Below are 68,763 nucleotides of genomic sequence, written 5' to 3'. Positions count from 1 at the left end.
GTTTTTCTGGTCAATTCCTTCGACATCAAAAGTCATGAGCAGTCCAGGGAATCTTCTCCTCATCCTCCAGTTTCTAAAGGTGCATTAAACCAGTTTCCAGCTCCTTGAATCCGTTTGGACGTCAGAAGAAGAGGAACCCACAGAAATGCAGATTTTACCCAAACATTACAACAACCTGCAGAGGACAGACGGGCTTTGTCTCTCCGTCCTTTTCAATCCTTCACCGACCTTCTAGAAAAAGACACGAGTCCAAAGGCTTCAGTGAAATCACCAGAAAGTCCGATCGTCCTCAACATCAAAGGACTTCACGACAGGGTTGAAGATGAAAGACAGATTGTGTTTGATCTGTTGAGCTTCATGTTGGTGAAGTGGAGCCGGGACAATAAGCACAAGATGTCATGAAACTCTGTTTTGCTTCTGTACAATAGAAAAACAATAGAATCCCACTCGGCTCAAACTCTCTGGTTCCTTCTTGGATCTTTTTTAAAGACTCTTCTTTCAGAAATGGCCAAAGCGTCCGGGTTGGATGACGACTGTTTTTTTGTAAATTATTATTTTAATAATTGATCAACTCACACTCGTATACAGGGTTCAGAATAATTAAACAACTCTCTTTGTTTCTTGTCTCACGAATCTCAGTTGTACAGAAATTGTCGAGTCATATTTATGAGTTATATCTATTTCTAAGGTTGTTTTCACTAATTTTGACTAAATGTGAGTGTTTTTCTTGCTTTTTCTTTTATGGACCAAGAAGTCGCCTCCTTCTCGTCTTTCTTTCACCTCCAGATTTCTCGTCCTCACTGGGAGACTTCTCGTATTCTGGGGTCACGACCTCTGGAGACATTTCTCCAGAGGTCGTCTTGTTTCTTTGTCAAACTTTTCCATGTGTTATGATCATTAGTTCTGCTCATTAATCACACGTCAGCAACACCGGAGATCTTCCTCTGCAGCTCACTGGATGAAACCAGACACTAAGAAGGATTCTCTTTTGAGGTTGGTTTCCTTCAGGGGATGAAACAGATTTTAAGTTGTCAGCAAATCTTTGTTCAGAATGTGAGTTTCTCTAAAAGGCCTCATTTCATCTTCAACTGAAATACGGGATTAAAACTGAATTTCCAGACAGATTTCCTTCTTCCAAAGACTTTGGGGGAGTAACATAAATCCACGGCCAATTGAATTTGTCCATTTTAAGAGTCACAGAAGGTCGTAGATGAGGCTTCACCTTCACTGAGCATCTGTCCTTTGTTCTTCTGCAGCAACCTTTTCATTTTTGTTTTACGGTCCAACTCCAGAAGTCAACGTCAGGTTTACGAGGTCTTGACCAGGTCGTAGACGTAAATGAGAAAGTCGTCGTCAAACTTGATGAAGTACACGGAGGGCTTGGCCTCCACCTGGTGAATCACCATGCCGGTTCGCTTGCCGCCATCTTCTTTGGCGTACTCCACCTGTTTGCCCACCAGGCTGTCCACCACCTCCCCGGGCTCCCGCTCCGTCGGGACGCTGTCGTCTGCAGAGACGGAAAACAAGAAATGTCTCCGCTGATATTAATGAACCATAACAGAGGAAAACAAAGATAACTCAGAACTTCAGAGAGATTTAAAGGAACATTTGGGGAAAATTCGTTGAAAACACAACCCCTCCAGCCACTAGGGGTCGCTGAGACAAAGATGGTGGATTCATATGAATCTTCACTCACTGGACTCGGGCATGATGCGGAGATCTCCTGCTTTATAATCGTCCAGCAGCTGATACATGTAGAGCACGGGCTCCTTCTCGTAGGTGATGTAGAACCAGGTGGTCACGATGGGAGCTCGGGCCAGAACCATCCCCCGCCACTCCTCCTTCGGACCCTCCTCCGTCTCAAACATGTGCTCCACCGCTTTCCCTATCATGGTGTCTGCCAGGCTGGCGTCTGTCACACGGGATTTAGCTGCAGAGGTAAAGAACATTAAAGCAGCGGGTCCACATGTGGACGTGGGTGATGGACGCTGTGTGTTGTGGACTCTCACCCAGCCGGTCAGGAAGCACCTCCAGCCCCTGGATCCTCTCGTCCTTGTGCAGCTCCAGACCGTACACACAGTCGAAGCCATCGTACTTGATCAGGTAGAGCGACGGGTTCACTGGCACCTGGTGCAAACACATTCAGATGAGAACCACACGTGTGAAGCTCCCGAGGCTCCGTGGACTCTGATGATTACCTGGTCCAGCACCGTTCCCTTCCAGACCACGTGACCCCCCCCCTCCTTCCACACGTGCTGGATCCGGCTGCCCACCAGGCTGCGTGGAGGCTGCGACAGAGCGTTGGTGGTCGGACTCAGGCTGCTCTTGTGTTTCCTGTAGAGGGACATGTTTGATTCTCTCACGTGGAAACAGAAACATCCTCTTTCTGTCTGATCTCATGTTCCCAGTTAATAAAGTTATTTGAGCCACAAACTAAACTGAGACACGTCTCCACTCACTTGTGAGGATTCTTTTTCTTCATCATATTTGCAGAAACACCTTCATGCCCTGAGGAGAAAAACAAATCACACAACATTCATCCAACACTGCAAAAATAAAACACTGGTCAGTTTCCTACAGATCCTGGATCAGTTTCTCCTCCACCACTGTTTGTGTGTTTGTCATCAGGGTCCAACGAAAACTAAAAGCACGTTCAGCTGCAGACCTCTGATCAGACAGAGAGAAACTAAATGAACTGCATGTTGACCTCTGACCTGTATCAGCTGTGTCTCTGAGTCCCGGAGTGTTCTTCATTCATGTAGATGCAGGGAGGCAGCCAGGCTGCCCAGACGCACAACAGGTCACCTGCCGAGAGGACTCACAACCATCAAACAACAACCAATCACAGGTCACCAGCGGAACAAGGACAACAACTGTTTACTGTTTGACTCACGCTCAGGTTTTCAGGAAAGAGACGTCGTCTGTGTTCAGGACTCAGACTTCACGTCTCGCCTCCGAACCGGAATCGAACCTGTGGCAGTAAAACACAAACCAACAAAACTGTGAGATGATTGATCCGGAAACAAAAAGACACAATTATGTTTGTTTTCACTGTGACTGAAAACCACAGAGAAATGAGTTTAAATGCTGGATTTTTTAATAGAATTAATAAAGTTTTGTTTTATTTCCGTCTTGATTCATGGAGTGCCCTCTGCTGCCACCTGTTGGGTGCAGGTGTGTAATACAGTCGGGATGGCAAACAGGACATGCTCACTCTACGTTGGTTCCAAAGTCTCGGTCTTTGTCAAACTGACTGAATTCCTCTTGTTTAAAACTCAAAAAGCAGCGAAGGATCAAACTGAACATCTCAACATGAGAGTAGATGTGATGTAGATGTTTGTGGAGGAGCAGCTTCAGATCAAAAGGTTCCATGTCCCGAACATGAGACTTCAATTATTGATCAGTGGAGCCTGCAGTGTATTATCTGTCTGCTGGTGTTGTGTAACACATCCGACCCTCTGACTGGTGTGTGTCCCCGTCACTGCTCCGGACCTTCATCTGCTAAACCACAACTCAACAACACAACCACACAGATAATAAAACTAATTATGAAACTAAATAAAAATAAGCACGAGACGAGTTTCTGGGAAAAGCAAAGCTCCGACTGTTTGGATTATTCTGTGACATCACACGTCTGGAACCACATCAACCCGGCGCCTGATGTGAAGCCACATTTCAAACCAGTAAACTCAACTGGGTCATTTCATTCATTACTGACCAGCATGGACACGAGGACACAGTCGGAAAGACAAACAGAGAAATGTCTCAATGAATTACATTTCAGAACTAGAAGAACTTCAACTCTGCCAAGACACACGCATGATCTCACCGTGTGGGAGAACCGGAAAATAACCTCCTGGATCTGCCCGTTTATCTAGATTTATGCTGTCAAGGGTTTACTGGGTTTACTGGGTTTACTGGGTTTACCTGCTCGTTACCTGCGGAGGAAAATCAACGACAGAAACACCCGAGACGTTTTGCAGCAGCTGGTCGTGATTTCCTTCCCGTTCCCCAGAGAAACACGTGATTAGTCATCTGTTGTCATGAGGGGCCGAGCGGCGCCGGCCAGTACGACCAAACGTCTCCCAGTCCGGGGAGCAACTGTGATAACTGGGAGCAGAGAGGAGGAGTCTAGTACCACACACACACTCTCTGTACTGGTCCTGTAAGGTCTCCCACACTGAAGGTTTCCCTCAGTTTGCTCCAGAACATCTGGATCCCATCACGTGGAGTCAAGCAGCCGGACCTCCGCTCCGAGCACATGAAGCTCACGTGTTTTTAAACATGTTAAACAAGGAGCCAGTGTTTCTGTATTAGAATAAAGGGAAACTCTGGAGTATTGACATTAAAGTATTAAAGCAACACTATGGAACTTTCACTGAGCAGCAGCGCCCCCTGCAGCCACACAGTGATTCTTCTCTGTTGATTTTATGTAGAGAAAAAAAAAAACTTTCTCAACTTTCACCTCAGTTTCAGTTTATTGTTGAGAGGGAGACGGATATCTACAGCGCCCCCTATGGGTCACGGCCAGAATCTTTTATTTTGATAACTTTTGTTTTACCTTGCAACAGTTTCCTGTTGAAACTGGTTCTGCATTAATCCCACATCAGAGTGTTGTGAGAGAAACGCTGTTCAGGGTCGGTCACGCTATCGGGGCAGTTTGTGTTTCAGTGTCAGGGACAGACACACAAACTGCAGCTGCTTCAGGTTCAGACTCGGTTCAGAACCAAGAACCTGACCGAGCGTTGGGTTCCAGTCGGCTCGGTTCTCCTCGTGACTCAGAACTGAAGAACTGAAGAACTGAAGGTAAATCCCAAGAGGATTCTCGCCTGTGACATCATCAGTGAACCTGCAGCTCCACTGTGACCCTTGACCTCTAGTTTGATTTGATTACAAGTTGCTAAAGGGGGCGTGGTTATGAGGAGCACGAAACATGTCATCTGTCAAAAGCTTTTACATTTAAACAAATAAAAGCTGAACTTTGATTCATCACAGGTTTTACACATCATCAGGTTTCATCAAACCCACCCTGAGTAGAACATGACGCGTTTAGCTCCCCCTGCCTCGCTCCTTGGGTCAGTTCCGGAGGTTGCTGGTTTGAACACCACCAGGTTTAAACAGAATTAATAAATGTTCTGTCATCCTCTGCACAGACGAAGCTGCAGGCTATGCAGTGTCAGCCATGTTGTCCCTTCTTAAAACTACTCACTGTTGTGTCCAGCTGCAGGTCGTGTAGAGGGGGGCGGGTCGGGGTCTCGGACCCGCGGACAACAGGGGACAGTGTCCGACACGCTTCCCCGGAGCAGGTAGACACAGCCCGGACACGCAGAGCAGCCGGAGCCGCGGCTGTCTGCTCCCCCCGCCCCTCCCCCGCAGCAACAAACCGTCGGCGGGAGAACGCAACGGACAAAACGAGCGCTCAGCGCGTTGTTTACCTGCGGCCGAGCGGCGGCTTCTCGCACAGGTGCGCGCTCGGTTCTGTGTCTTACCGTCGGTGGGCTTCAGGGACACGGGGGGGTCCGAGGGGACAGAGGCGGGTTCGGTCCGTCCACACTGAGTCCGGATCCACTTCACAGGAACCAGAATCAACCCGGAGCGTCAACACGCGGCAGCAAGACCCACACGTCCGGTCAACACTTTCACAATAAAAGTGCTGACGAATGAGCTGAGACTGAGGAGTTGTGCTGCAAACAGTTTCTATAAATGACGTCACTCCGAGTCCGAAAACTGAAGCCAATGCGGAAGTAATTAAACCGTGTATTATCTAACGTGTCCCAGATGGGACATGGACAAACTTTAAAAAGTGTTTCTGATCAGTTTGGTTTTAATTAGTTATTTGATGATTTAAATCTGATGATTGACAACTGAGACCTTTATCAACCGGACCTTGATCTAATTTATATTCTTTACAGCGATGTTTGTTTTTTTATTCAAATTTTCACCAACAAATATTTGATTATAATAATAAATATTATTATTTTATTTATTATAATTGTGTATTTATATTGTTTTAACCCTCTTAAGGTTCTAAAAATTCACACTGAGCGAGTCACGGTTACAAAAGAAAAACAAACCCTGATAGAAAAATAACAAATGTTTAATTTAATATTCAAACAATGTGAATAAAGACTTTTATTTGACTTTATCACCTCACTTCCGGTCTTATTACCGTGAGCATGACGCTCTTCACTCTCACCCCGCCCCCTCCTCTCTGCCAGAAACTGCGACTGAGAGTCAACACAAGGACACAGATTGGTGCAGTACGCTGGTCTCACCTGCTTAATAGTGATCCTGGTGGTGAATGCGACAGTGGAGGAGACAGAGAGAGAGAGACAGAGAGAGACAGTTGAGCTGCCAAAAAGAGAGAGAGACGGGTGAGCTGCCAAAAAGAGAGAGAGACAAGTGAGCTGCCAAAAAGAGAGAGAGACAAGTGAGCTGCCAAAAAGAGAGAGAGAGACAGAGAGATATAGAGAGATAGACAGACAGAGAGAGACAGACAGGTGAGCTGCCAAAAAGAGAGACAGACAGAGAGAGACAGACAGAGAGAGACAGACAGGACCATAATGATGAGGACAGAGTTTATTATCAGTTTTCAGTTGTTACAGTCGACTCATGAAAGTCTCTGATCAGCTGTTAAACACTCATCAATAAAAGATACAAACTTTAATTGTGATGTTTTTATTGAAGGTTTATCATCCACATCTGTCTGTCTGTCTGTCTGTCTGTCTGTCTGTCTGTCTGTCTGTCCATCTGTCTGTCTGTCTGTCCATTCTTCTGTCTGTCTGTCTGTCTGTCTGTCTGTCTGTCTGTCTGTCTGTCTATCTGTCTCACATCCCTTTGAACTGCTGCATGATGGACAGAAGATGTTCGCTGCGTTTCTGGATGCTGCTCTGCTCCTCCTTCAGTCTCTCCTGCTCCTGCTGCACCTCCTCCTGAGGAGACAGACAGACAGACAGGATTTGGGTTATTTCCTTGAAAGGCTTTGATCAGAGTATTACAATTATACTCATACAGATGTTTCTTGATCAGGAGAATAATAAATAATAAATTGTGTGTGTTGAACGGACTCGGACTCGGCACAGTTCCCTCCTCTCACGGTCGTTCTCCTCAGCTCGAGCTCGGAGCCAGGTCTCGTTCTGAGAGCGATGTCTGTCCAGCAGCTCCTGCAGCTCCTGACACACACACACAAACACACACACACACACATACACACACACACACACACACACACACACACACACAACTTATTTTGTGTTGATTTGAATTGACGACTCGACTGTGAACTACGTCAGATCAGAGAAAATGAAGAGGTCAGATTGTTTTGAAGGATCACATGATGCAGACAGAATGGACTGGGTTACTTTAAAGTAAACCACATAGATTAGATTGATTTAATGAGATTAAAGTCATTAATGAATTAACTTCAGTGAGTTGAGATCATTCCAGATGAAGCAGGAACAGACCTGTTGCTGTTGTTGTCTGTGAACCTCATGAGCTTCTTTCTCTTTCTGCAGAGCAGCAGCAGCTTTCGACAAATCCGACTTCTCTCTGGAAGAAAATCATTATTATGAGTTTATATGATATTGAAAGTTAAATCAGTCGAATCAGTCTCAAGATGAATCATTCTTATTGAAGGCATTAACTTGTCAAGATGGGAAATAAACTAAACAAATGAAAAACCAACCGATCCAGTTTGAGGAACTCGTGGTCGAGCAGAGCGAAGGCCGCCTGGATCTGCTTCATGGCCTCATCCCGAACTGCACTGAAGTCTCTGTGGACAAACGCCTGCAGGAGACACTTTGAATCAAAGTCTGCAGAGCTCCATCAAAAAGAGCATGTGAATATAAGTAGATGATAATAATTATAAATTATAAACTTCACCCATAGAGAACTTTTCAAAACACAGTTTCAAGGTGATTTACAAGTAAAGAAAAAGATAAATCCAAAGCAAATTAAAGGTCACACAGCATTAGACACAAGATACAATGATTAAAATAGACGTATGATCAGAACTAGGATAAGATCAAATATACAGCAACAGAAGGAAATGTGTATTTACAAAGTTAAATCTACATAATATAACAATAAGTATGTTTATCAGCATGATTGAGCAAAAGCTTCAGTTTGTGTTTCCACAGAACAGAAACTGAGGGTGGGGGTGGGGGGGGGGGGGGTAGTCATCATCACCTGAGGATCAGCAGCTGGGTTCCTGCTCTGGCTGCACGGAGCCGGCTCGCTCAGCTCGTAGCGGACGTTTGGGACCTTAGTGGGAGTGAAACTGTGAAACCAGTCAAAACCAGAATGAAACCAAACTGCTGAAGCAAAGAGCGGCGTGGAGATGAAACAGAGACGCACCTGTGACTGACGCCCTGAAGACCGAACTCTGACAGGATCTCCTTCATCACTGAGGAGGAGGAGGAGAAGCCTTTAGCTCGTTTAAAGATGAACCTCAGACATGAGTCAAACCATCCACACGCTGTTTGTTCTTTCAGATCGTAAATGTGTAGTAAATAAAATGAGCAACACACCAGGTTGTCGCTCTGAGGGGTTGATGAGTTTCATCACCTTCAGGTCGTTAAACTCCTGCTCTTCATTCTGTCCTCCAAACACATACAGCTGTCAACACAACCCACACACACACACACACACACACACACACACCTTATAACACATGTGAATAATGAACAGCACCACAGGAATGAGAGGCTGATGACCCACGTGACTGTGGAGGATGAACGTTGTGTGTCCGTGTCGACGAGCCGGAGGAATCCCGACGTACAGCGGAACCTTCCACTTCATCTTAGCTGGAGGAACACGGGGGGGGGGGGGGGGGGGGGGGGGGGGGGACCACGACTCAGAGGGACGATTCTACTCTTCGGTGAACGTTCAGTTTCTCACTCACCGATACTGAGTTTGTGGATTTCATTGGACGATGTCTCTGTGCCGTCCTCAGTGAAGCTTCTGCCACCAAACAAGTAGATGTCCTTCATGGAGACAGACAGGAGACATGTTCATATATCAAGGTCCCACCCATACACCTGCTCAACCAATCACGAGTCAGTCCCAGCTGTCAATCATGACATTTAGTGTACGTGTGTGTGTGTGTACTTTATCATGGTGAGCAGTCAGTGTGTGTCTGCTGCAGGCTGCAGGTGTGTCTCCCTTCACCTCCAATTTCTGCCATAACAGGTTTTCTAAGAAAAATGGGGCACAAGGGTCAAAGGTCAGAGACGAAAAGGATCTGCATATTACTGACCACTAGGGGCAGATGTTTGTCTGTGTGTTTACCTGTGTTGAGGACATGCAGCTCTTTACAGAAGTCTCCACCTGCTCCATGACCTCCGAACATGAAGAGCTGATCCCCGACCAGGGCAAGACTCTGATCGCACCTACACACACACACACACACACACAAACACACACCCACACACACACACACACACACACACACACACACACACACACACACACACACACACACACACACACACACATTCAGTTTGTACTCAGTGTTTTGATCTTCACAAACTCTTAATAACTCACAGGAGGAGAGAACACACTAAACAAACATCATGTGTCTCCTTCAAAATGAATTTCAATATTCCTCTATTAAAGGGGGGATAAGATCCTCACAGAGCAGGAGGCAGCGAGCCACTGGTTTTCACTGGCGTCCAGGAGAGAGACACTGAGACAGCAGGACGTTTAGGAGACAATAAGAGACAAGTCAAATGAGGGTTATCAACTTTTCATACATGTAACAAGGAACAATGTTACAAGGAACATAAAAACGTAATGAATGAAAATAAAGATGAAAGTAAAACTATAAAAATAGAAATAGATTGAGGTAAAGATGGTTTATAACTGATGTTCTGGACCTGTGTTGAAGACCAGGAGGTCGTCGGTTCGATTCCCTCCCAGAATTCCTCCATACACATAGATGTTGTCTCCAACGGCAGCCGAGCTGTGTCTCAGGGTTCTGACGGCCACGCCCCCGGTTGATAAGCAATCCCAGGTCAGAGACACTGTCAGAAAACAACAGGAAACATCATCACAGCCGCGTTTGAATTTTAATAAACACTTCTTCTTCTTCTTCTCCGGCTGCTCGAGCTTCCTCACCGATGTCAAAGCTGTAAACTCCAGAGAGACACTCGGAGGCCTCGGGAGTCGAGACGCCACCGAACAGAAACAACCTCCCCCCGACCACACTGACACACAAGGTCCAGATATAGAAATACAATAGAAATAATATAAACAAAGAGATTATGTACAGAATATAGAATGTGTAATGATATGACGTTATAGACGTGTTTAGTTTAAGTATAGTTGAAGAGTTTACCACAGAGTGTGTCCTTCTCTGGCCGAGGGAACGTCTCCACTCTGAGGAATCTCCTCCCACGACACATCATCAGGAGACACTGAAATCAAGACTCACAATATGTTATTTTTGTAATAAATATACAATAAAACAGTAAGTTTGAGTCCTACCTGTTAACATGTAGAAGTCGTTGAAGTAAACAGGGATGTTCTCCTAAAAGGTGAGAGGAAGATTGAAGAATCCTACTCAAGTAAAAGTTCATTAGTATATTGTGTAATATGGGGGGGGGGGGGGGGGGGGGGGGGGTTACCGACCTCCTGGTTGATGCTGGACGCTCCTCCGAACAAAAAGGCCACGTTTCCTGCCACAGCTGAAGCGTGTCCGTACCTGAGGACAAAGATGTGACCAGTAACATTCATCTTCTACACTTTCATCTGAACATTAATATCTGTAAAACCAGAAAACGTCATCAACAACGGCCTCTATGGCCATAATGGAAAATTACAGGTAAACGGTCAAACATGCTATTACTATTAGAGAGGGGATAACTAACAGCTCACGTTACCCAACCGCAGCCAGCGCCCTCTACTGGTCACACTAGACCACGTCAGGCTGCAGACTACGTCGTGCTTACTGTGACATGTTTATGGTTTAAAAAAAAAAAAACGTGACTCACCTCGAACTCGGGGCTTCTCCTCTCGTCTCTTTCTCCAGCCAGTGACCGCTGGCTAAGGCCATGTTTACTGTCTCACACACACACACACACACACACACACACACACACACACACACACACACACACAGTTAACTACAACCCAAATCTAATCTTATCCTAATCCCAGCCTTCAGATAACATTAATCTAAAGCCATTTCTAATTCAAACCTTCACCTGACACTAAACGATATATCAACATACAAAATGTAATCTGTCATGTCACCTCTAGGTGGTGCTATAGCGACATGATGGACTTAACGTGATGCAAACTCATCAATCCTCGTTTAGAGGTCAGAGGTCAGTGTGGCCTTTGTGGACATCGTAAAAAGGAAACTTACCTGTGGAGGTTTGAGTCAACGTCTTTTCTTCTCTGGTGGTTTGTGTCTCTCGGCCTCGGAGGAGTCGTCTCAGCGTCCTCGACTCAGCGTCCTCGTCTCAGCGTCCTCTTCTCAGTGTTCTTGTCTCAGTGTCCTCGACTCAGCGTCCTCGTCTCAGAGTCCTCGTCTCAGAGTCCTCGACTCAGTGTCTTTGTCTCAGCGTCCTCGTCTCAGTGTCCTCGTCTCAGTGTCCTCTTCTCAGTTTACAGGTGAGATCCACTTTCCTCTGCAGGTACGATGTCGCCTAGCAACACCTCAACCAAACATGGCAGGTGAGCTGCTGGAGAGAGAGAGAGAGAGAGAGAGAGAGAGAGAGAGAGAGAGAGAGAGAGAGAGAGAGAGAGAGAGAGAGAGAGAGTTTAGACTGTAGATCAAGAAGTGAAGCCAAAGCATATTGATCGCCCCCTGGTGGCTGGCTGCAGTATAGGTCATGAAGGTCCTCCTGAGACTCTGACTCAAATAATAGACTGTGTATAAAATGGAGGTAGACTCAATTCTATCTTCTATCTCCTTTATATCTCTGTGTCACTTATATTCATTATATCACGTGTGCTGACTGGCAAAGTTAATCACCACACGGATCTCTAAGAGCAAATTAATGGCTTTGTTTTGCTTTTCTGATGCATGCTGGGACAGCAGACACCTGCTGTGACCCCAACACGAAATTCAAATGAATCTTTATTCATATTTAGTGAGAACAGAAACTAAAATTAAATATGTTTGAGCTTTAAATCCTCGGATTCTCTGCGGATTGATGATGTCACGTTTTACATCATCACAGGTCATATTATCTTGTATAATTCACACATGCACACACACACACAAAACACACACACACCACAGCCACTGACACGTGATGTCCCGCCCATTCTCCTCCCCCTGCCACTGTCATCGAGAACCCTTTCAAAATAAAAGAGAAGTTAAATGGATTCAGCAACACATTTTTGACCCTAATGAAAACAAAAGCCATTAAAGAGCGATTAGAAATCAGGTCATGAATCAGGGTTTAACGTTAAGACATAAATAAAAATAGATTCTGCTTCAAATGTTCAGGTGTTTAAATCAAACGCACCTTGTCCAGGTTTGTTCCCTGAACTGGTCTGACCCTGGTTAACCGGATTAAGACCCGAGTAAACCGGGTACTGACCCGAGTCAGACCTTTAAAAACTAAGGATGAGCCAATCAGGAGTCAGTCTCAGCTGTCAATCATGACGGCTCAGCCACAATAACTGGCTTCACTTTTGGGAAGCCGTCCTGTCGTCCATCTTTAATTCAGCCTATGATAGTAAATGATCAATTATATAGATATTGTCATATTCAGTGACAACAGTTCAATCCCCAATGTTCACAAACATTTATATTATAAAGATGAACTGGTCTGTATTTCATTATGAATGACTGCAAAGTCTTTTATTGTGAAAGCTCGGTCCCGACCGGAAGTCCTGTCTCTAACGTGACGGAGAATCTTCACCGGGACAAGTTGAGGATTTTATCCGTCACGGTTTAAATTTTATCTCGGTTATTTTTAATCCGTTAGCTCGGGTTAGCCTCTCCGGGGCCAAACAAGGACCCATCCTGGAAGCCCCCGGGGAACCGCGGATATCTACCCAGCATGGGTGCTTCGTGACCCGCGGCAGGTGCGAGGAGATGCCGGGGGAAGCGGCGGCGGCGCCCGGGAGGGTGGTGCTGGTCAAGAGGATCATCATGAAGGACGGAGCCGCGGTGGGTGAAGCGAGCAGCGCCATTTTACTCTGCTCCATCACATCACCTGCTCACTGCTCTCATTTCATGTCAGTGTCGTGTCAGTGTCATGTCAGTGTCATGTCTGTGTCGTGTCAGTGTCATGTCAGTGTCGTGTCTGTGTCGTGTCAGTGTCATGTCAGTGTCGTGTCTGTGGGCTCAGGGAACCTGTGACGTTAGATCATAAATCCTCCCGGAATTCTCTTTATTTTTCAAATCCAAACAGTCAATAATAAAGATGAAGGACAATCATCAGATGCTCACAGATGTGTATAAATAGATCATAGAGCTGCTCACTTTGTTTTGGTCTGTGTGATAAAAGGGGATTGATCCAGATGTTCAGGCGAGCGGCTGAGGGCGGATCCAGATGTGTTAGTGTGTGATGCTGATGTGCTCGGGATGGATCCCTGATCTGTTATGTCACATCTCTCCTCCTCCTCGAGCACATCCAGGCTCCACGGGCTCCACGGGCAGCCTCCATTTTAACAGCTCGCACAGCAGCAGCCTCGTCCTCCTCAGATCCTGCAGAGGGAAAATGTCAGATCTCAGGGACGAGAACAGAAAAACACCAAGACACGTTTTCACAGCCGACGACTAAAGTCACATCTTTAATTTCATGTTTAAAGACTCACTGCTGCTCCCGAGAACCAAAACATGTGACTAATCTGAGGTAAATTAACGATAGCACTTTGAATCAAGCTTTAAATCGATATGGGACTTTAGTTATATTATCACCAAGCTACTGTCATGGACTGTAAATACACATGGACGACACCATCTCCATGGTGAAGCCTCCGTGTGAAACATGTGACATGGACCAACTGAAAAGTCACGTTACATCACATCTGGTTTTTATTTAGTCATAACAAGTTCATGTCACACTGAGAATCAAGTGATCATGATCATGATCAGTGTGGTTTTAATGTTGACTTCTGAGCCTGGACATCATGATGGATGAGACGTGGATCGATGGACCCCCCCCCCCCTTGGCTCTGTTCCCTGTTTGCAGAATCCAGATGTGCAGGAAGGCCGCGTCCTGATCCATGATATTTGACTCATGTCTGCATAGCGGGAGGAAGTGGAGATGTGTCGTCCATCTTTATTTACAGTCTGTGGCAGCGACCCACCCTGACGCTGTTTCGAAGTTGGTCCATTTTGTCGAGACCCATCTTGTTTTTTTGAGGAGGCTCCACCCCCTGCTCTTCCAAATATGGTTTCTTCTGGTTTGAAAAAAACAAGATGGCGCTGGACATAATGTCAAAGCTAGGCTTCAGATGAGAAGCTCACAAACCACCAGGGGGCGTCACAGTGGGTCGAGGCTTCGTATTCCCCCGTCCGGGATTCAGAGAAAGTCGTTAGATAAAACTACGGATCTTCCTGGAGTATCAGACACACACTGCCCCCTGCTGACACTATCATGTATAGCAGCAGTTAAGTCGTTATCTGGTTCACGTCTCCACCTGAACCCTGAGTATCTGTCAGGGGGTTGAGCGTCTGCTCCACTTTGATCAAACTGTTTATTATAGTTTGTCCTTTAATAGACGATTATTAAAAATGATCCTATGTGTGTGTTTCAGTTGCAGCAGGGCATCGGCCGACCCAGTGTGTATCACGCCGTGGTGGTGATCTTCCTGGAGTTCTTCGCCTGGGGTCTTCTCACCACGCCCATGCTCACCGTGAGTAACGCTGGTGGAGGCAAGATCTCACGTTAGCATTAGCACTGCCTTAGCTCCCACGTGGAGTCGGCTGATAAAGAGTCGAAGAAGAGTTAAAGATTCAGCGTCATTAAAGACTCATAACTCACTGGGATGGAAACATGTTTGTCTAACAGATAAAGTCTTTAAACATTATGAAGCTGAAGTTTCGTCTCTTGTTGCAGGTTCTACACGAGACGTTCCCTCAGCACACGTTCCTGATGAACGGACTGATTCAGGGTGTGAAGGTGAGAACTCTTCACTTCTGTGACTCATCAGATCTGAGTTCTCCAGTGACTCAGCATCAAACTGAACATCTCACTGTCACAGACGCTCATTTAACTGTCACTGACTGCCACTTCCTGTCCAGGGCCTGCTGTCGTTCATGTCCGCTCCTCTGATTGGTGCGCTGTCGGACGTGTGGGGCCGACGCACCTTCCTGTTGGTCACCGTCTTCTTCACGTGCGCCCCGATCCCTCTGATGAGGCTCAGCCCCTGGTACCACTCACTGAGAAGCTCATTATCCGGCTCCTTCACGGGGCCTCAGTCGTTACTTCACTGAACAGTTCCTCTGTCTTGGTTTGAAGAAGCTGAGTTTGATTTTCTCTCCCGTGTGTTCAGGTGGTACTTCGCCATGATCTCCATGTCCGGAGCTTTCTCTGTCACCTTCTCTGTCATCTTCGCCTACGTGGCCGACGTGACGACAGCGAGAGAGAGGAGCACCGCCTACGGTCTGGTAAGAGCCTCTCAAAGGTGAATGAACATCATGTCTCTGTAGCTGGACTGGGCCTCACAGTGAAGGTCCCTCGTGACTCATGAACAGCTTCAGCCATCGTTACGTTTATTAGACAAAAGATTCAAATCCCTCCGCTGAGCAGGAGAAGCAGGAAGCTGCAGTGACTCACTATCAGGAAGCAGCGAGGTGGGCCGACCATTCATAATGTATGAAATAACAGCTTCTCCGTAGACTGTGTCACAGAGGAGGCGATGACATAAGTGCCACCGTGACCTCATCGTTTCAAATGAAGGATGCTGGTGTCGAATGGCCGACTCTGAATCTGCATCAGGGACAAAACCGAGTCGTCGGTGGAATCTGAGCCGAGAGCAGGAAAACATCTGAGGACAAAAGCACCTTCATGTTTGAATTATTACATCTGCCCCTGAGGATGTGATTTCACCTGCGTCTGCAAAACTACTAAAACCATTTCCAACAGACATGGAGGGAGGTGGCCTGAGAAGAACCTACTTACACTGTGGATCTGTGATGTTTTTATTCAACATCACAACACAGAGCATGGTTTCAACTTTGTATTACTTTTTAAATTTGCTGCTATAAGAACTAAATAATTGTGCTGAGCTGCTGTTCTAATTATTTCTCATGACTTTATACATCCAGTGAAACCTGCTGCAAGTTTGAGTCATTTCAACTATTGAAAATCAAAGTTTCTATGAAAACATCAGATATTTAGTGCGTAAAAACATCTAGAATATAAAACATCCATGATCGTAATGATGTAAACCCAATCACTGACATCACGAGTTCTGTTAATAATTAAATTTAACACTCACAAAGTGAAATTAGCTAAGTTAAGCTCTTTATATCCGACAGTTTCTGTTTCTCGTCATTATTCTTTATTTTCACTGTTCAGCTGTTTCCCACCAGAAGTGAGTCACGTATTTGATCACTAGCATTTTAGCCTGTTGATGTTAGCCACACAGCCCGACAGACGCTGAACTCTGACCTTTGACCTGTGACCGGAGTAGAGTGACATGTACCTGTGCTGCTGCATCAGTGTGATTGGTCGTCTCTCTGCAGACGTCTAACCCGGATCCTCTCGTCTGTCTCTCCGTCCTCTAGGTGTCGGCGACCTTTGCAGCCAGCCTGGTGACGAGTCCCGCCATCGGGGCGTACGTGTCCGCCTGGTACGGGGACAACATGGTGGTTCTGTTGGCCACACTGATCGCTCTGGCCGACATCGCCTTCATCCTGCTCGCCATGCCCGAGTCCTTGCCGGACAAGATGAGGCTCAACACGTGGGGGGCGCCGATATCCTGGGAGCAGGCCGACCCCTTCATCGTCAGTAACACAGCTCACAGGACACAATCTGATCTCATTCTGAATTTAGAGCAGCACGATTAGTTCATAAGATGATAAGTTGCATTGATTTGATTCTCATAGAACAAAAGAAAAAGCCATTGATAAAGCTTTATGATTATGATTATGGGCGGGACTTGTTTCTGCAGCTCGTTTCATTTCCTCTCTCTCTCCTTCAGTCGCTGAGAAAAGTGGGTCAGGACCCGACCATCCTACTGATCTGCATCACTGTGTTCCTGTCCTACCTGCCGGAGGCCGGCCAGTACTCCAGCTTCTTCCTCTACCTGAGACAGGTGAGTGGATCCTGTTTGAAGCACGTATGTCCCGGATCTGAGGAAATCTGAAAAGCTTGTTCGTGAATTAATAATCTGAGAACAAAAAAAGTTTGACGGCTGTGGCTCGTGAGATAAAGCGGGTCTTCACAAAGCAGAAGGTCGGTGGTTTGATCCCCCGTGTCTGAATAATACAAATGATCATATTAATTTCTGTCCCACACCAGGTCATAAACTTCTCCTCCACAACCATCGCTGTGTTCATTGGCGTGGTGGGGATTCTGTCCATCATAGCACAGGTAACAAACACTGTATTTACATATCCAGATTTAATCTCTATGTGATTTGTTTACACAGATGACATACAACTTATTATAACAATATATAAATGCTGATTACATCTGTATTAATTTCTGCTCCGTCTCCTCAGACTCTCTTCCTCACGCTGCTGATGAGAACTCTGGGTAATAAGAACACGGTTCTGTTGGGTTTGGGTTTCCAGATCCTGCAGTTGGCCTGGTACGGCTTCGGATCAGAGCCATGGTGAGAACTCTGTGTGTGTGTGTGTGTGTGTGTGTGTGTGCAACAATGAGATTTGTTTAATGCAAATGACAGAACTGGAAGCAAAAAAATTATAAAACAGAAAATAAACAGTCTTACAGACGCTGTGAGGCAGGTGGTTTTCAGGTGAGTTGGCGACAAAGTTCATTAATTCCACAACAGAAAGTACCACAAAAAACAAAAGTGAACAAAAACACACAGGAACAAAAGTAAAGAACGTGAACAAGACGTCTGAGCAGCACAGAGATGATTGAACACAGGTGAAACACTTCAGGACCGAAACAGGAAGTAAACCCGGTGATCAACATACTGGGCTTCAAAGTAAAACAGGAACTAACATATCCGAAATGCAAACATCTGCCACAGGAAACCACTCAACTACAGAACAGTCTTAACTTCTCCAGCTTCTCTTTCACAAACACTCTCTATGTAACTCTTTTGTGTTTCCTGACACAGACACACTTCTACCTTTTACTTCAACTGTGTGTGTGTGCGTGTGCGTGTGTGTGTGTGTGTGTGTGTGTGTGTGTGTGTGTGTGTGTGTGTGTGTGTGTGTGTGTGTGTTTACAGGATGATTTGGGCAGCAGGAGCTGTAGCAGCGATGTCCTCCATCACCTTCCCAGCTGTTTCTGCTCTGGTGTCGCACTCAGCTGATCCTGACAAACAAGGTGACAAAGACAACCTCTCCTTTCCTATGCACTTGTTTCCTCCCCTCCTCTCCTCTCCTCTCCTCTCCTCTCCTCTCTCATCACGTACGTCTCCTCCCTCTCTCAGGTGTGGTTCAGGGGATGATCACGGGGATCAGGGGTCTGTGTAACGGTCTGGGTCCGGCTCTGTACGGATTCATCTTCTTCCTCTTCAACGTGGAGCTCAACACCATCGACCCGATCCAGGGAGAGTTCAACGTGGACCCGCTGCCTGTGGAGAGTCCCACCGAGGTTAGTTAAATATGATAAGCAGATCAAATGAAAAGAGCAGCAACTTGAACACATGTCAACTCAGTCATCCTCCAGATTAAAATATAATATCTTCTTCTCTGTGTCTCTCAGCGAGCGCTCATCCCCGGCCCGCCCTTCCTGTTGGGTGCGTGCTGCGTGGTGGTCGCCTTCTTCGTGGCTCTCTTCATCCCAGAAAAACCCTCCTGCTCCTCCTCTTCCTCCCACCTTTCCCTCAGCGACAAGCCACACCCGGACAGCAAAGAGTCCATGTCCTCGCTGGCTGGCGTCCACATCAACACGCCGCTCCCGGGCAGCGACGAGGAGGCCCCTCCCACCACTAGCGACGGGGACTTTGAGCCTCTGCTGCAGGACAGCATCGTTTGACGGACAGGTGCAAGAGCCACACAGGGTGGGGCTTACGTTTATAGTTTCACTGATTGACATTTAGCAAAAAAAGATGAAGATTTTTGCCGCAGGGTGGAACTAAGAACTTTCAAAGTCCGACAGCGAGGAGCTCCAGCAGCGATGTTCCTCCACCAGAAGGAGGCGCTAATGTCACAGGTCAGGAGCAGAGACAGTAACATCACGTGAGCGACCAATGAGGGAGGTTCTTCAACGAAGGGGCGGGAGCAAGAGCTGCAAATAAGATGTCACTATTATTTTTCTGAACGGAGGAGACGGATACAATTTTGTTATTGACGGACGGACGTGGGAATCGAACGACGACCCCGAGTGAAATCAACGTGATCGAGAGGACGAGGAACCAGCTGTCAATCATGTCAAGAGAGAGAGAGAAAGAGAGGTGCTCGTTCACTTTAAAGCTTGAAGTTGGTGATTGTTTTTTTTTATTTGTGATAAACAAGAAAAAAGTATTTTTGCCTTCAGCTGTTTTTTGTTGTTGTTTTTTTTCACATGTTATTGTAGCATATTTACTTTTTTCCATATTTTCAAGGTTTAGGGATTTGTATAATTTTAAATGTCTGAGTTATTGATGCCAAGGAATGAATGTGACGACTGAAGTCCAACTTCTTCAAATATCTAGTTTAATGTTAATTTTCATTGGTGCAAGTTTTATTTAAATTTCTCTAGATCGTGAAGAATTGGGGAAATGTTTCATTTATAAAAATGACCTCAGTGTATAAAGTCCACTCCAGATTTCACCAGGTGTTTTCCCTGTTCGTCACTACCTCAGATAAATGTTTTTAAATCATACATAACCTGGATTCACTCCTTTTCCCTCACTTTTATTTTTATATCATTGTCACTTTATGAAACAGCTGCTACAACCTCAGAGCTGCAAAATAGTTTTTTAGCTTATATTAAATGAATTCCTTTAAATCATGAGATAGTTGGTCATTTGCGTTACCCATGATCCTTCACTGTTGGAGTTTAAGAAAACTTTGAACTGGACTTTTTGCTGTTTCCTGTCTCGTGTGCTGCAGGTTTGAGGTTTTTCTGTCTGACAGCAGTGAACATCCTGTGAATGAATTTATACTTGAAGCATCAGACAGAGACTCTACGAGAGTTTAACAGAGTTTATGTGGAACAGAGCTATTTTCCTTTATGACCTTAAAATGTACATGAAATAATGTGAATATTTTAGTTTGTATATAATGTAAAAGTGAAGTCAGGTTTAATGGCACTAAACCAGTGGGTGGAGGTCGAGGGTTCAATTCCTCTTGTGCAGCTAAACCGTTAATTAAGACGTTTATCCAGATCAGACTTGGGAACAGATAAATAATCCCCCCCGTCTGTTATTTACACCTGACTGTGTTTACATGCACACTGGTTTCTGATTCTGTTACATGATGTTTATTTTTATCCCCACCTTTTAAATTTCATTCATGATTCCACCACTTTTATTTATTAAAACATTAAAACATCTGCATTTCATTGACTTTTCTTAATCTGTGCAAATCTGCAGATGATAATTGGGACATTAGTGTGCATCTAAATACTCAAGTGTGATTTAATTCAGATGGCTCAGTGCCAGTGAAACTGTAAATACATGGACTGAATGTATGTGAGCAAAGCAAATGAACACAAAGATTAACTGTAAATACACTTTGTCTAGTGTCTCATCTGAAAGTGTACAAAGTTAATGGAAATTAAAAAGGAACAACACGAGCATGATGGGACGTTTTTTATTGACGATATATACATAGAGTATATTTCTGTAGGAAATGGTTACTTAAAAATTGATAGTTCTGTTATGTATACATGTAAATTTCAGTATATTAACTTACATTGCCGAAATTTATTTTAATTAAATTATATATCATAATTTAATATGTATATTTATATTGGTTTTTAAATATATTAGGATTATTTTATTTTTACTCCGTATTGTATTTTTTATTATAATAGTATGATATTTCTAATGTAAGGTTGGAAAATAGTGATTTTTTTATTACATATAAAAAGTATGACATTTGAGTTTAAAAAAAGAAAAGCAATCTCTACTGGGCAACATGCGGAACTGCTCATGAGCATCCTGTAGGAATCGTCCAATCAGAGCCCGTGTAGTGAGTCACGTGAGCAGACTGAGGGGGGCGGACCAGCAACACCAACATGGCGGCGTCTCCTTTCAGTTTCTCAGCGGACAGGTTCTGGACAGAAGAGAAAGAGAAGACTCTGATCGGCTTCTTCTCCAGTGAGTCTCCTGCGCTCCGGACACTCTCCTCCTCCCTCCGGCGCCATCTTGGCTCACACGTTTCATCCAAACCCGCGCAAACTGAGGCAACTGTTGCCCGAGCGGAGCGACGAGGGCTCACAGCGATGGCGACGAGCAACTGGAGACAGATGTTTCCTCTAAACACATCTGACTTTATATCAATTAAATAAATAAGAGTTCAAATGGTGAAATCTGATTATAACATGTTATTAATCTGCAGTTAAAGTTAAACAGCTGTAGTATCATTAGATTAGAAGCTGATCAGTGACACAGTATTAATCAGTGACTTTGTGATTTTACCAGTTAAACCTGTGGTTATAAACCAGTTTACTTCAGACCTCTTACCTTGATGGTTCTCTGGTGTTGAACCAGTTCAGCCAGTGGGACGACACGTCACACCCTGACACTTTGAGGTGTTTCCTGTTTCCTCCTCAGAGCACAGCTGCCTGTGGAACCACCGCTCAGAGAGCTACAAGAGCCGGAAGCTGCGCTGGAGAACCCTGGAGCAGCTGCGGGTCATCCTGTCCACGCTGCCTCCACCCAACCCCTTCACAGGTAGGACACCCCCCCACAGGTAGGACACACCCCCATCCGCCCACACCTGCCCTCAGGAGACACCCTAATGTCCCTCTTCTCCCCAGTGGAAGACATTAAGAACAAGTTCAAGAACCTCCGCACCACCTTCCGGCGCCAGTACAAACTGGTGCGGGCGAGCCAGGTGTGCCGGCTGGAGCACGTGTTCGAGCCCCAGTGGAAGCACTACGAGCAGCTGATGTTCCTGCAGGGCTGCTGGGAGACGGACCCCCGCGTGGAGGAGCAGCCGCTGCAGACTCTCCCCCAGGAGGAGGCCCAGTCGGTCGGTTCCTCCCCGGGACTGATCACCTCCTCCCTCCCCAACGCGCCCACCTCCTTCCCCTCCACCTCCTCCAACATGCAGCTCAAATGTTACTGGACCGAAGAGACGGAGCGAGCACTGATCACCTTCTACTGCGGTAAGACACAGACTGAGGCTTCAGGATGATTCACAGACTGATGTATGAAAACACACCGAGAGCTGACAGCAGTTTGTTGTTGTTGTTGTTGTTGTTGCAGAACACAGTTGTCTGTGGAACAAGAAGTCTGAAAACCACAACAACCGACAGATCCGGCTCAGGCTGCTGGAGACTCTGAGAGCGCAGCTGTCCGACCGGTCGGTGTCTTTCGCAGGTAAACATCTGATTCTCCTGCTTCTTTAGCATCTTCAACATTCTATCAGGGGGGCGGGGCCTTTATGAGCTATACTGCAGCCGGCCACCAGGGGGATTGAAGCTGTTTTGGCTTCACTTTGGGAGCTGTCATGTCGTCCATCTTCCAGTGCTGAGCAGTGAGAGTCTAGTGGGTTTAAAAAGGGCCTAAACCCAAGAGCTCCAACAAGTTGAACGTATGACTCATGTTGACCTTTGTTGTTGTTTTGCAGTTGAAGACATAAAAAACAAGTTCAAGAACCTCCGGACGGTTTTTAACCGGGAGTTCAAGGCGGTCCGCGCCAGCCGGGCTTCTGACAGGCTCTTCGTGTCCAAGTGGAAGCACTACCAGCAGCTGCTCTTCCTCTGCGAGTGCTGCGACGAAGACGAGGGCCCGGACGACCTGCAGGACGACAAGGAGGCGGAGCCGGGGAACCAAACCCCCTCCTCCACGCGGAGCAGCTTCTCCTCCAGCTCCACCCACACCAGCAGCATCATGGTCGGTAACGCCTCGGCTCCCACCAGCACCGCTCAGAGCAACTCCAGGACCAACAGCAGCGCCGGATCCCAAATCCTCCTCCTGGCGTCTCCAGACAACCTCAGGCCATCAAACCAAACCGCCGCTCTTCCAACCTCGCCATCTGCTTCACCGACCGACACCAAACCCTGCGCCAGCTCCCCCCCCCTGAGCTTCAGTGTGTCCGTGCCTGTGGAGTCGGACGGCAGACCCGACCCCCGCTGCCACTGGAGCGAGGCCAAGGTTCAGCAGCTCATCTCTTTTTACTCCGGTAGGTGCGGAGGTTTGAGAGAATGATGTTGGATCTGTTCAATGTGTTTGTTTACATTCTGACTCACCACGAAGCTATGAGCTCCCTTCTACTTTGATTGAGTGTACATGTGAGAGCTGAGGTCGTTTCTCTTCCTCCAGAGCGCAGCTGTCTGTGGAACCACAGGTCTGAGAGCTACAGGAACCGTCTGCTGAGGCAGAGCCTGCTGGAGACGCTGAGCGGCCTCATGTCCCACGACGAGTCCGTCCCCTTCACAGGTAGCCACCATGGTGTCTCAGAAATAAAGCCTTCCGGTCAAACTGTGATGTCAGAGTTACAGGTTCTTCTGTTCTTCGTCCTTTCAGTGGACGACATCAAGGCAAAGTTCAGGAACCTGAGAACCATCTTCCAGCGAGAACACAGAGCGGTGAGTTCCAACAAGACGTGTGGTTCTGAGGACTTCTACGTTCCCAAGTGGAAACATTACCGGGATCTGATGTTCCTCTGTGACTCCTGCGACGAGGACGAGAAACCTGAGGACGTCCACGTCCCCCAACCGCAGGAGTCCGGCCCCCTCCAGCGGGACAACCAGGCCACGCCCCCCACCCTACTCTACCACGCTGCCAGTCAGACTGATGCCAAGCTGAACGCCATGCCGCAAGGCTTCGAAGCCCCGCCCTCCCCAACACCCCCAGACTCCCGGCACTCCTCCCCCTCTTCCTCCCCGCCGCCCTCGACCTCCTCCTCTCACACCAGCAGCCGGGCGTCCGGGCGCAAACGAGCGGCGCCCACCACCGGCATCCTGCTGGACCTCATGAGGACGTTCTGTCAGAGTCAAGCGGTCTCGCCACACGCCGGCTTCCTGAAGTACGTGGAGGAGTGTCTGAACGAGACGCCGCCGGACCAAGTGAAGAAACTGAAGAAGAAGATAATCGAGACGATCCACGGGGCGTCAGAGGAGGTGTAGGTCGGGGTCTCTCCTGGCTTTACCCATAATTCAGCTGGTGTGTTACCAATGCAGCTGATCCCACCTCGTTTAAACACCAGCATGAGGTCAGCAGTTCAGAAGAGCAGCTTTATCTAAACCAGGTGGACGTGTCTGTCTTATTGTGGCGAAGACACGTGTAATATAAAATCCTACAACTTCCTGTTCCTGTTTGTTTATCTGCATCTTCCAGCGTCACATGGTGCAAACACCTCGTGACGCTGGTCATAGATCAAAAGTGTTTCAGAAACGCCTTTTAAACTATGAGTCATTTAGCCATGCGCTAACATGCTAACAGTAGGGTTAGCGTACCATTACTAATTTGTACAATTGGCACTTTTCATTTCATTATGAAGAATTTAAATGTTGTATTTAAAGTGTGACCCACCAGCTGATTAACTTGCTAAAGCTAGCACCTTAACGCTAACAGCTACATGTTAGCATCGTTGGAGACATTCTGTTACGAGCCAAAGTTTCGGTAGAACAGTCGCGTGTTGTTCTGAATCACGATGTGTCGACCACCAACTGAAAGTGTCGTGAGGAACTTAATCCACTTTTTCTCAACCTGAGGAACAAAAAGTTTCATTCACAGCTTTGATGCCACAGAAAAACTTTTTTTAAGACTTTAAGAACTGAAGAAGGAGAAGAACTGATATCGATTTTGGATACTGGGGAGTAAAACATTTACGATACTGATATATGCTTTATATCAAAAATAATTTCCCACTGACTCCTAAGATTTAATCAAACCATGATGACTAAGAATTGTATTGAGGTTTGATATTTTACAGTTTTACTACAAAGGTTATTTTAAACAACTATTTACAAAAGGAAAACATGAATACAACCAAATATATAGAACCGGCCAACTGACATATCAGTCGGGCTCTATAAAGTATATTTGTACAAACGTATTTGACGTGTAACGTTCATCTGTATTTTTTCTATTGAGCATTTATATAGAAAAAAAATCTTCGTTGTTACCAAAGCATATTTTTGAGTTTGAAGACTGATACCGGTCATGTAGAAATATACTCAAAGTTAATGTGTTTCATTAACGGGCAATTCTACGATAAAAGCACTGTAACCTTAAGATATTGTTTCATGAGTCAGAAGATGTTACATTAATATTTTCTTAATAATCGACTTGTGGAGTTTTTATTCTAGTGGCGATCTTATCAGCTGCTGCAGAGCTGTGAACATTTATAATTTTATACATTGTTTTTTGGCGAAACATAAAACTTTGAAAACATGTTTTTTGAATTGCACCTCTCTCTTCTTCCTGTGCTGTTTGCACATGCGTGTTTAATCTTCGTGCCTTATCAGATTCGCAGTTACTGTCTTGACAGTAAACGAGTGGATGTCAATCATGACATTTATGTATTTACATGTATAATAAAATAAATTGTACATGCTGAAAATGTAGCCTCTTGTTTTTCTTTCTTTCTGAAACTTTAATATGTTCACAGCTTTTGTTATAAGTCAGAAGATAATTTTCACAAATCAACTCTGTACTGTTGAAACTTGCTCCAGCTTGTATTTACATCCAGGAAAATAAAATATACCTTATCTGAATCAACAACACATATACTGAACAGCTGTGATTCTCTAATGCTCCTCTAGATGGCGCTATGTGCTCACACTCTTCCTCATCACTGACCTTCCAACAAAAATCAGAACTCTGTTCCCTGACAAAAAACTCAACTTTCATGCTTTTGAGCCTCCGGACATTTATTATAACTCTCGTGTGTCACCTGAACCTGTTTCATCCAGAAACCGACCAGGCTCTTCATAACCCCTGTGACCTCTGACCCCTGAGAGCTGATGCTCTGAACAACACTTCAATCAAACCACATTCCCCAGCTCCAACACACCAGCGGAACAAACTGGAGTCTCACTTCATCACCAGTCTGTAGTGGAGTGTTTGATTTTCACATTTAAATGTTTTTAATTTCCTACTTTATCAAAATGGATGATGTTAAACGTCCACATCTACGATATGATATGAAGGACATGATATGATACGGTTTGATAACAACAGTAAGGTAAACAATACATTACTACACACGATACACGATACAATGAGATGTATAAAATACAGTACAGTACAATAAACTGGGATACGGATTAATAAATTACGCTAAGAGACGATATGACAAAGTACTATATGATACAATAAGGTAAGATAAAGTATCATACAATAAAATATGACAAGATACGGAAACATACCATGGAGACATTTGTTGTTTCAGCGACTGATGTCAATTCTCAACAAACTATGCTCTGATTGGATTACAACATAAACACACACACAGAGACACAGACACACATACACATACACACACACACACACACACACACACACACAGACACACACACACACACAGCATCCTCTTCCTTCGACACATTTTCAACTCTTCCACTTTTTCTTAAACTCTCTCTCTCTCTCTCTCTCTCTCTCTCTCTCTCTCTCTCTCTCTCTCTCTCTCTCTCTCTCTCTCTCCCTCTCTCTCCCTCCCACTCTCTCTTTTCTCCTCGCTCAGTCACTCGCAGTAAATCCTATTGTGATGCTAAACTGATTTTTGGAGAGAGAGCGAGAGGTAGAGGGAGGTAGAGAGACACAGACAGTGTGTGAGGGAGAGAGACAGAGTCACAGAGAGAGACAGAGAGAGAGAGAGACAGAGAGACAGAGAGAGAGAGAGAGAGAGACAGACAGAGACAGACAGACAGACAGTGCATGAGGTAGTTGTGGATTCTTCTTCTCCTCTCTCTCGGTTGAACTCCTCCGTCGCTGCGGGCCGCTGGAGGAATGCACTTTGCGGGCAGCCCGGCTCTCTGCTCGGACACCTCCTCCTGGTTCTCCCCCTGGTTCTCCTCCTCCTCTCACGCACTAACTTCTACTCAATGACCGGAGGAAACAACGTGTCCGTGCGGGAGACAAAGTTTCCATCCGTCCGGTTCCCTCCTCCGCCGCCGGGCTGAGGACCGAGGAGCCCGGAGGGAGCGCTCCCTGTCCGGGCATGGAGAGCGGCGGGGTCCGGGCGGCGGGCGGAGGTGGAGGAGGCGGCGGCTGGGTGCTGGTGGAGGCCCGGCTCCAGGGAGGAGCTCCGTGGGGCTTCACCCTGCAGGGAGGCCTGGAGCACCGGGAGCCGCTCATCATCTCCAAGGTACGACAACCGTTCATGGCGGTTTATTAACGATTATTGTTCGATTAGTCGAAGCATCAACACGTGTTTCCTCACAAAGTACAGGTTAACTAGTGTCAGAGGTCAAACTAGTGATAAAAACAGTAAATAGATATTACCATGTACAAAAATAAATTAATTTTAAACATTTATATCATGAACAATATACTTGTACATATACCTGTACTTATACCTGTGTCATTTAAAGGGCCACACCAAAGTTTGAACACTTCACTTCCTGTAAGCTGCTGAAAGAGGCTGAGCTATATTCAGATATTTTTAATATTAGATCTAAAAAACACTTTATTTACCTGACCTCACTTTAACCGTCTATCCCACAATTTGAAATATCAATACCATAAAAGTAGCTTCTTCTCTCGACGGCCTCCTTCCAACCTGAGGATGTGATCCGGTCGACTTCCACTAAGACGCAGAAAGAAAGATTTATTCAGATATTTTAGGTTAAGCTTTAAAATCACTGATCATTTTTAGACACTGAGACCAACAGCCTCTTTTAAAGTGAATTGTACTATGATGATTTCGTTAGACTGTCCCATTAACACCAGTTTGAAGTCGATCACTGTCAATCACTGCCTCTAAAGATAAGATGATGATCGAACAGGAAATAGAGGAAACACTGTTCATGGTGATACATGTAAAACACTGATATGATTATTGAAGTTTTGTGCAAATTTAGACAAATTTGTGGAACTGAAATTAAGTAAATGAGCTTGTTGACTAAAGTAAACAAAAAGCCTCTGTGGGTTTCATCGGTCCCTGAAGGCCGGACTCAGGGTTCAGGTTCACACATGAAACGATATCACTCACAATCACTGGAGTTCAGTTTATAGTCGTTCAACCAGAATTAACATCAATAACCTACAGATGACATCATCTGCAGGAGACAGTTGTCGTGGTAACCTGTGACATCAACAGACGCTGAGTCATGATTTCACTTCATTTGGCTTCTGGTTACAGTGGCTGTTAAACTTTGAAAGATATGATTTGATCCAGACCAAAAAACGTGTGATAATCAATAATGTTTTACTGATATTTGATTTGCCATGTTATCTTAACCAGAGAAGCTTCTGTTAAAAGGAAAATCACCACTAACGATTTCTCCTCTGTCCTCACAGCCGTCGTGACCTCATTTTATTAAAATGCAAATCAGCAGGCCAGTGTGTGTCTGTGTGCTTGTGTGTGTGTGTGCGTGTGTGTTTGCGTGTGCGCGTGTGTGTGTTATTCTGGGACTGAGGCCAAACGGCTGTAAAATAGGACAAGAATGTGAATTATGTGTTTTCCTGGGTGCTTTTCGAACACACTCATGCTTTTATTTTGTGCTGATGAGTTGGAGTACACTTGTTCGGGTTTGACCCGACAGATTTAAGGGAATGTTTGGCGTTGGCAGAGGAATACGTTCAACATTTTAGTTTCCTGAAAAGGAAATAGGCAGGAGTGGAACAGCCTGTGTTTTAAGGATCTTTGAGTAATATTTTTAATAAGTACAAAGTGTTGATTTATGAAGATGAGCTTGTAACAAAAGTTGTGAATATGATATTCCTTACAGAAGAAAATCCAGGGGGTAAATATTCTTCCTGTGTCCTTGTTAATGTTCTGATGATATGAACTCCACTGAGTTTTAGTTTTAAGAACAAATGAGCTTCTCCTGAGAATCAGTGATCAGACGAAGGACCTGACGTCTTCTCTCTGTCTCGGTCGAACATGTCAAACATGTGATATCAGACATGAGCACATTTCAGCCTCAGCTTGTTTATCATCCCTGTTGTTGTTGGGAGTTGGGGTCAGAGGTCAGAGGTCACAGTGAAGATTTCTGTTAATCCAGGCAGTTCAGCTCAGGTTAAAGAGTCTTAATGAGTCTTAATCTGAAGGTCTCATGACTGGTATCAAACTGTATGTGTGACCAACACTGGTAGAGTGTCAGCGACAGCAGCTGATGACAACCGGACGCACGTCATGTCCGACTAAACTCTTTAGTCCTCAAATCACAATGTGAAACCAGAACCAACAGATCAGATGAAACTAGGGAACAAACACATGAAGCTTCAGACTCTCAGAGGTGAACCGACCTCAGGATCATTTGGACCTGGTCTGATCCAGAGCCTCTTTCAGGTCCAACCATGTAAACACAGGAGCTGGAGACTGGAAATGAGGTGGACCCAGTTCACAGCACCTCTGCCCTGCCAGTACTGAACAGATGCAATCCATGTGCATCATGGGAAATGAAGGATCCAGTGTTTTGGAACTTAACTACACGACCAATCTCAAGTTGTTTGTATATATTTGATTTAGTCTTTATTAGACAGTGAGAGACAGAGGACACAGACATGGACTGAAGACTCTGACCATATGGTGCAGGTCTTAACAACGCTCCCTCCAGGACGTCTCTGCCAATCACATCTTTCTGAACTTTTCATGGACGATACTGGAAATGTTCAGCTCAAAATATCGTTCAGATGAAACTGTGGAGAAAGGAAGGAATCACACAGTCCTCATTGATTAGAGGAGGTATGTTGTTTCAGTCACGGTATGAAGAGGCTGAGGTGCTCTGTTTGGATATCTCCATCTGCAGGATAATTCATTACAGCTGCAAGACCAGTGACACACACATACACACACACACACACACACACACACACACTCATTCAGCAGGCCTTATTTGGGTATATTTATTCCTGAATAAGTCAAACAGTGCAGGCGTGTGATTGTTCTGCAGGAACAGTTTATATTTTCCCTCACAGCTCTGAGACCATGTTTCATTTCCTTCATTACACTCAAAGCCCTGATGTAGACTCACTTAAAACACATCTTCAGCCTCTAACACTGATCTGACATCTGTTCATTATTGTTGTTGTGCCTCGGCGGGGCCCCGTGCAGAGCAAAGTCCCTCACGGTGTGTGTATAAATGATTGTTGAGAGTGTTTGTGTGCGACGGTGGAGCTGCAGCCCGTGGGTCTGCACACTTGATGCTTTTGTTGAGAACGAACACATGCTGTAAGTCAGAGGAGGGTCAGACACACCCTGACAGAAATTCTTGGCAGTTGTTATAACATCCCACATGGGCGGGGGTTTAATATTTCAGAACGGTGCTTTAATATTCCACAACAGTTCCCCGATCACAGGAAAGTTTGTGGAAACAGCCGTTAAACAAAGACACTGTTTCCTTGTTGAATTCCACCAGACTTTTCACAGGTTGTTTAACTTGATTATTGAGTTTGTGAAAAGTTGTTGTTTGACAAGTTTGAGTTTACTGCTCGGATGCATCTTTGTCAGGTTGTGAAACAAACAGATCAAATACAAGTTGGTCTCTGAAGGAGGTTTGGACACGTTGGACGAGTACGAGGTGGACGGTACCTGCTCATCACAGGAGACATGTGTCCCCTCTTCAACCTGAATGTCCCCCTCTCAGACAAATGACTCACTTCTGGGGAACTGACATGAAGCAACGCAGCAGCTCGTGTTAATTCTGACTTCACAAAAGAAAACATGTGTTTCAGTTCATCAGTCAAATGTGCAGCGATGCAGTCGGAGCATGTGACGTCTGTGTGGAGACATTTTGACGACACACTGAGGATTTGATTGAGCTTATCTCACAGAGAACAAGACAATGTGACCCTAAACACACACACACACACACACACACACACACACACACACACACACACACACACACACACACACACACACACACACACACACACCAAGTGTTTCCAACCTTCCACAATAGAAACCCTGATAACAGCTATCACAGTAAGTGTGATTCCACACGTTTCATCACAGTGTGTTTCCAGCACATAGACGGATCCAGAACGTGTTGGGTTCAGCTCTCAGCACCGAGAAGAAGCTGCGTCATGAGCCGCTGCCTCTGAAAACTAGCTGGAAAGTCACTAACATCTGCGTCGCACATTCGGAAGTCCACATCTTCTCAGTAACGTGTGTGTGTTTGTGTGTCTGTGTGTGTGCAGGTGGAGGAGGGCGGTAAGGCCGACACTTTGGAGGAGCCTCTGCTGGCGGGAGACGAGATTATCGTCATTAATGACGTGGAGCTGACTGGATACCGACAGGAGGCCATCACTCTGGTGAAAGGATCGTACAAGACTCTGAAGCTCCTGGTCCGCAGGTATGTGAAGTGTGTGTCTGTGTGTGTCTGTGTGTGTCTGTCTGTGTGTGTGTCTGCATGGACAGAAGCTAAGACCCCAAACTTAAGATATCAACCAAGAGAATCTGACGAAACTGCTTCAATAGTCATTCTGTTCTTGGGATTTGTTTCTTCAACAAATCACCCTCATCTTCACCAGCTCTATGTTTTCAGACCTGAGCTCTTTCTCATCTGAAGAAGAAGCAGCAGGAGCTCAGGTCACTGTCTCTGGGGAGTCGGGGGGGCATGTGGGAGAGTCAAAGAAAATTCCATAAATATACGGTTTAAAAACTGCGTTGACTTTGCGATTGCACAATCCAAAGCTTGCTCCAAACATTCTCTCATTCTGCAGCTGGGGAGGAATCTGTCGCCATCCTCACATCTGTCCAGCACCTTTAGGAGAATGGTTCCTGTCTAACTCCACTTATACTCCGTTCTCCCCCAGCACCACCCGAGGTCAGCTGACAGATAGAGAGCCAGCCAGCAGTGCAGTGTAGTGTCTACGCTCATGTTCTTTCATATCTTACTCAGACGCCCCAGACAAAGAGGGACACACTCCAACTCTTTGGCGTATTACACCAGCAGCAATCCTAGCCATTCATGGATGTGCTGTTGGAATGGAGGACACAGGGTGAAGGAGGCACTGGGAGATACTGGGATGCTGTGGGAGACATCTTCAGATACAACAGCTCGTGTTAGCTTTTGAATATTGTTCCACCTTCTGGTCTCCTTGATGCAACTACATTCAAATCTTTTCCATAAGACGTCAGCTGCTGCCTGAGTTCTCCTCTCACCAGCTCCCAGAAACCTCCCTCCCAGCAGCTGGTGGGTTACCGTTGCTTCTCACAGTGAAGGTGGTTTAGAAAACGTAAACCTGCAGGAAACGGAACGGGGGGAGAAAGTGGCCTGAAAGCAAACGACAGGTTCAAACCCACAGTGGACGTCCAGTGAGTCGGAAACAACCAGAAACTCAGGACCTCGTCCGCAGCCTGCAGACTTCGGCCAAGTAGCAGAACCCATGAGTGTGTGTTGGGGACAGATTTCAGGCTGAAGACCGGTTAATTGGGGACGACTCGTCCAACTGGGGACAAAAGCTGCGTCCCCATTTGGGGAGAAGCTGATTTTTGGATCAGTGGTTAAGGTCAGTTTAGGGTACGATTCTAGTTTAGTAACATAAGTCTCATGTCCCCAAAACTGACCTGCAGCAACGTGGTGTGTGTGTGTGTCTGTGTGTGTGTGTGTGTGTGTGTGTGTGTGTGTGTCTGTGTGTGTGTGTGTGTGTGGACAGAGAGAGAGAATAACTGAAATTTCCTTCTGGTTGATGACTAACCTGGAAGTTTAGCAGCGACGGGGAAATCACCTTTCAATAAATCATTTAGATTTTCTTTGATCCTAGTAAATCATTTATTGATTAAAAGCTTGATGATAACACACACACACACACACACACACACACACACACACACACACACACACACACACACACACACACACACACACACACACACACACACACCAGACAGACACAATTCAAGCAGTAGCCCGACAGCCAATCAGAGATCAAGCCCTTCTGTAACCGTGGTTAGTTTAGTCGAGAGGTTTTCTGTAGGATGGGGGGGGGGGTGGTCAGAACCTCGTGGTCGAAACCACAAGATGGCGGCGTCTGGAGCTATGACATTTTGGCTTCATATTTGTACAACGGGTGGAAGTGGAGACGTGTCGGCCATCATTGGACACTGAACTGATCACTGGGAGAACGTGTCACTGAGCATCTCTCCCAGTTCTCAGGCTGGTGCCAGGTACAAAGCCAGGTATGTGTTTGGGTTTGGGGTGTGGCCGCGAGCGGAGCGGCTGTTGCTACTGCAGCTTTTATTCACTGGAAGAGGCATGACACAATACAGGACTTTAGACTTCACACACACACACACACACACACACACACACACACACACACACACACACACACACACACACACAGGGCGACAAGCAAACGTGGCCCCGGTGGGAAGGCGTGGCGAGGAGGGACGGCGTGAGAATCACCAGCAGAAAGACGAGTTGTTGATTCGGTCTGATCGGCTTCCTGTCTGGGACGTGATGGGGAGCTGTGAGAGATCAGCTGCTCTCAGGTCTGTTCTTATCGAGGCAGGACAGTAAAGGGCTGACATGTGCGTTCTGAGGTCAGCAGGTCAAACTCTGCAGCTGCACATCGCGATTCAGGAAGTCAACATTCTGAGTAGCAGCCGTAATATTTTAACCATCCATGGTAGACGCGACACAAGTCTGTACGATATCAACTGAGTTTTTAAGAAACACAATATCAAGGACAAGCACTACACTACCCACAATCCTTCAGGTGTAAAAGCGATGGCTGTGATTGGTGGTGCTCGCATTCATGATGGAAAATGTTTTACACATCCAGGAAAATGATTCCAGCTGCGATTGGATCGTCCAGTGTCACATTCGATTTAACTATGATTTCTATCGCGCCAGAGTTTAATGGCTCTGCTGCAGTGACACCTAGTGGCCGGAGGGATGATGCTCTCAGGTTGTCTGTTTGACCGTCCCATTCGTGAACGTGATATCTCAAGAACGAAGTCAGAGTGACCTCACGAAACACATTTAGTCTTTTAGAGAACAGGAAAAGTTCTGAAAATACAACAAGGTTCAGTTCTGGAAGCGCTGGAAGTCATTAGAGAGAGATCCTTCACAACGGTTTATAGGATGTGTCGTTCCTGGAGTCTTGTTCCTTTTTCCTTTTATACTTTTTGTTTTGCTCTGAATGGAATATCGAAGAAGGTCCTAGATGTTCTAGATCTCCTCTCTGAATACAGAGGAGCTGTGTGTTGTACTGCAGGCCCCTCAGTGGGTCTGTGATAAAGGGCCATAAAGCAGATGTGTGTTTTTGTGTTGACCTTTATCTTGTGGGTCACGGCTGCTGATAATAACCCTGCTGAATATCGCCCTTTATTTTTCATAACCATCATATCTGTATGTTTTATTTTCTGAGGTTTTATCTGAACTCAGTGACTCCGACTGTTCCTGTCTTTGTGTTTCTTCTCGTTTATCACTTCCTCCATCACTTCTCCTCTCAGCAGCTTCTCTGGGACAATAAAGATTTATTGAATCAACATGATGATCACGGAAGCACAAGGCCAAAGTCTGTGTGTGTATGTGTGAGTGTGCGGGTGTCTGTCTGTGTCTGTGTGTGTGTCTGTCTGTGTGTGTGTGTGTGTGTCTGTGTGTGTGTGTGACAGTTGGCACTGCGTGTGTGAGTTTCTGTAGCAGGTGTTAGCGTGTGTGTGTGTGTGTGTTTGCGTGTCAGTTGGACAAAAGGTGTGTGATGTCTACACCAAACACACCTGTCAGTCAGACCCCGCCTCACTCACCTCACCTGTTTGTGCGTCCACCCACCTCTCTCTCCTCCGTACCTGCAGCTCTCCCTCTGATTGGTCCGTTTCAGGTGAGCCCTGATTGGCTGAGAGCAGAGAGGTAGAGCGACACGGAGAGAACCACAGATACACAAACTGTCAGAGGGAGAGATACAACAATGATGCTAGTGTTTTTACAACAGGCTGACAACAACCCAGGTGGTTTTATGGGGAGCTGCACATCAGAGCTGTAAGTGTGTGTGTGTGTGTGTGTGTGTGTGTGTGCGTTGCTTTTGTTATCACCTGGACGCATGCAGTTTTTTCTTTATTGATGCAAATCGACTTGAATTAAAGTTCAGACTCTGAACTCATAGAACCTGAAGAAAAGATGTGTTACTGTTGTGTTACTGTCCACACACACCTGGTCTGAGCAGCAAATCACTAAAACTCAAACCATGTGTAACTGATAATCCACTGCAGGAGCTGAGAGGACCAATAGAAACACCTGTTCCAGACTGAAATATAATATATATCCAGTCATTATAGTTTATACTGTGTTTCCTGACTCAGTTTAAAAGAACATCCAAAATTATATTTACTTTAATACACCAGTGAAAATATACAGTATTTGTTTTTCTGCAGACGTTACTAGACTCCTCCATTTATTTTCAGTTTTTCAGTTTCATGTGCGGGCCCCTCGGTGTCGGGCCCCTCGGTGTCGGGCCCCTGGGGGGGGGATGTACATCAGAACACATGTGACCGGCTCTGGCCCGGTCGGGGCTGTCGGATCAGGACAGCTGTGGTTTCAGGGGGAAGTTTAACTTTTTAATGGGAAACAACAGATGGCTGCAGACTCACCACAGTGTTGTCGTCCCAGTGAGGTTGCTGGGAGACCAGTGGAGACCAGTGGGGACAAGGCGGATGGACACACTGTGGATCGTGGAGAAATAGATCCTGTGAATGTCCCTGAGAGCTCAACTGATCACAAACACTGAGGTTATGGATTTACTTTAGAGGAACTGTACATGTTTGACCTTTGGACAGAATCAGGCTAACAGTTTCCCTTTGTTTCCAGGCTTTATGCTAAGCTAATATAGCCCCGTGCCAACCATAGGTCTGTGGTGTTGGTGTTGATCACCTCGTCTCACACAACAAAGTAAACGACTATCGATATAGTGTGTGTGAGTGCGTGTGTACTTGAAAGGATATCCTTGTGAGGACATTTTGGCCAGTCCTCACTTTCTGACCTGTTTCTACTGGACTGTTTGAGGGTTAAGACTTGGTTCTGGTTCTGGTTCGGCATTTAGTTTGGATGGTTAGGGTAAGTTTAGTGCTGCTAGTGTGTGTGTGTGAGTGTGTGTGGGTTGATGATGCCTTTTTTGTGCTGTGTTTAAATTGATACCTGACACTTATTTATTTTTGTGAGGGAGGTAAATTTATCACCACTCACCTGTGCTCCTAGTGTTTGTGTGTGTGTGTCTGTGTGTATAATTTCAGTGGAAGGTGTTATGCACATGTGAAATAAGACGTGTGAGTTGGTTTAGCGTGTTGTGTTGTGTATTAATCCTTCTTACGTTGCACCATGCAGCCGGTTGTGTTGTCATCTAATTCCCAGTCGTTTGCAGGTTTCCCTGGTGCTGGGTTTCACATGCAGACGCTCACGAGGCTCCTGCTGGTCAGAATGCAGAGTTACTCACTTCTACTGATGATGTAGTTTCCAACAGCAGAGCTAAAGAAACAGTTGAAAGGTCATAGGGTGAATCCATTCATGTTTTATTTGTTGCATCCATATTTAATAGGCAATCCAGCATCAGAGGGTACAACCCTAATAAATGATTTGTTCTGTTTCTTAATCTGATTCTAGTGATGAACCGCTATTTGTTGTTTTTTGCGTTATCTCCTTGTTTTTACTTTGGATCGTTCACTGGTTATTTTTCAGATAAAACCCAGAGTGTATGAAACCCGAACATCTGTAACATCTGTTCCACATGAAAACAAACCCCAGAACCCGGCAGCTGTGGTGTGTGGACTCTGCTGGAGCTCTGTTATGAATCTAAGAGCCGGGGACAGACGGGATGTGGAGGATTTACAGAGTCAGTGTGGTCAGGGTGAGCAGAGCAGGTCTGTCCTCGTGTCCTCATGTCCTCATGTCCTCCACTGCTCTCCTTATTTGCACATACTCTGCCTGACAAAATGCAAAACTGACCCCAGAACAACAGCACAGGACTCTCCTCACTCAGGTCTAATGTTCTGATGAAGATTTGACTGAATCCTCAGAGATCGGCCATGACACCGGTTTAACTCTCAGACTTTTTGTTTCTCGTGTCCTTTCTGAACATCGTGTGTTGAGCCTGTGGTGAAGCCGGACGCAGCTTTTCTTTCTGAAACTGTCCAAATGTATAAATATTAAGTCGCCTGCAGGGAGGGGGTGGGTTAAAGAGCAGGAGTGTGTGTCTTCCTGTGGGTCAGTGTGTGTGGAGGTCACGCAGCGTGTCTCAGTGTGTGTCTGTGTGTGTTAGGTATAAAAACAGTCATCTGTGAGATAGCAGGAATATTTGTTGGAGCTGTTGTCAAGGTGCAGTGACCTTTGACCTTTGACTTCTTTGGATTCCTTAGTGAGGCTGTTGATCTGAAGACTGAAGCTTTTAATTATTAAGTTTTCATGTCAGTGTTTCGTTTGAGGTGACAGAGGTTTTGTGTTTCCTGTGGAGCTACGACAGGGAAGCAGTGACTCTAACGTTTATATCTCTCATCAAATTATGTAAATGTTGTTTTTTAGTTTTTTAGGAGACATTTTTTAAAGTGGTTTGAAACTGGTCACGTGCTCGATGACGAACGAGGTCCGAGGAGGAATTTGAACACTTTGTCTTCATGCAAGTTTTGATCACTGTTGTGTAGGTGCCCCCATCTGCCCCCCCCGCCCATCCCTCCCTCCCTCCACCCCCCCCTCCCTCCCTCTCTCTCTCTCTCTTTGTCTTCCTCCATTCATCTCCAGTGTTTTTGTGCCCTTTTGTTGTTGGTTGACGTAATCGAGCCGAATGAATGTTTGAGTTTCTCTGCTCAGGAAAAGAAGAGGAAGAAGTCATTACAGGGACAGACACGATGCTGCTACCCAGGCAACTGCTCGCTGTGTGTGTCTGTGTGTGTGTGCGTGTGTGTTTAAGACTTTGTGTAGGAGATCCGTTCACACTGTGACTTTTTAAAGACTCATCTGGAAACTCTTTACACTAGAAGACAATGTTTGTATTGGAAACTTCGGCCAGATTGTGTATGAAGAACACAGGAATTCCTCCTTCGATATCTCTCCTTGGTAAATACAGGATCGTAGATGTGTTGAGTTGTGTATTTGATCAGAAAATTAGTTGAGCAATGACAACAACTTTTTCCCTTTGATTTTATGCCAATATTACACAGCGCAGAGATCCCAGTAGATGAGAGATGAGTGAGGAGTGACCTCAACCGGATGGACACCTGATATGTTGTGTTTATAGTCGTAGCCTGCAGGGGGCTGCAGTGAGTTTAACTTATTGCGTTGTGTATATTTCTGTAGCTGGACTTTTAAAGGAATCATTTACAGTTCTGTTAGCTGATATGAAAAAACCTCTTTCAGACCAAAATCATCAGTTTTCTGTCTGATGATTGTATCCGTTCACATTTCAGCCAGGAGCCAGATGTGAGTGGATGTTTACTGGTTTTTTGACCAGTGGAAAAAACGTTTAAGAAAGTTCTGGGATCGAACGTGCTCGAGTTGAGTGGGTGAGTCCATCCCAGAAGTTTCAGTTTCACAACATGTGTGTATAGGATAAACCACATCACATGAAACAAACCACAGAGCATCACCCAGCATTCAAATCATTGAACTGCAACAAAGACGTCTCATGACTCTTAAACTTTGAGGGACAGCAGAGGGGGCGGGGTTAGCTGCAGCGGGCCTGATGTCATGATGATGTCACACATCAGGATGACAGTGCACATTTCTCCCTGTAGGTTAATCCTCCCGGGTGATACACTGGACTAACCAGGTCACACATCACTATCTCCACATGTTGCCCACAGACACTGGGACTGAAGGTCCATTCTTGATTTTCAAAACAGCCGCTTTTCAAAATAAAGTTCAACACAGAATCCAACTTCACCTGCTGAAGTAGAGTCGACTCTGACCCCAGCATCACACGGCTGCTCAGAACTCCACATGGTGTCAGTGAGGTGGAGGAGGCTGAGGAAGAGGAGGCAGATTGGGGGATGAAGTGTTCAGGTGCAGTGTGAGGGTCAGTTGAAGGGATGAAGGTGTTTTTATTTGGACTCTCAGATCCGAGTAAAGCTTGAACTCAGTGAACTCAGTGCTCGGTGAAAGGTCCATCAGGAATGAGTGTGTGTGTGTGTGACGGGCTGGAAACAGGAAGGAACCATTATCATGTATCGGACAGGAAGTGACAGTGTGGCCTCAACCAAACCTCTGACGGGGCCTGAACCCATCGCGTTCCTGTCTCACACGTCGGGTGAGTGTAGAGCGTGTGTTGTGATGGGAGGCGGAGTCACATGACTCTTGTTCTGGTGATTCCCGGCCCTTGTGGCTGCCGCAAATTCCTCGGACCTGCTCGACAGGTTTCACTTTAATGGGCCTTTATGTGTTTATCTCTGTGTGTGTGTGTGTGTCTGTGTGTGTGTGTGTTTTGATGTCTACTGTTGTCTCTTCTGAATACACCACAGTGGAATGTCCCAGGTGAATAATATAAGTGTGGGTGTGTTTCTGTGAGTGTGTGTGCTTTTGTGTGAGTTGTGTTCTTTATTCATCTGTGTGGCAGGAAACTGGTCTGACTTCAAAAAGACACTGAAACTTTATTAGATGACAAAGGTTGTTTTTTTTACAAGAAACAATAAATTCTGATATTGAAAGTTTCTTTGTAACTGTATTGAAGAGATCTAGTTGATTATGGGGGAAGTATTTGACTCCAGTGAAGGGACTGGTGGATATTTGAGTCTAAACTGTGACCTCATCATTCTCCAGGCTGAAAATAGTCCAGAACATTAAAAGTTTATCTGACCTTGAACTGCAGCTTCCTGAGCGCCCTCTGGAGGCCACTGGGTGAACAGAATTAATAAATGATGATGTGATCGTAATGAGATCAGGTCGGTCCGGTTTCAACCGGTCGGACCTATTGTTTATTTTGTCAGCCTGTAGATAGAATATATAAAGACGGACCACATGTCAGCTCCCGAAAGAGGAGGCGTATTGATCGCCCCCTGGTGTCTGGCTGCAGTGAAGCTCATAAACTCCACCCCCTCCATGTTAGCAAATGGGACATGGGCCAAACTAAAAAGTCATCCTCTGTCCATCATATTGACATCTGTGTTTTCTGTCTTTCTCCTCAGGGAGTTTAATCCAGGATTCATCAGAGAGTCTTCACCTCCCTCGCTCCTTGCTCTTCCTCCTCCTCCTTCGCCTCCATCACCACAACAACAACAAACACCAGTGTCATCCCACCACAGCCGGACCTCTTCAGCAGGAGGAGTCCAACTACGCATTAAGAACAGGTAACAGCGGCTCCGCAGTTTTCAACTCAATACAACAACCTGATGAGGTTCTACACTAAGTCAGTAACCACAGCTGCTCTGATGTGTATTAAAGTCGAGATCATTGACAGGATGGTCGAACCCTTGGTCTTCCATCCTGTGACAGTAAGAAAGGTACGAGATGGGTCAAAGGTCAAAGAAGGGTTGTTCCCCTTTCTGAGGTTTGTTTGCAGCTACACTGTCACTGCGGGGACTTCCTGTTTCGGGATGGTCACACACACACACACACACACACACACACACACACACACACAAACAGGAATTGATGTCAAATCACTGACAGGTCTATAGGATGTTAGGATGTCCTTCCTGTGCTTCCTCTGTGTGTGTGTGTTTGTGTCGTCAGAGGATTGATTACAGTGTTGTGTGTTGGGGTCAATCTCAGGTCAACAGGAAAACCAAGTGTCAGCCCAGGTTGCCATGGTAACCATCTCACAATACCTCTGTAGATTCTCTTGATATTTTTACTGATGTATTATTCAGAAAACTGAATCTGAACATATTATATATAGTCTCAGAAAAAAAACTTTGTAACAAACACACACACACACACATACACACACACACAGTATTTGAAGGAGTTGATCTCCATATTAGGTTGAAACTGGCAGAGTATTTATAGACTGTTTGTCTAAACAGCCTGAGTTTATACTGTGTGTGTGTGCGCTTGTGTGCTTGTGTTTGTGTGTGTTTGTGTCTTTTCTTGCTCTAGCTGGGAACACCAAATACCAATGAGTCAAAACCTAGTTCCTGAGTTTCACAGTAGAGTTATGGAGCTGAGATGTGAACTGAGGTGAAGTTAGAAGATGGTCTGATGATCCTGCACCTTCACACACACTGTACCAGATTAGCAGCAGGAGCAGGTTTTGAATTATGGAAATCTTCAATGTCCCAACAAATACAGACCAACAAGCTTGTGTGTGTGTGTAATGACCACCTCAGCCTCTGGGGGGAACTATCGTTGTGGATTTTTCTAGCGACCTGTTGTCGTTATCAAAGCTGCAGCCACAACTTTTGTCTTTGCTCCAGGATATAAACTGAGCTTTTACTGTGAAAGGCTGTCCGAACAGTCCCAGCCTCTTCCTGCTGAGACCGAACCCTCCCGATGGTCCCATGGAGTCAGATAAACAGACTAAATGACTCCATTCTCCCACAATCCCCCGGGCCGGGGGCGGTTATCAGATCCCAGCGAGTGTGTGTGTGTGTGTGTGTCGGGGGGGTGTTAATCTAAAGAGGAGAGACTGACTTCCTCTTTCCCTCTCCTTCTCTTCTTCTCCTTCATTCACTTTTGTCCTTTTTTCTTTCCCTGCTCCTCACCTCCCCATCCCTCTCCTCCTCCTCTTCTTATCTTCTTTCCTTTCCGTTCCACTCTGCTCCATTCCTTTCATTTCTATTCCTTTCCTATGAATCACCACATTTTTCATCCCATAATTGGACAAAACAAACACACACACACTAAGTTTGTTACCAGACCTGTCAATCAATATGTAGGCGTGTCCAATCCTGACGGGCGGCGCCTGAGCATCACTGATGTTGCCGTGGTTATCTGCAGCTTGAGTTCTAACTTCGAACAGCAGTCGGCCCGACAGCCAATCAGAGAGCAGGATTGTCTGTGGCCGTGGCTGTTGATGCAGTCGAGTGTGTGTTTGTGTATCTTGGTCCTTGGTGAGGACGGAGGGACCATGAGAAGGTTTTGAATGTTGCTCGAGACCCTTGATTTGATCCAGGGCCAATGATGATGAGGTTCTTCCTGTTATTGACTGATTGTGGTTTTAATGAGGCGACACTAGAACCTGTGGAGGTTTCACAGGTTCTAGAGATCCTTGAAAAGGTTCCAGGGCCAATCAGGAGGTTCCTCGGGTCATTGACTGTCTCAGGCGGATCCAAGAAGGAACCTCAACACCAGAGGTCCTTAGATAAGTTGAAATAGAACCAGTGATGTTCTACTTTCCTGTAATTCAACAGAATTAGGTCAAATAATTCAATGATAGTGTATTTAATAGTGTTATATGAATATAATAGTTATAGTTTAATATACAGGGTTAGGAAGATGTTCCCACAATCAACGAGTAAAGTTCATGCATCCTCTTAATTTCCACACGCACACACACACAAACACACACACACACACACACACGCACACACACACACACACACACACACACACACACACACAATGATGGAAGTATATAAACTGGAGGCCTGATATTTTGCCGCATCAGGGATGTCTTGTGATTTTTGATATTTTCCCAGATTTCCCAGAGACTCATTCATGTAACTTGATGGATGTAATCAGACACTCTGATATCTGTGAGTGTGGTTGGTGGACTGTTGTCCTCGGGGGGGACACTCCTGTATGACGTCATCACAGCCTGATGTGGACGTCTCACAGCGAGAGGATCCACTCTGACCGTCCCCTTCTCTCTGATGTCGGCTCTCAGACGTCTGATGATCCTCAGTCGTGGATGTCAGAGACGATGAAGCACAGCGCGGTGGCTCCTCGTCTTCGTGGACACGCCCCCTTGTGTTTGGACTTCAGTCCGTCTGACGGTGATAACCTCAGAGTCGATCATAGTGAGTTCATTGTTCGCTGCGGAGCCGCCTGCTGCATCATGAGACGTCTTCCTCCCCACGGCCACGGAATCCATTTCTGTCCCAGTCAGCTCAATAATCCACTGTTTTCTACACCTCCCTCTCTCTGTTTATCTTCTTACTCCTCCACCCTCCTCCCTTCCTCTCTCACCTTTGCACTTGTAGTTGCTTCTTCTTCTTCACCTCCTCCTCCAGTCTTTCCAGATTTTATTTTGTTCTCACACCAGGAATTATAGAACAGCAGCGTTCTCATCCCCCAGCCTTTTTCATCCTCCCTTTCCTTTATCTCTCTCTCTCACTGTTTCCTCTCTTTCTATCAGTCTTGTAGTTTCTTCATTCCTCTGAATCTTCACCCTAACTGCTCTTATCTCTCCATCCTCCCTCCCTCTCTTTCTGCTCATTCCCTCCCTCCCTCTCTCTCTCTCTCTCTCTCTCCTCAGACGCTCAGTGTCTCTCGCTCACACACATCTACAGCCACCATCCAGACCGAGCCGGGCCGGGGATGTTTACTTCATGCTTTTATCTTACGCCGGCCTAATGACACTTAATTGCTACATTTGCCTAACGAGCTCGGGGCCGGGGGCCAAGGCAGCGCGACTCGGCTTCACGTGCCAGAACTGGAAGTGGAGCAAAGAGACGGGATCAGGAGAGCAGAGTCGGAGGAAATAAAGGAGCGGATCATTTTCTAAGGAGACACTCAGACTAATTAGATTCAGGACGAGGGTCTGGATTTATTTTAAGTTCAGGTTAAAGATCAAAAAAAGGAAATAAGACGAGGAAAGTTGAAGAAAGTTGGGGAGAAGCCTCTTCCACTTTCTAAGAGACGGATAGAAAAGCAGAGAAGAAAGAAACTAGAATAAAGAATATTCCGAATCGCACCATGGAGCTGCTGGAGGTCTTCTACCGCAGGAAGCTCCGCAGGAAGCAGAAGAAAGCGGAGCTGGGCCGCTCGGACGGGGCGTTGTGCCGGACGCCATCGGACGCCAACGTCAACGGCCTGGCCACCGGTCTCATCTCCAAGGTCCTCAGGTTCACCGCCAGGTAAAACAGGTCACATGATCCAGGGAGGAGCTCTGATCAGGTCCCGACAGAAAAGACGGGTTGATGGTTTGTCGTTTGCGTTCAGACAGAAAACGTTTTATATATTCTTACAAATAGGATTTTTAAAAGTTTTACCATTTCTTCATAGCAAAGAAAATGATCTTGATCGAACTGAGTGTGATGAACATTGTTTCACTTTCGTGGCAATTTTTGGTGAATACTGAAAATGATCGTTCTACACTTATATCAAGAATCACAAGACATCCCTGATGTGGCAAAATATCAGGCCTCAAGTTTATATACTTCCATCATTGTGTGTGTGTGTGTGTGTGTGTGTGTGTGTGTGTGTGTGTGTGTGTGTGTGTGTGTGTGTGTGTGTGTGTGTGTGTGTGTGTGTGTGTGTGTGTGTGTGTGTGTGTGTGTGTGTGTGTGTGTGTGTGTGTGTGTGTGTGTGTGTGTGTGTGTCAGTAGAGATTGGTGTATTCAGGAGTTTAAACTGAGTTTGTAAAGTCCATATATTCGACTTAACATTCATGAGGTTTATGACAGGTTTGACTTGGACACTTGATTCTGAGACTTTTCGTCTTCTTGGACGTTTCGTACGTGTCTTCGTTAAATCGGGCTTGACCTTTGCCCCCCTCAGATCACCAGTGCAACTGAAATAAAACCTCTTATAGACATGATGGTTCTCACACAGAAAGATGTGGGTATTATCGTTATGTATTGAACCTTTGTTATGTTGCTTTTGATATGGTTTTATTGCACTGTCCTAGTTTCCAATTCAACTACATTTTAAATCGTATCCACATTAAGGCGAACCAGGTTTTCAAACAGAAACCAAATCCAACCACAACGAGACGACACCAGTTCCCACAGACATAATGAAGAGGGTGAACATCGGCAGTGATAACGTGTTGAGGTGTTCCAGTCACGTCCGGTCATTACCCAGAATCCTCCAGTCTCCTCTTTACTCAGATAGAATCTCTTCCTGTTGATCTGCGAGGAAAAGAACGGAGAGCGAGAACGTGTGGAATGTGACGAGGACGAGGAGAGAGAGTTGTAACGGTCGAGCTCTTCAACATCTGTTATCACTGAACTGGTTAGATCACAGGTCAAGGGGCGGTGATGTCACACAGATCATCACGACCAACTGAACACAGAGACACTTTAGAAACGTCTGGTGCTCACAGCAAATATTAATTCACTGTTGTTTTTTCTGTTTATTGCACTTTGTGTAAAAAGCAAACAGCTGCCATCTTGTCTTGAGCGGGAGACCTGTATCTCAGATTTCTATGCTTCACTGTCGGGAGCTGTGATGTCGTCCAGGTTTATTTTTGTCTAAGTTGTGAATGAGAATCTGAATTCACACACCGACCTCCTCTTTGTGTTGTGACCCCACAGACGCACTGACCCGGCTTCTCGTCCTCACTCGTGGCATTCGACGAAGCTCGCGGGCGCTCAGCGAGAGACCGAGCGAGACCCGATGGACACGTTGAGCAGCGTCTGGCACCAAAGCTATCACACCAGGTCAGCGCTCAAAAACTGCTCCCATATTTAATAATCCATAATTTACCTGAGTCTCTGCTGGAGCTCCGCCTCCATATTCATACTGCGGATCAGCTGGGAAATATAGTTAGTAACCAGCCAGTCTCTGTCTTCTGTTGTTGTGGTTTGTGTGTTTCTACCGATGTCAGAGAGAGAGCAGAAAGAGAACGTTTCTGGAAATGTATTTCGAAGCTTAAACCGTTAACCCATAACCTAATCATAACCCTTATCTTAAACCTAACCAAACCTTAACTTTAAAACATGTCTTCACCTTCAAGTTAAATGGTTTTTGTCCAAATAATGTGACGTTGTAAATAGGTCGAGTGAAACCTGAAACCATGTCCTGTGGGTGAAGTCTGTAAACGTCTGTGCTGCTCTGCTTTATTAGAACTGAAATAAACGACGTGTGATCAGAAAGTCAGAGTCTGAAGTCTGAGCTGCAGAGAAAGTTACTGACACAAAGAAAAGAGGGAAACACAAACAGGGACTGTCCTCTTCTCCTGAGCAGAGCGGCATTGTGTTTGGTTGAAGGCCCTGGTGGGTCAAACTGTGACGCACACACACACACACGCACGCACGCACACACACACACAGACACACACACGTTCCAGTCGTTTGTTCAGAGGGAGGTAACAGCAGATTCAGCAGCAAATCAACAGCTTTGCAGCCGGGACACAAAAAGCTTCTTTCAGACGTTCAGGTCACAAAGAATCAGGTCTTGTTCAACCTTCTGGAAATAATCAGTTAATTGTCGTCTTTTATGAAAAAAAAAATCTGCTTAAGAGACTTTGAACAACAGCGAGTAAAAGTTTTTTAATGTTTCTCATGTCCGATTATTTTGTATGAATATTTTTTATGTGATAAATTGCTTTGTATTTAGTATTTAACGTAGCACTTTGCATACAGCAAGTTAGCAAGAGTCCTCAACGTACATGTTCACAGCCAGATCAATGAAATGCAAACTCCTACACTCATTTCAGCTTTATAAGTAAGAAGTGGCCAACTCTCAAATTCATACTCCGAACAAATAGGGGGCAGCATATAACTAGAAGGTCGGGGGTCCACCTGCCTTGCTCACAGACAAGGAAATGTACTCTTTGCATGTTCCATGGTCAGACTGGCCTTCACGCACTGGGCCTGGTGGACTGTCAAAAGATCCATAAAGTTTTTACAACCCCCGTCAGTAAGAACCACTGCCACCAAATCATGTGGTGTTTTGAGTGTGATGGATTCAGACTGGAGGCCGATTGCGATGTTGTGGCTTGTGCCCTACTATCACCTCTTGTGGCAGAAAGGGGTATTACAAGAGAAGACGGCTAGAATGCTAACTTTAAGTTTAGTGAAGAGATGATTTCTTCAATTGCTAAATATGAAATGTCCTCGTCTGTCTCTCCGTGTCGGTTTCAGTGCCTCGACCACCAACCTGTCCACTGGCTTTGACTCTGGCAGCAGCTACCTGAGGAAGAGTCCGGACCAGTACAGCTCTCGAGGCAGCATGGAGAGCCTGGACCCTCCCCAGTCCTCCCAGCTTCACTCTGGAGCTCAGCACCACCACCCACTTGGACACCATGCCCACGGTGGACCTCACCCCGCCTACTCCTCCTGCCACCAGCTGTCCTCGGCCAGGTTCATAAAAACAAATACACTTCAGCAGAAACCGACTGAAAGTGTGAAATGTACAAAAGTGTGATGATCTCTAATTGAATCTCTTCAGGTCCTCAAACAGCATCGACCACCTCCACAGTAAACGAGACTCCGCCTACTCCTCCTTCTCCACCAGTTCCAGCATCCCAGAGTACCTAGCCTCCACCCCCTCCTTCAGCCCAGAGCGCTCCTACTCTCTAGAGACCGTCCCTCAGAGAGGAGGGGGGGGTGGTGAGAGGCAGCAGGCGGACATAGATTACATCCGCTCAGATTACGACGCCCATCAGGGTCTTTCTCAGGAGCAGGAGCTAAGTTCCAACTCTGCAGCGACGCTACGCAGCAGCGATTCCAGAGGGACGAGGTCGGGGCTGAACCGAGATCTGCAAGGTGACCTGTCGGTTTCAGGAGTTTTCAGGTAATGTTATCCTGATATGATGCTCACCTTTTTTCTCTGTACTATTGCGTCCAGGATCATTGGCTGGTGTCTGCTATCGCGGCAGCAGCAGCGGCAGCAGCAGCAGTAGCGGCAGCAGCAGTGGAGGCGTGCCAGCTTCTAACAGACACAGCGTGGGTCCGATCTGGAGCCCGGCAGCCAGCGGTAACTCCTACGAGAACCTGAAGGGGGCACCAGCTCCACCGCGGCGCAGTGACAGCTACGCAGCCATCAGGAACCACGACAGACCAAACTCCTGGTCCAGTCTGGAGAACGCCCGGTCGCTGCGGTGAGTCGGATCCGTCCAATCAGTGACAGCGATGATGTTGAAGAGAATTTATTAAAATCAAAAGCACAAAGTCTGACTCACTTGGCTTTCTACGCACACCTCATTCATTTCTCCTCATCTTCATCAAAGATAAGAAGGATTTTCTTAAAAGCTCAGAAATGATTTAAAAAATGAAATGACAGTTATATATTTGTATCCAATGTGCTCAGGTCTCTGCACAAAGGCTCCTGGCATCACTCCAGTGGCCCCGTGGCCTCCGGTGCAGGTAAAGTTAAATTCGATCTCCAATGTTCTGGTTTTGTCTTTTTAATGCTGTGGATATTAAAAAGTGATCCTCTATTGAGTGAGCAGCTGATGCGAGCTGCAGTATTTTGTCTGACAAACTTCACTGCTGTGTTTCCAGCTAAAGGCTCGTATGGCATCGAGGGTCAGCTCCACACAGTGATAGAGAAGAGTCCAGAGAGCAGCCCCACCACCAAGCCCCGGCAGGGGGGAGGCTTTCCCCAGCCGCCCTCGCCCCCGGAGTCTTCCTCTGGATCTGAAGGCCCCGGCCCCCAGGCGGGCCGACTCATACTCCCCACAGGGATGTACCACGTCCCCCAGTCCGAGTCCCACTATGCACAGATGCCCAGTTCCAACCCTGGACCAGGCTCCTCTGGAATCGGAGAGAGGGATGAAGGAGTGACCGAGCGGCAAAGGGATGGAAAGATATTAACTACAGAAAATGGACATCAAAATAGCATTTCTTCTTCTTCAGCACACCCACACTCCTCGTATTCACGACCTCCCTCTTCACAGCTCAGGACAGAAACACAGGAGGCAGACAGGTGAGGATTTGTCTTCTTCTGTGTTCCATCACAAACTCACTTGACTTCTACAGCTCTAAATGTTGTGATGCTTACTCAGTGTTTTGGTTTTATCAGGCCTCAGCAGGCAGAGTCGGCCTTTGTGAACTACAGTGCCCTCATGAAGGTTCCTGGAGGGCGACCAGAGGGTCACACTGGGAACCAGAGGCCCCCAAACCACCAGGAACCTCCCAATCAGAGCTGCCATGGGTCCTATACTCATAAAGGCCAGGGACCCCACAGCCACATGTTCCAGGAACAGAACCAAGGTTTCCATATTCCCCATATCCAGTCCACCCCTGGACCCAGGCCCTCGTCTTCACAGGAGTGGATGGACCCGTACACATCTGTCCAGTCCAGAGGCGACCAGAGCAGGTATGGAGGGATGATCAGTCGGGGCACCTTTCAGGATACCTTTACCTTTGAGGCATTCCCTGTGATCTGGGCTGTGAATTCATGGTGTATTAAAGCTGGTTAAAATCAGTGATGGCTCTTTTCCTCCTCATCTCTTACTTCTCATCCATTTTCTTTTTCTCCTTCCCTCCATTCAGATCCCTGGACCGGATCAGCATTCACTCAGACTCAGAGGTGTTCTCCAGGCCTCCACAGGCACAGGTACCACCCCCCCACTCATCTCTTCACGCTCAGCCTCAGGTTCCACCAACTTCTGCCTCCCAGACTTCTCCCCATCACCTCAGTGACTCAGCAGCTTTGCAATACCAACAGTGGGACGACAGAGAGCAGGATAAAGACGGGGAACACCCACTGACCCGCCTGGAGATGGCCCTCGCCGAGTTCCAGCGGTGCACCAGCTCTGACAGTGTCGTCTCTGCCAGTAGCCTTGGCAGTGGTAGCTTTGAAGATGGCGGCCATGGGCCGACCCGTAGCCTCTCTGTCTTAGAGAAAGTCAGTCGCTTTGAGCGCCGGGAACGAGCCGGGAAGCAGCGCAGTCACAGCACGAGCAAAGCCAGCCATCAACGGGTAACTCCAACCAAACTGAAAACTACTCTTTAAAGCCCATTTGATTGTATAAAGTGCAGATCTGCCTCTTCTTGTTGGCGGTGACACTGATTCACTGTTTCCTGTTTTCTGAATCAGATGAGTGATAGAGGCTGCGGCTCCCCCTGTAGAGCAGATGACCTGAGGAACATGTTGGAGAGAAGCACTAACGGGACCAAAGCCCTCAGAACCCTGAGCTACAGGGGAACGAGCAGCGACCTCTTGAAATACAGGTAGAACGGAAGCTGGAACTAAAGGAGATAAAATGTCCTTTTACTGCATCAGATCTATATAATCCCAATATTAACTGTATTTATAACAATTACACTTTTCTCTGTGGTGCCCAGGACCACAGCAGATCCCAGTTCAGCTCTGCAGAGGAGTCGCAGCAGCTTCCAGCTGGAGGAATCCAGGGAGATGGACAGCAACAAGGACTTCACAAGGAGAAAGGACTTCCAGGAAGTGGTGGGCACCCTGCAGGACACCTCCTTCAACAGGTCAGAGGGCTTTACTGGTCCAACAAGTCATTGTCTCTCAGCAGGTCAGCTCCTGCAAATGGTCAGAGTCCTTTAGCGATTTAGAGTCTAGAATCAATTTCCCTGCTAGTCAGTCTCCCAACTGCTTACAGGCCTTCACAAGGTCAGAGTCCTTCAACAAGTCAGAGTCTTCCAGTACCTAAGAGGTCAATCATTACAAACTGAGTCTTTCAATATGTCCAATCCTGACTTAAAAACTTGTCTCTAATCAGATCTTACAGAGACTCTTTGAAAGATGCCCAGTCTAAGGTCCTGCGGTCCACCTCCTTCAGACGGAGCGACCTCAACTCCTCAAACAGCCCTCCACCTGCAGCTCCTTCTCCTGCGTCCTCCTCCAGCAGCCACCATTCTCCAGCCGTCCCTGCCAAGTACCACTCCCTGGAGAAGAAAGGCCCAAAAACCATGCCCAAGCCCCATGGCATCATCATCACGCCTCACTCACCACCACCGGTCACTTCCCCTCACACCCCGAAAGAGCGGCATGTGGTGACCCCGGAGGTTCGAGGACAGAGCCCTCCAGCTCTGCCCAGTGTCCCAGCTGTTGGACCTCCTGCTCTGACACGAATCTGTGGCCGCAAGCGTCTGATGGCAGAGCAGAAGAAGCGCTCATACTCGGAGCCAGAGAATATGCACGAGGTTGGGATTTCAGATACCGAGACTGCTGCCCTCTTCAGGCGTGGAGGAGGTAAACAATAAAACTCGTACTTACTTTAGCTAACTTTAGCTTTGGGCTAACTAAAGCTTAATTTGTATTGAACCTTAATTCTTTATAAATACTGACAGAAATTACTCTTTAGCACCAGGTCAGTAACCATGACCCTGATCTCCTGTCTGTCAGAAACCAGCGTGAAAGACCGGCGGAAGATATTTGAACTGGCAGCAAGTCGTGTCGGGGGCGGGGCTCCTCAGAACGCCACGCCCAGGCCGGATCTACGGCAGCTTCAGCACGACGCTCTCACCGAGTATGTGGAGAGGAAGCGAAGCGTGAGGAGAGAGGAGGGAGGACAGAGGAGGCCTCGCAGCGCTTTTATACAACCAGACAACAACCATACGGGTGAGTGCAAGGAGGGAGTGTGGATCTAATGAAAGAAAACAGTCACTGAGGCGTATTGATGTGATGATGAAGACAAATCAGTAATCACCTTCTTCCTCTTTCCCATGTTCCCTCCAGTCTCCTACAGTTACTCAGAGACCCAGAGCCTCTCCTCAGCCTCCAGCTTGCTCTCCCTCCAGGACTCTGGCCTCGAACGAAGCCACTCGTCTGGGGAGCGGCGCATCTGCTCCACTCTGCCCCCTGGAGTCGACCTGCGTAACCACCAGTCCAACCTCTTTTACCCGGGACGAGTGACGACTCCGAGGCCTCCAGCGCAACCCTCACACCGGTAACCAGATCCAGACACGTGCAGCATCTAATGCTAACGCTAAACGTCCAGACTGAAAAATGAATTTTTACAGTTTAATAAGAGTTTTTCCTGGTTTCTCTTTCCAGTGCTCCTCCTGACTCACCCCCGGAGCTCCAGGCCAAGTCCCTTCAGGATCTCAGGTCTGTAGCAGGTCTCAGCAGACAGAGTCAGTCTGTGAGTGGAGACCTGGGTCACCAGCAGCCGGACGCAGAGCCTCACCTCAGCCTGGGTCTGTCCAGGCAGCTCAACGGGGCTCTGCAGAGGGCCGGGCCCAACCGGAGCCCGGGAAGATCGGCGTCCGCTGAGGATCTGCTGGAGCATTCCGAGGAGAGACAGTCGACACACACCCGCTCCCGCTCCTCCCCGACCGGGGAGAGGGTTAACAAGGTAAGGACTGTCCAATCAGAGCCAAGTGTGGAGGTGATGTCACCATAATACCCCACATTTGCGTGATGCTGGTCTGGCTTGTCCCCAAACGACGCCATGTGAAGAGAGAGCTGAGGCCCACATCTCCTATATGCTCTGAAAATGGTTAACCAATCACAACTGAGTGTTTCAGCTGACCAATCAGGTCTTAAAGACACAGGAGCTAAAACCAAGTGTTTGAGACAGAGGCTGAAGAGAGGAGCTGCAGCGATGGACAGTCCGAGGAAAGTGATTCGGAACATTAGAGCGTGAAAACATGAATATGAGCAGAGTGTCGCACTTAACAGATTTATCATGATGTCTGCACACAGATAAAATATCAAAGGACTTTTTCAAAACTGAAATAGACACAGGTTATAAGTCTTAAGACATAAAGTGACATCACATCGTTAAGCTTATTGATTTATGTTTGCTATTGTCCACTCTGGTTTGAAACGAAACATCAGCTACTTGAGACAAGTCTTAAACAAAGTCATGATCCTTGATCATTTGACGACAGTTTGTCGTTGGAGGACATTTGGTCCCAGAGTCGCACAGGAAATTCCTTGAGTCCTCAGTTTCCTGTGAGGTGCCGGAGAGCCGGAGCCGGTGGCTGGGCGCTGTCCGATGTGGACGATGGAAAAGATAACACGCACACGTATACAGAGCATATGACATATCTACAGAGGTCCTACAGGAATGCAGCAAAGGATGAATTTGTCCTTTATCTCTGTCGGTGATCAGAGTGTCACATAAACATCATTAGAGTTCAGACAGACAAACGGACACTCTGCCCTGTACTTTAAACAATAGATTTCAGAGCAGGGGGGGGGCAGTGGTACATTTTTAGATTAGTGGTGGGAAAAATTTGCATTACGGCCAAACTGGTGCTAACTCCAAAACTATAAAAGCTTTTCTTTCATTGTCCAGCTCTCTGACTCCAGGTAGCGTCTGGTTTCAGTTGGTTTTTGAATCAACTGGTAGATGAGTCGAGATTCTGCTGGAGAGGTTTCGATGAACAAAAAATCTATTTGAACGCACCATTTGATTCATAAAGTGAAAAGTGTTTTTCTTTATAAAGTAAAAGAAGCTTGTGATGCTGAGATCAAACACTTGAGGCAGCGGTGTCTGTTTTCAGGGTTTGATAACATCTGAGGTCAGACATGTGATTTCTGATGCTGCCACACTCTGGGTCTGTTGTTTATATTTGGTCACTTGAAAACAGGAACATTCAGTGTTCATGATAGTTCAGATAAGTAATATTAAAAAAAACTAGACTCCCAAAAGGTTCTTTAGATTTATTCAGATTCAGAAGCCTCTCGGAGATTTATGACAATTTACATTTTAGTTACATATAATAATCTTTCCAGTAGTTTGGGGGTAATGCTGCTAATTAGGAAGGTAAGGAATAAAAAGGACAGGTAAACAATTTTATTGGTTTCCTAAAAAATTCTTGTGAACCAAATGACCTTTAACTTTCTTTTCCCAATTTAGATTTTGAATTATAAAAACAAATCTCTAAGGAAACGTAAGGTGAAAAAGATGCACAAGAAATTATTATGAATAATATTAATACTATTACCATCAATCTGAATCCATAAACAGAGTATTCAAATGTAGTTTTAACAGAAGTATGTTTGTGTGTTTCAGGACGTCCCTGCAGGCGGAGTCAGGATGTTCGGTGTGTTCCTCTCTGGACGCTGCGCTCAGCCTGTGGACAGGTAATCATGTGACCAGCTGATCGCATCTGAGAGCAGGTTTCACATCCTGGGTTTAAAATGAGAGGGGGGGGGGGCAGCAGGTGGAAGGAGGGAAGGAAAAAGGGGAAGAAGGAAGTGAAGAAGGAAGTGAAACAAGAAAAGAAGAAAAGGGTCCTGAAATTTTAAAAGTTGGGAAGACGACCGTAAAGGAGGAGAGGGAGGTAAAAAAGAGGGAAGGATGGATGAGAGAAGAGAGGAAGGAGGGAGATAAGGTGAAAGAACAAGAGATGATGGATTGAGTTAGAAGTGAGGAAGAGTCTTCTCCAAATGGTTTTAAATGAAACTCCAGGCAAGCTCCTGGAGGGGGAGGGGGGGAGGAAGGGAGGAGTGGTTGGTACGAAGGGAGGAGAAGAGGGAGGACGAGGCAGTCTGAGGTGAGAAGTGATGGAAGGAGTGAGGGGGAGGAAGATAGGAAATGAGACCAAGGAGTGAAGGAGTTGGATCGAAGGAGCTAAAGAGATTAGAGGAGGGAGGAAGGGAGGAGTGAAGAAGAGGAGGAGATACTGAGGAATTTAAGGAAGACAGAAAAATAAACAAAATACCAAATCTGCCCACAGAGGTTTATGTTTGTTCTGAAGATGTGAAGGTCAAAGGTCACTGCAGGAATTCTGCCTGTTTACACTGATGCTCTGAATGAAACCAGGAACCATCAGCGCTGGTTCATGACCTTTAAGAATCATACGCTTGTTTACAAACCGCTCGGAGAAGCAGAAGTAAACAACAAATCTAATCTGAACATATCGACTCAGTCACAGCTCTCTGTTTCTTCTGGTTTCTTCCAGACCTGCAGACCTCCAGGATCCAGAGGGTCTCTGTCCTCAACCCTCCCAGGACAGTCTGAACACCATCCAGCCTGCAGCTCCTCCTCCAGGTCCCTCACCTCTAAATGTCTCTCAGTAGAGATCAGATCAAAGTCCAGTAGTCTCCAATGGTCAAGATCATTGATGTGGAAAATGTTGAAAAATGTCCTAAATCACAAAGTTCAAGAAAGATCTTCTTCAAAGTTTAACAGGATCTTCTCTGACCTTAACAGCATCCGTTCACAAAGTATCGTTTAAATACATCGGATAGTTTTTGCAGAATCTTGCCTAATAATAACAAACTCACAAACCAATGAACGGGGGTGAAAACATAACCTCCATAACTAGATTTACGGCCTCGTGGATTAATCCAATCGTTCTTTGGTAAATGATAATTCTTGAATTCTCTTTCTGACTCTTCTTTGTGTTTTGATCGTAGACCCAGGCTCCTCCCCCTCCTACACTCCTGTCACCCATAGGGAGCGCCAGAGGACCACCGAGCGCCAACGAGCCCACAGCACCTCCACCCTGGCTGCCTCCGTCGGCCTGCCCTGCCCCTTCTCCTCCCCGGGGGCTCAGGAGGGAGGAGGCACCGAGTGGCAACCCAACGAGGGGCTGAGCCTGGCCCACCTGGACGCCTTCATCTACCCAGACATCCCACTAACCAGCTCCAGCACCAGTGATGGCGCTGTGGGAGCTGACATTAACACCACTGGGTTTGATGAAACCCGTCTGACGGACAGACAGACAAGACGCCGTTTGAGTGACTTCAGCATTTTAGAGGAAACTGAGAAGGAGGCGTACAGAGGGAGAGCGCAGAGCTTAGAGATGATCGGTGGACGTTCCTCAGAAAACACTGACCTTGTTTCACCAGTGAGGACGACCCCCCTGTCCCCGCCCTCAGCCCCAGCCGACAGGAAGGACAGTGAGAACAGTTTGTCGTCTCCTTCCCCGACCTTCTATCCGTCCATGCGTCACCTGTCCTCACTGAGAATCTCAGAGTCCAGACTCTTAAGCCCAGTTGGGCTGCCGCCCCCGGTAGATTCCTCCAGAGGCCGATCGCAGGACGACTTTGACGAGGTCTTCCTCCAAAACCCTGCCCCTCCCTCCCCTCCTCCACCAATCAGAGAGACGAGCCTCGTGGAGGACTTCCCACCTCCTCCCCCTCCTGTCGAGTTGGAGCACGATGAAACTGAACTCAGGTCTGTGACTTTTATATTCAAACCGAAATGTAAATATCAACATGAATCGTTTGTGATCTGATTCTATTCTTCTTCCTCGTCTCTTCCCTGAATCCAGTCCTAATTCAGAACTTCCCAGCAGGAAGTCGTCCCCCCCTCCCCCCTCCAGTGTCTTCCCTCCACCTGTGTTGTCCACCATCACTCCCATCAACACACACACCACAACCCAGGTCAGCCTCAGTCTGGAGTACCAGCCCCTGCCTGAGAGGGAGAAGACACCAGAGGAGCTGCGAGTTGAGGCACTGGCCCAGAAGTTGGTTGGTACCTAACTCTACATTTGTCCCCTAACCCAAGTTCTGTCTCTAGACTTTGTCCCCTAACCCAAGTACCGTCTCTAGACTTTGTCCCCTAACCCAAGTACCGTCTCTAGACGTTGTCCCCTAACCCAAGTACTGTCTCTACCTTGTCCCCTAACCCAAGTACCGTCTGTCTCTACCTTGTCCCCTAGCCCAAGTACCATCTCTAGACTTTGTCCCCTAACCCTGGTACCATCTCTAGACTTTGTCCCCTAACCCAAGTACCGTCTCCATCTTTGACCCCTAACCCAAGTACCGTCTCTACCTTGTCCCCTAGCCCAAGTACCGTCTATAGACTTTGTCCCCTATCCCAAGTACCGTCTCTACCTTTGTACCCTAACCCAAGTACCTTCTCTACCTTTGTCCTCTTACCTAGTTAGTTTCAATTCTTCCATTTCCTTGTGCCCAGGTGTTGCAGGACAGCTCTCTGGCGCCCCTCCTGGACACGTGGGGAGCTAAATCCACCGTTGAGTTACTGAAGGAGATTTTTCCAAACAGCCGAACAGCTGATAAATCCCATTGGCTGCACAGAGGCAGCTGTCAGATGGATGAAGGGTAATTCTAAATCAAACATTTACATTCTTGTTTCAGCTGACGTCCTTTTATCTGCGAGGAAACAACAAACCTCTGCTGACTCGGCACGTTGTGGCTTTTAAAGTCAGCGACATCTAAAATGTGTTTGTGTTTGTTGGTGAACGTCGTGTTCGGGGAAGGAATGTTTCCTCCGGAGAGAAGACATCAGTCATCCACTGAAGATTCAAGAGAATGTTTCCATTAGAAATCTTCAGCCAAGTGAAACCAGTGAAACCTGTGCAGCTCTTTGTTGAGTTCCTGTGAAAGTTGTGTTTCCTTGTTTCCAGAACAAATCAATCTAATGTATTTAAGCTTCCCTGCACTGGAAGCAGGTTAGAAGGTGAAAGTGTGATTTCCTGTTGACAGGATGTTGTTGACATCATCGTCAGGACGAACCAGACGAACCTGATAAACATCTCAACACGTTTCAAAGTCTGAAAGAAGCTGCTGCAGTTTCAGCTCAGAAAACAAACTGTTTACATTTGTCCTTCCCTGTTTCCGTAGTGGTCGGATGTTCATTACTTATTATTACTTGGTTTTCTTTTGGTCACTTGTTTGATTTTAATGTATGAACAGTTGACTTACACTGCCCCCTGGCGGCCAGAGTGGATACTACAGAGTACCATATTAAAAAGAGAATAATTGAACAAATATTACAATGTACAGATGAACAGGACAACAGGAGCTCATTCCGGCTTGTTTGAGATCTTCAGTTGTGTTGATGAGTCTCTGACGTGCAGTCTCATCCTCATTCGTCTGTTTATGAAAAATACAAAATTAAAGAAATAAACGAGTAACTAATCCTCAGGATCCAAGATGGCCTCTTTGGTTCTGCTCCGAGCTCAGAGATGGAAGGAGACACAGAGACCGAAGAGGAGGACAAAGATGTCAACACTCGAAAGGTAAAAAGAAAATATTTTATTAATCTTCACTTTACTGAATTTGCTCAGAATGTTAACGAGTTCTTCCCTCATCGTCCCTCAGACGTGTTTTAATACAATCAGTTGTGTAGTTTCTGGCTTACACTGCTAACGAATGGTGATGAGAACATATCGACCTTGACCAGTGAAACTCCTGAGACTGTCCCTCCCTGTCCACTAGGTGGAGCTGTGTGAGGCTCTGAGGAGCAGCGTGGACGCTCTGCGGCAGGAGAAGGAGGCGCTGAGCGAGGAGCAGAAGCATCACCAGGAGCTGGGGGCGAGCGTGGAGGCGCTGGTGCAGGAACGCCTCAAAACCAATGAGAGGGACAAGTACAGCATGTTCATCGGTACAGCACCACACCGTCACCAATCATACACCAGCTCCCATGATGCCTTGCTGTTAGACACGCACATGTTGACATGTTGTGTTTGCAGGAGATCTGGAGAAAATCGTGAACCTGCTGCTGTCGCTGTGCAGTCGACTGTCGAGGATCGACCGGGCGCTGCTCGCTCTGCAGAGGGAGGGGCTAACGCAGGAGGACGCAGCGGAGGAGCAGGTGAGACAGGTCGTCCCTCACCCGTCTGTCATACATGACTTAACCCGTCTGTCATACATGACTTCACCTGTCTGTCATACACGTCTTCACCTGTCTGTCATACATGACTTTACTCATCTGACCACACATCAGATCACCTGAGCTCCATCTCTTGAGAAACCTTTTGCCTCCTCGGTGGCGACACCCAGTGGCCAGATGGATTATTATTGTTTCTGTGAACACGATATGTCAAAAATGCTTCAGGGCTGTTTCTTCAAATTCCACATTAACGTTCACTCGGACTCAAAGATGAACTGATTAGATTTTGGTCAAAGGTCAGGACGCACTTATGGGAGTGTGAAACTGTTCTGGTTGAGGGAACAACAACTTATAAACTAATCATTCCAGTTCTTATCTTAGTTTCAACATTCTGATTAACTGTGGTTAAAAGTTAAGTTGTAGTTGGGATGTAAATAAAAGTTTAAAAGTATAAACACTTGTTTATTATGAATAAACTGTTGACCCTTCGTCTCCTCCTCTTCGTCAGGATTCCCTCCATCACAAACGCTCTCTGCTCCTCCGTCAAACCGAAGACGCCTGGGAGCTGAAGGAGAACCTGGACCGGCGGCAGCGGGTCGTCCACGCCATCCTGTCCGGCTACCTCACCGAGCCGCAGCTCCGGGACTACCGCCGCTTCGTCAGCACCACACCCTCGCTTCTGATTCGCCGACGGCACCTGGAGGACCTCATCCGACAGGAGGAGGAGCAGCTGACGCGGCTCGCCGAGAGCCTCCCGGTGGAGGTGGCGGTGGCTCGCGGCTGGTCGAGGGCCTCTCCGTTCTTACTGCCGCCCTGTTCCTCTTTGTTTCCACCGCTGCTGCCAGGCCCCGCCCACTCCGTCAGGCCCACCACGGTGACCTCACTGTGACGTCATGGAGATGCCACTGCTGCAGGTGGCAGTGGAGGACAGGAAATGATGACGAGACGATGGGTTCCTTAAAAACCGTGAAGGTGTCTCATGAAGGAGAAAACCTGACGCAGGTTCTGTTCACACTGAAGAAACTATGCAGGATTTATACGTGAAGAAGAAAAGACGTTAACGAGGCTCGTCACATTTCAGTTTGACCTTTGTTCACCTCAGCGTCGGCCGGGACTCGAACTGCTGTCGATGTTCTGAAGCTGTTTTCAGACGTGACTCCAGAAAATCTCCAGACACTTTTCTAAAGTTCACAGCTTCTTTATCCTCAGAAAGGTTCATTCGAAGAAAACTCATCGTCAAGAGGAAAATTCTAGAGTTACATGTAAAATACACAACAGACTGTAAACTCCTCAGAGTAAAGATCCTTTCAGCAGATAAATCACAAACATGTCCAGAGCTAGAATCACTCAGAGCTCATAAATCTCACCGTGTCATTCCTGCAGGTTAGAAGAAACCAGCAGGAATCCTAGAAATGCTTCCGTCTCTGGAATTGTCCCCAAACGTCGGGGGGCGTGTCCTCGCCCACGGATCTGAACTCGTCACTGTCACTGCAGCTCGTAGCACTTTCAGCTGTTTGACTGGTTTACGATGAATTTACACCGAACCAGAAACTCTCATTCCTCCTCGAACTGTTTCCTCTATTCAAACACTTGATGTCCCAACTTGTGTCAACTTTGACCTGTTAAATATTATCAAATATCAAAATAATGAATTTAAGATAAATAATTCTCATCTTTACGACACAATCACTTTGTGACAAAGTGTTTCTTTCCTCTTCTCGTTTATTTTAGTTTAAGTTTCTCACTGTGGTTCATCAATAAAACAGTCCCCCCGCCCCCCCCCCCCCCGGACTCCAACTGGCACAAAGAGCTTCTGTTCTACAGGGTCAATATTTATTGTGTAATTAAAATCTGCAGCGACGTGTAAATCTTAAATACAGAAGTTTTTTTATTATCCTTCGAGCACCTTTTTAAAAATGCCACAAACATTACAGCTCACGTTCTGCCTTCTGTCGTCGTCACTGATTTGACTGTTTGTTTCTTGTTGTTTCCACAAACAGAGAATCAGAGACATTTCTTGGTTTTATCGTTGAATCAAATTCAATGTTTGCTTTGAAAGAAAAAGGGCGATTGAAAAACTGCTCCTGGTTTTTTGCAAAATAAAAGTATTTCGTAAACGACTTCAGACTCTTTATGACACACACACACACAAACACACACACACTGAACCTCATTAACCTGCTGTAATGTGGTCATTTCTCCACTAGGGGGCAGTCTCTCATTGAGCAGTGTCATACTGGGATGAACCATCTTCCTCAGGAGGATAAAGAATTTAAGTGTTTCCAGTGAGTCAGATGGTTTGTTCCGCTTTAGTCTGAAGTTCGGAAGAAACAAACAGGAAACAAAGATGAATCTAAAATCAGAAAATCTACAAGACTAACGACCAGGAGATTAAATGTAAACTGAATATTTATACAACTACACAAACAAATTAGTCCGACACCGAATGTGTTAAATACAAATCAGAAATCTAAAGTCAATACAACTAAAAGTATTTCAATAGTTTAGAATCACCTCAGTCGACATGTTGGGGAAAAGTCAAATCAGGAGACGGACCCTTTCATTTGCAGTTTTATTTGAAAATAACATTAAATTCTGATTCAACAGCTGATAAATCTTCCATTGTTACAGAAAAGAATCATTTCAGAAAATCACATATAGAAAAATGACATCTATTACTTCTTTCAGTAACTTGTAACTGATATGCATCGTATTTAGTCGACACCTGCTCACCCCTGGTAACACCTGCTCTAGGTCAGAACCACTCGATCGCCCCCTGGTGGTAGTTTTCAGGTTATCCATCCGGTGGCTGTGAACTATCTCAATCTCTTATTGATTTCAGAGGTCAAAGGTCAAAGTCACTTATGAGTCGTCTGAAATCTATGAAACTTCGAATTTCATCATAATTTCGTATTATTATCGTTATTGTTATATTGTTATTATTACATTATTAAACTGAACATTTTGTTTCTGTAACAAAAGAATCAAAACAAGTCTCCACATCACTCAAACATCCGGGTCACGTGCAGGAATGCAGCAGGTGGGGCGGGGGTTAAATACCTGAGGTGGGCGGAGTTTCATTCTTGAGTGACAGAACCGACCTTTGGAACGAACACTCTCACACACTCACACAGACCGACACACAAAGTTAGAGCCACACACAGACACACACAGGTCCATCATGGCCACAGACCTGTCCCAGGACGCGGTGCTCCTCTACCTCCGGAGCAGCGGAGGCTCCGCGAAGAACTCCGACCTGCTGCTCCACTTCAGGGACTTTATCCGGAACCACGCGGACCGGGACCGGAACCGGGAGCAGTTCAAGAGGTTCGTTAACACGCTGGCGACGGTCCGGCAGGAGGACGGAGTGTCTTACGTGGTCCTCAGGAAGAAGTTCCGGGGACATGTCCCGGGGGACGGAGGAGGAGGCTCCGTGTCCCCGGAGAACACTCACCTGAGCCCGGAACGAGCGAAGCCCCGGACACCAGCACAGCTGAGGGAGGTGGCAGTACCCGCCCCGCCGGGAGAAACCGCCATGAAAACGATCCTACCCGCAGCTGGAATCATCAGCAACAACAACATGGAGACGAGTTTGAACCTGAAACGTAAAAAACAACAACAACAACAACAACAACAACCACATCCACAACAACAACCACACCAGCAGCAACCACCACAACCACAACCGCAACAACCACAACAACAACCACATCCACAGCAACAACCACACCAGCAGCAACAACCACAACAACAACAGCAACAACCACAAAAGCAACTGCAACCACGCCAGCAGCACCAGCAACAACCACAACAACAACAACCACACCAGCAGCAACAACAACCGCAACAGCAACTGCAACCACGCCAGCAGCACCAGCAACAACCACACCAGCAGCAACAACAACCACAACCACAACCGCAACAACCACAACAACAACAGCAACTGCAACCACGCCAGCAGCACCAGCAACAACCACAACCACAACCGCAACAACCACAACAACAACCACATCCACAACAACAACCACACCAGCAGCAACAACCACAACAACAACAGCAACAACCACAAAAGCAACTGCAACCACGCCACCAGCACCAGCAACAACCACAACAACAACAACCACACCAGCAGCAACAACAACCGCAACAGCAACTGCAACCACGCCAGCAGCACCAGCAACAACCACACCAGCAGCAACAACAACCACAACAACCACAACTGCAACCACGCCAGCAGCAACAACAACTGCAGCCACCACAACAACAACAACAACCGCAACCACGCCAGCAGCACCAGCAACAACCACAACAACAAAAACCACAACAACAACAGCCACACCAGCAGCACCAGTATCAAGAACCACAACCACAACCACACCACCAACAACAACAACACCAACAACAACAACCGCACCAGCAGCAGGTGAACATCTCACCTGAGCCTCGTGTTCCTCCTGCAGCAGCTGCTCCTCTCCACTTCTCGGAGGAGCCTCCCCTGAAGACCCCCGCTGGGTCGGCTCCTCCGGTCCGACTCCAGTTCACCGAGGTGCGGCAGCAGACTCTGGGTTTCGGCCCCCCCCCTGGGATCACACCTGGGGTCCGACATCATGGAGAAACCCGCCAGCAGGGGGCAGCTCCTCAAGCCCTCAGGAGCAGGGAGGGCTGTGTGCAGCCTGGAGGAGGAGGAGGAGGAGCAGGAGGAGCAGGAGGAGGAGGAGCAGGAGCAGGAGGAGGAGGAGGAGCCCTTCATCAAGCGTCTCCTCTTCATCCTCAGATGGCTCCACGCCGATTCAGATACAGGCCGAGCTACAAATCTGCTGTTTCTCAAGATGAAGCCGAGGATGAGGAGGAGGAAGAGGAGGAGGTCACCATGAGGCAAGGCTCAGCAGGAGGAGTGTGGCCGTTAGAAGGCCCCATGAAGACCCTCTCCGCCTCCTCGCCGTGCATCATAGAGTCACCTGCACCTCCCTCTGGTGCCTCCTCTTCATCAGAAAGGAATCTCCCACAGATTTTCATCCAGGATGTGGAAGGGGGAACACTAACCCCCCATGGCCCGGTTTCTGGTGGTGAGCCAGGGGTGGAGCTGAAAAGACAGTGGGCGGGGGCAGGGGGGCGGTATGTGTCCCCACAGTCGACGCCCATCAGATACAGCCAACCACAGACCTACACGCCATCTCCAGAGCGAGTCAGGGAGGTTTCTCCTCTTCACGACCGCCACCAGGACCATCGACCCTCGCAGCCTTCAGGCGTCCAGCTGGAACCCAGGCCTCCTCACAGCCAGGGGGCGCTGCTGTCCTCCAGCCACAGCAGCGTCTTCTCCCCCTCCTCGGACGCCGGCTTCTCCAGCAGCGACTGGCCTCCGTCCGGCTCCTCCAGAGGATCCCGGTGGACCGGCAGCTACGAGGACCTACAGGCCCCGGCAGGTAAAGCCTGATGCATCTTGAGGAAATAATTTGTACTTTGATATTTAATTTTCGCATAATCAGAAGAAAGACTAAGCTTAGCCGTAGCTGATAGGTGCTCACAAGCTCCACCCCTCATCTGCAGTCTCACAATGTGGGAGGAGCTTTGTCCTCTTTCGTGTGGATATCAACAAGTCAAAAAATAAACTTTCATAACCTTCATAATAAAGTACATCCCTCTGTTCTGTTTGACCTCAGCAGGTGAGCCCGGGCGTGGAGGTCTCATCGAGGACGTCCTCCAGAGAGCCCAGAGGACCAGGATCCAGTCTGAGACCACAGCAGGTCGTCTGTCCCATCGCTCCACCGAACAGCTCCATGACCTCCAGGACTCTCAACGCAGTGTGCTGCCGTGGCACCTCTCCACAGGTCAGAGTTCAGAGGGCCTTCTCTATGACCCAGAACTAAACACATGACTGATTATTAATTTATCTGAAAAAGACCTGATGCTTTTCTCTGTTTTATATCTTTGTAAACTTCATACGTGGGTTTTAGAACCAAACTAAACCAAACCTGCCGTCACCTTGTTGCCAATATCTCAGATTCAAAAGGTTCTGGTTGAAGGTTGTTTCCCCACCTGAGAGGAACTCATCCCAGTTAGTCAGTCACTTCCATGAGAACCAGTAACAGATGATGAACTAGAGAGATGGACCCAGTGAGGCTCGGTACTAAAAGACGATTTGACGTTGAGCTTGTGATTCTTCAGTTGAGGAACCTGAGGTGTGATGGGCGTGTTGGAATGTGAGCCACAACAGGTACATTAAAAAGTAAAGAAGGTTTGTGTTATGAACCGGTTGCAACATGTTTGGTTCGTGTCCCAACAGATTGAGTGACATCACTGTCAGACCAGTTGAATAGTGCAGCTGCTGAGAATCAGAGGAAAGTGAGAGTAGAGAGATTGAGCTTTTATTTTGAAGGTCTCTTGATCATCCTTTACACACCTGTTTGTCTGAGAGACACCGTGACGTCCTCTGAAGAGACTTTTCTTTGTTTTTTAATTTGACGTAACAATCATACGTTTCTGTGAGATGTGTCCTGATGATCGATTCACCTCCTCCCTCAGGTGACCTCTGTGACGACCAGGAGAACCAGGAGTCCAGCGATGGCTCCTCCTTGTCATCGCCGGTCCGGCAGCGCCCGGCCGTCACCCGGCGGCTCAGCCGTCAGGCGAGGGGCAGGATGTGCTGCAGCCTCGGGGCTGACCTCGACCAGCTCCTCCAGGAGGAGGTGACGGGAGGAGGAGGAAGTGAGGCGGCCCGACTGAACCGCCTCCACCTGATCTCCTCCTCGCTCAGTCTACATCACAACCTGTCCTCCTCCTCTCTGTCGTCCTGCTGCACGCCGCCGCGCTGCAGCAGCATGGCCGACCTGGTCGAGGGGGGGGAGCGGAGAGGAGGCAGGAGGAGCCTCCCTTCTTTTACCACTGCCCCCCCCTCCACCGCTCACCATCAAGGCTCCAGTAAACAGGTGAGACCACCACTTCAAACTACTGCACTATTGTTACTGGTAATCCGCTCTGGTTGTAAATTGGGAATCGTTCAAATCGATGAATTGATTCTGTTCCTCTGCCTCCGTCCTGCTGCTTCTGCATGTCCCTCGATTTACTCTCCACTTGATAATTGACTGAATCGTTTAACGGAGCCGTTGTTCGATCCCTGTGGTCAGTCGTTGGTTCCTCTGGAGCCCAAGGAGCACGACTGGCTGGTGAAGGGGGCGGCGGGCGCCTGGACCGACATCTACTCCCTGTTCAGAGACGAGCCGTCCCTGCTCAACAAGAGAGACTTCATCTCGGGCTTCACGGTGCTGCACTGGATCTCCAAGCACGGGGACCACCGCGTCCTCAACACCTTATGGTACGAAGCCACCTGTTGATGATGAGTCTGATGAAGGTCGGGTTCATGTGGGATTCTCAAACTGGTTTCACTCCTCAAAGTAAAAGCTTTGTGGTCTGTAGTAAATCTGAGCTGCTGATAAGGATTAATACTCTGTGACCCGGCACTGACCTCCTCTCTCACTGTCTTGCATCTTGCATTTCACTTTTTACTTCACTTTTTATATCTTTTATCTATTATATATATTTTATTTAGATATGTTTGTGTCTAAATAAATGTTATTTTGTATAAATATTAGAAAAAGGGAGTAAATAAGAAGTAAATAGTGAGTAAATATACATTGTTTCTGTTTATTGCTTTTCTTATGTGTTGTATTTATTGTGTTTTATGTTTCTATGTTCATCGTATGCACCAATAACCAGAGCAAATTCCTTGTATGTGTAAACCGATCTGGGAATAAATACTTTCTGATTCTGTGGTTTCAGGTACGGGGTCCAGAAGGTCGGTTCGATGTTTGACGTCAACGCCCGCTCCACATGTGGCCACACGCCCCTCCATGTCGCCGCCATCCACGGAAACAAGAACATAATGCGGCTGCTGGTCAGCAAGTTCGATGCCGACGTGAAACTCAGGGACACGGCGGGAAAGAAGCCCTGGCAGTACCTGAGCGGCAACGCCCCGCTGGACATCTTCCAGCTGCTGGGCGCACCCGCTCGAGTCGCTCTGGGCGGAGACGCGCCCGGCAGGAAAGTCGACTCCAGCTGGGATCAGCAGCAGCAGCAGAACCGCCGCCGCCGCCATCACCTCTCCACGGCGTCCTCGGGGGAGAGGCCGCTGACCGCCGCCGGCACGGTCCGGGTGAAGAGGTCGTCCTCCATCGCTGCCTTGCTCAAACACAAATCCATGCGCCGCTTTCACGGACCCAAATCCAACATCTTTTTTTAAAGAAAACTTCAACTGATGGTTTGAGTTGGATTTTGTTTGGATGATTCTAGAACCTGGTTGATTGACCCACCAGGGAACTGGAGGTCAAAGGTCAGCTGGTCTCACAAATATCAACGGTTTAAACTGTCTGATAGTTTCTGATTAAAGAACTGATTCTAAAGTGACACCTCGATACCGATAGTGGTTCAGCTCAGTCCAGATGACTAGATCAAAGGAGGCACCAGAGTCTGTGACCTAACTCCCAGTTCCTCTGGTGGAACTCTGAGTTCTGGGGAGAAGTGATTTCCCTTCACAGAGCGGATCAGTTTTCAGCAGGACGTTTATAACAAGAGCTCCGGTTTCACTCGGTCACTTTGTTCAACAACAAAGACCAAACTCCAGCTCTTGTTGCACAAATTCAACGTTTGTTAACTTTATATTCTTCACTTTGTTTCCAAATCACTTTTTACTTTCGAGTTTCTTCCTCTGGTTTGATTCACTTTGTATAAAATTGAACTCACATAGGTTGTGGCAAAAATATCACAAACACGTTCTCAACGAGATAAAAGTCACGCTGCTGTGTGTTGTGTTGTGTTGTGTTGTGTTGTTGTGTTGTCTTGTGTTGTGTTGGGGTTTTAAGGTGCTGAGGTGAACTAAAGGGTGATGCTGGTTTTCATTTTTGTACTTTTGTCTTTCTTTTGATATGTAACATCAAATCATGTAACAACTCAAACAAACAGGATAAAATGTCGATTTGTTGCCTTTGATCAGAACCAGGCTAACGGTTTCCCCCTGTTTCTAGTATTTGTGCTAAGCTAAGCTAACACCAGTATTTCCTGGTTGTAGCTTCTGTCACATTTGTTCGTCTCATCTCACGTTCTGTCAGAAAAAACATACCCCCCCAATATTTCCTTTTGAAAGTGAGTATTTTTTATTTGCTCAAATTGGAGAAGGAGGGAAAAGACGCAGCTTGAGATGTATTTTGTTGTCGGTGTTATTTTGTTTACCTTCTTTACACACAGTCACGTTGTTGTATTATTATCCGCTGTGACTTTTACAGATCACTTTGATAATCAGGATCAAACTTGTACAGTATTAAATTCACAGTTGTTGATTAAATATTCAGTATTTATTAAAATACTGTGAATCACATCAAGTCTCTTTTTATCCGACTATTTTCTATCTTGTGTTGATTTTCATCGGTGGAGCAAGAACTCAAGTACTTCATGTAAAATACCAATGAATGGACCAATACTGTATGTACTGAAGTAAAAGTACACCGTAACTTTTCTACTCAAGTAAAATAAAGTAATTACTTGCTTTTGAATATACTTTTAGTTTTAAAAGTAAAAAAGGCAACAGTCTATAAAATCAATAACTCTATATTCTGTTTTATTTAAGAAAAGTATTCAGAGTCATAAAGCACTTTGCTCTTGTGGAAGGAGGCGGAGTCTAATGTTACCTGCTCACTCTGATTGGATGAATGGACCAATCCAGTCCAAATATTCATTACTTTATAAAAATATATAAACATAAGTGTAAACATTTACCACGTGTACCTGAAAGTACCTGAAAATAAATCTACCTGATTAAGAACTGATACATTCAAAAAGTAATTAAATGTACTCCGTTACCACACAAACACCTGAACTCTTCCTCAGTGATGTTTCATTGGGTCGTTCATCAGACGCTCGGTGGCTCCACCTCGAACACGGAAATCGAACCTGTGACAACATGTTGGTCTGTGGAGACACAGCAGCTGCTGGACGTGTTTGTTCAGGACTGTTTGTGTTTGTGTGTAAACTCATAACCACGACAACTGGTTTGTTGACTCGAAGGCCGAGAGTGTTTAGTTCATTCTTCATCATCTCAAGGTCAAAGGTCAGGGTTCATTCTTCACCATCTCAAGGTCAAGGGTCAGGGTTCAGAGGAGAATCAACTTTGAAATAAGGATGAAGTCATTGAGGTTTGTCACAAGTGTCAAAGTACAAGTGTGTGTTTTGTTTGAACAA

General features: G+C 46.6%; 6 protein-coding genes across 9 annotated transcripts in view; 4 read left to right on the top strand and 2 right to left on the bottom strand.

Moving 5' to 3' along the window:
- The window catches only part of LOC128424896 (spindlin-1), a 6,724-nt gene extending 1,078 nt beyond the window's left edge, over positions 1 to 5,646 (bottom strand). Inside the window, exons 1-8 of one of the 2 annotated variants that reach the window (XM_053411332.1) lie at positions 5,490 to 5,646; positions 2,894 to 2,971; positions 2,715 to 2,805; positions 2,460 to 2,508; positions 2,199 to 2,334; positions 2,010 to 2,127; positions 1,697 to 1,930; positions 1 to 1,507 (exon numbers count right to left, since the gene is read on the bottom strand). The exon at positions 1 to 1,507 is cut by the window's left edge and continues 1,078 nt beyond it. In XM_053411332.1, coding sequence (XP_053267307.1) covers positions 1,308 to 1,507; positions 1,697 to 1,930; positions 2,010 to 2,127; positions 2,199 to 2,334; positions 2,460 to 2,508; positions 2,715 to 2,754 — 777 coding nt within the window. In that variant the 5' untranslated portion in view covers positions 2,755 to 2,805; positions 2,894 to 2,971; positions 5,490 to 5,646 and the 3' untranslated portion in view covers positions 1 to 1,307. Of the gene's footprint in view, positions 1,508 to 1,696; positions 1,931 to 2,009; positions 2,128 to 2,198; positions 2,335 to 2,459; positions 2,509 to 2,714; positions 2,806 to 2,893; positions 2,972 to 5,209; positions 5,344 to 5,489 lie in introns of those variants that run through there. The other variant, XM_053411333.1, reaches the window with a different exon arrangement.
- Positions 5,647 to 6,827: 1,181 nt separating this feature from the next.
- zmp:0000001301 (rab9 effector protein with kelch motifs) lies at positions 6,828 to 11,053 on the bottom strand. The gene is made up of 18 exons (XM_053411669.1): positions 10,992 to 11,053; positions 10,630 to 10,702; positions 10,486 to 10,525; positions 10,337 to 10,415; positions 10,117 to 10,205; positions 9,876 to 10,022; positions 9,634 to 9,685; positions 9,289 to 9,389; positions 9,109 to 9,194; positions 8,903 to 8,984; positions 8,719 to 8,804; positions 8,529 to 8,616; positions 8,356 to 8,404; positions 8,188 to 8,278; positions 7,685 to 7,785; positions 7,464 to 7,548; positions 7,068 to 7,172; positions 6,828 to 6,932 (listed from the first exon to the last, which is right to left on the bottom strand). The coding sequence occupies exons 1-18, from the start codon at positions 11,051 to 11,053 to the stop codon at positions 6,828 to 6,830; spliced, it is 1,521 nt and encodes a 506-aa protein (XP_053267644.1).
- A 619-nt stretch (positions 11,054 to 11,672) lies between these two features.
- Positions 11,673 to 19,983, top strand: mfsd14ba (major facilitator superfamily domain containing 14Ba). Its single transcript, XM_053410682.1, has 13 exons — positions 11,673 to 11,679; positions 12,870 to 13,129; positions 14,725 to 14,823; positions 15,027 to 15,089; positions 15,212 to 15,339; positions 15,463 to 15,577; positions 16,700 to 16,918; positions 17,116 to 17,229; positions 17,436 to 17,507; positions 17,639 to 17,751; positions 18,340 to 18,437; positions 18,544 to 18,707; positions 18,819 to 19,983. Exons 1-13 carry the CDS (start codon positions 11,673 to 11,675, stop codon positions 19,089 to 19,091), a joined length of 1,725 nt encoding a protein of 574 aa, XP_053266657.1. The 3' UTR covers positions 19,092 to 19,983.
- A 1,240-nt stretch (positions 19,984 to 21,223) lies between these two features.
- On the top strand, positions 21,224 to 24,338 carry LOC128424487 (uncharacterized). The gene is made up of 7 exons (XM_053410681.1): positions 21,224 to 21,360; positions 21,817 to 21,936; positions 22,023 to 22,373; positions 22,474 to 22,587; positions 22,838 to 23,392; positions 23,533 to 23,649; positions 23,737 to 24,338. Exons 1-7 carry the CDS (start codon positions 21,279 to 21,281, stop codon positions 24,336 to 24,338), a joined length of 1,941 nt encoding a protein of 646 aa, XP_053266656.1. The 5' UTR covers positions 21,224 to 21,278.
- A 10,896-nt stretch (positions 24,339 to 35,234) lies between these two features.
- Positions 35,235 to 60,656, top strand: shroom3 (shroom family member 3). Of its 3 annotated transcripts, XM_053411718.1 has the most exons (26): positions 35,235 to 35,315; positions 40,439 to 40,600; positions 45,674 to 45,799; positions 47,225 to 47,443; positions 47,532 to 47,848; positions 47,931 to 48,183; positions 48,393 to 48,448; positions 48,587 to 49,010; positions 49,107 to 49,403; positions 49,580 to 49,643; positions 49,755 to 50,009; positions 50,127 to 50,260; positions 50,375 to 50,524; positions 50,776 to 51,248; positions 51,402 to 51,617; positions 51,735 to 51,945; positions 52,053 to 52,353; positions 54,022 to 54,092; positions 54,914 to 55,002; positions 55,371 to 56,133; positions 56,231 to 56,429; positions 56,878 to 57,023; positions 57,850 to 57,943; positions 58,143 to 58,308; positions 58,397 to 58,518; positions 59,045 to 60,656. In XM_053411718.1, the coding sequence occupies exons 1-26, from the start codon at positions 35,245 to 35,247 to the stop codon at positions 59,423 to 59,425; spliced, it is 5,760 nt and encodes a 1,919-aa protein (XP_053267693.1). In that variant the 5' UTR covers positions 35,235 to 35,244; the 3' UTR covers positions 59,426 to 60,656. The 3 variants fall into 3 exon arrangements, with proteins under 3 accessions (XP_053267693.1, XP_053267691.1, XP_053267692.1); XM_053411716.1 differs by having other exon boundaries at positions 49,580 to 50,009; XM_053411717.1 differs by lacking the exons at positions 35,235 to 35,315; positions 40,439 to 40,600 and adding an exon at positions 43,290 to 44,272 and having other exon boundaries at positions 49,580 to 50,009.
- A 180-nt stretch (positions 60,657 to 60,836) lies between these two features.
- Positions 60,837 to 66,772, top strand: LOC128424486 (neurogenic protein mastermind). Its single transcript, XM_053410680.1, has 5 exons — positions 60,837 to 63,959; positions 64,200 to 64,364; positions 65,059 to 65,462; positions 65,661 to 65,848; positions 66,313 to 66,772. The coding sequence occupies exons 1-5, from the start codon at positions 61,718 to 61,720 to the stop codon at positions 66,770 to 66,772; spliced, it is 3,459 nt and encodes a 1,152-aa protein (XP_053266655.1). The 5' UTR covers positions 60,837 to 61,717.
- The last annotated feature ends 1,991 nt before the right edge of the window (positions 66,773 to 68,763 follow it).

This window comes from Pleuronectes platessa, chromosome 19 (genome assembly GCF_947347685.1).
Source record: "Pleuronectes platessa chromosome 19, fPlePla1.1, whole genome shotgun sequence".
Lineage (NCBI taxonomy): Eukaryota > Metazoa > Chordata > Actinopteri > Pleuronectiformes > Pleuronectidae > Pleuronectes > Pleuronectes platessa.
Note: the sequence above shows the minus strand (reverse complement) of the source record. Positions and strands in the feature narration are given on the sequence as shown.

Excerpts from the sequence above, each read along its gene's own strand:
- zmp:0000001301 (XM_053411669.1), bottom strand. The coding sequence starts at position 11,053 with ATGGCCTTAGCCAGCGGTCACTGGCTGGAGAAAGAGACGAGAGGAGAA. Across the intron at positions 10,416-10,485 it reads CGACTTCTACATGTTAACAG|TGTCTCCTGATGATGTGTCG; the intron begins GTAGGACTCAAA and ends TCTTGATTTCAG. Across the intron at positions 9,195-9,288 it reads GCTGCATGTCCTCAACACAG|AAAACCTGTTATGGCAGAAA; the intron begins GTAAACACACAG and ends CATTTTTCTTAG.
- mfsd14ba (XM_053410682.1), top strand. Across the intron at positions 14,824-15,026 it reads TCACCACGCCCATGCTCACC|GTTCTACACGAGACGTTCCC; the intron begins GTGAGTAACGCT and ends CTCTTGTTGCAG. Across the intron at positions 18,708-18,818 it reads CTGTGGAGAGTCCCACCGAG|CGAGCGCTCATCCCCGGCCC; the intron begins GTTAGTTAAATA and ends TGTGTCTCTCAG.
- LOC128424487 (XM_053410681.1), top strand. The coding sequence starts at position 21,279 with ATGGCGGCGTCTCCTTTCAGTTTCTCAGCGGACAGGTTCTGGACAGAA. Across the intron at positions 22,588-22,837 it reads CCGGTCGGTGTCTTTCGCAG|TTGAAGACATAAAAAACAAG; the intron begins GTAAACATCTGA and ends GTTGTTTTGCAG. Across the intron at positions 23,393-23,532 it reads GCTCATCTCTTTTTACTCCG|AGCGCAGCTGTCTGTGGAAC; the intron begins GTAGGTGCGGAG and ends CTCTTCCTCCAG.
- shroom3 (XM_053411716.1), top strand. The coding sequence starts at position 35,245 with ATGATGCTAGTGTTTTTACAACAGGCTGACAACAACCCAGGTGGTTTT. Across the intron at positions 47,444-47,531 it reads CACCAGCTGTCCTCGGCCAG|GTCCTCAAACAGCATCGACC; the intron begins GTTCATAAAAAC and ends GAATCTCTTCAG. Across the intron at positions 56,430-56,877 it reads AGGCACTGGCCCAGAAGTTG|GTGTTGCAGGACAGCTCTCT; the intron begins GTTGGTACCTAA and ends CCTTGTGCCCAG.
- LOC128424486 (XM_053410680.1), top strand. The coding sequence starts at position 61,718 with ATGGCCACAGACCTGTCCCAGGACGCGGTGCTCCTCTACCTCCGGAGC. Across the intron at positions 64,365-65,058 it reads GCCGTGGCACCTCTCCACAG|GTGACCTCTGTGACGACCAG; the intron begins GTCAGAGTTCAG and ends CTCCTCCCTCAG. Across the intron at positions 65,849-66,312 it reads CGCGTCCTCAACACCTTATG|GTACGGGGTCCAGAAGGTCG; the intron begins GTACGAAGCCAC and ends CTGTGGTTTCAG.